General features: G+C 30.7%; 5 protein-coding genes across 5 annotated transcripts; 4 read left to right on the top strand and 1 right to left on the bottom strand.

The window, feature by feature from the left end:
* The first annotated feature begins 14,506 nt into the window (after positions 1-14,506).
* Positions 14,507-14,978, top strand: LOC132729982 (uncharacterized). The gene has a single exon (XM_060715818.1). The coding sequence runs from the start codon at positions 14,529-14,531 to the stop codon at positions 14,976-14,978; it is 450 nt and encodes a 149-aa protein (XP_060571801.1). The 5' UTR covers positions 14,507-14,528.
* Positions 14,979-15,030: 52 nt separating this feature from the next.
* Positions 15,031-16,088, top strand: LOC132729989 (uncharacterized). The gene is made up of 2 exons (XM_060715827.1): positions 15,031-15,360; positions 15,582-16,088. The coding sequence occupies exons 1-2, from the start codon at positions 15,270-15,272 to the stop codon at positions 15,848-15,850; spliced, it is 360 nt and encodes a 119-aa protein (XP_060571810.1). The 5' UTR covers positions 15,031-15,269; the 3' UTR covers positions 15,851-16,088.
* A 19,791-nt stretch (positions 16,089-35,879) lies between these two features.
* LOC132729987 (uncharacterized) lies at positions 35,880-37,314 on the top strand. Its single transcript, XM_060715825.1, has 3 exons — positions 35,880-36,007; positions 36,402-36,530; positions 37,145-37,314. The coding sequence occupies exons 1-3, from the start codon at positions 35,962-35,964 to the stop codon at positions 37,282-37,284; spliced, it is 315 nt and encodes a 104-aa protein (XP_060571808.1). The 5' UTR covers positions 35,880-35,961; the 3' UTR covers positions 37,285-37,314.
* Positions 37,315-45,764: 8,450 nt separating this feature from the next.
* LOC132729983 (uncharacterized) lies at positions 45,765-46,884 on the top strand. The gene is made up of 3 exons (XM_060715819.1): positions 45,765-45,815; positions 46,189-46,317; positions 46,737-46,884. The coding sequence occupies exons 1-3, from the start codon at positions 45,770-45,772 to the stop codon at positions 46,874-46,876; spliced, it is 315 nt and encodes a 104-aa protein (XP_060571802.1). The 5' UTR covers positions 45,765-45,769; the 3' UTR covers positions 46,877-46,884.
* Positions 46,885-50,444: 3,560 nt separating this feature from the next.
* On the bottom strand, positions 50,445-51,926 carry LOC132729988 (uncharacterized). Its single transcript, XM_060715826.1, has 3 exons — positions 51,850-51,926; positions 51,225-51,374; positions 50,445-50,799 (listed from the first exon to the last, which is right to left on the bottom strand). The coding sequence occupies exons 1-3, from the start codon at positions 51,890-51,892 to the stop codon at positions 50,624-50,626; spliced, it is 369 nt and encodes a 122-aa protein (XP_060571809.1). The 5' UTR covers positions 51,893-51,926; the 3' UTR covers positions 50,445-50,623.
* Positions 51,927-61,723: the final 9,797 nt, after the last annotated feature.

Below are 61,723 nucleotides of genomic sequence, written 5' to 3'. Positions count from 1 at the left end.
CCCAAAGAGGGGCGCCGCCTACTGGAACGGTTCAGTAGCATAATAATGACTACTGGGGAGTTTAAACCGGTTAATGGTGCACCAAACCTCGCTCTTAGCCCCACTATGTTCCTATAAACAAGACAGTGTAAAATAAAATGAATCCCCGCCAAGTGAAATTCTAACAGTTGTTATGGTTTACAAAAGGTTAAATAAGTAAAAAACACCAAAATGATCATGTAGAAACATATAAAAGTAAAAACCCAATGACCATAAAAAAACGTACTTCGATGTCTTAAAGGAAGACAGCGCAGCAACAAGAAAATCACCTTACAAGGGCCCGACGATTCTAACAGTTTTAGATAATTGAATCAGATATGATATGATTTGATTTTTTTTGTTGTTGTTTCTAATATTGAAAACCTATATCTTTTGTAAACTCTGTTCCACCAAAAATCAATGTTCAGTTTGAATCTAATTTAGTTAAATGAAAATTTTTTAGAAAAAAGTTTGATCCTTCGAGTTTTCAAAGCAAAATGTGACAACTTCTGCGATATTCTTGAAAAAATCTGGTATGAAAAATTTGCTCACTTAGAACCATTCTCTCGAAACGCAAGATGAAACGCCTCTAAACAGCATTATTTTCCCAGATTTGTCAGATAATATCGGTAAAGGCTTGACTTGGAAACAAACTTATTTCAGATGATAACTTTATTCCCAAACGAACTGACAAAATAACTCATAGAAGGTCATTCTTTAAAAACTCACTGAAACCAATAAAAAAAATCCATATAGAAGAATCCGTAAAACAAAACATACCTAAGACAAAAGTTCAAGTCATTTAAATTGGAATAATGCTTTTTTGAAAATTTTATATTGTTATTTTGTTGTGATTAATGTTCCGAGGGAATCACTTTGTTTCCAGGAATTTGTTGTGCCTTCCAACAGCAGGTGTCAAGTGCCGTTGTGGAGCCGTAAAAAGGGTTGCCCCGTACTTCACTTCAGTGTTGTTTATATTTTCTGGGTCCCCTTCGGGATCATTTTGTTGCCAACGCTATAAAGTGTTTGAGAATGGAATACCGTTAAAGCCGGTTTGCTAGGGGCGTGAGGGATGTTTCACTTAAATTCATTATCCTTCATGTACAGACTCAATAAACCGAGCCTTTGGCAATTCTTTTGTTATTTGTTGTGATTAATGCCTTCCGCAAGGGGGATCACTTTGTTTCCAGAATTTATTGAACCAAGTCAAAGCAATTACCCAGCTTCTCCAAATGTTATTCTGGTACCAGAAATCAAATTTGGAACATATAGAATGTGTACAGAATTATCGTAAAGTGAACTCTGTAACAAAAATCTGATTTCGATTTATCCTATACCAAGGGAATTGATTGACTTGATTGACAAAAATTTCAGAAAAGCAAAGGATATGTAAAAAAAGTCTTGATCTTTCTTTAAAAGGGATTTTCTGGCAAAGTACCACTTTTACTGATTAGAGCTAAAAGAAATATCAGCCTTTGTTAACACCAGACGGCTTATATTTCAATATAAAGTCATGCCCCTTTGGTATGAAAAAACTCACCAAAAAGCAACTTTTTCAAGAGACTTATAAACATGGTAATAATCTTTTAGGGCTACACGGATGTGACGCATACATTGATGACGCAATCATTCTACTCTGATGAATGGGAGGGTAACATCTCACAACTATAAGAGCATTCTTCGACCGACTTAGTGATGCTAAAATTAAAACAGTTAATCTTGCAAAAAGTGAAATTTTGTCATGCAATTTTAACATTTTTAGGACATGTAGTGGGACAGGTGTAAAGTTAAACCAATAGAAGCTAAGGTCAAAGCTATCTCTGAATTTCCTGTGCCTACTTGTAAAAGACAACTGATGCGATTTCTTGGTATATGGCAGGGTATTATCGTAAATTTTGTAAATAATTTTTCGGTTATTGCAAGAACCATTGAACAAATTTACTTGAAAGAAAAGAAACAAATTTATTTGGAATGACAAGTGTCAAATGGCATTTGACCAGCCTTAAAGCCATACTTGGGAGTGCAACCAGTTCCTCTTGGCACCAGATTTTAATTTAAAAACTTTAAGTTTAGCTGTAGATTGCTAGTGACATAGGTGCTGAAGTGTATTGATCCAAGAAGACAAACAATGGTGTTGACCATCCCGTTTGTTACTTTTCTAAAAAGTTTAATGAAAGCATCAGAAAAATTATTCTACTATAGAGAAAGAGTGCCTTGCTCTTATTCTTGCTATTTCGGCATTTTGAAGTTTAATCTTACTTCTTCAAAGTTTGCCTGTTGTTGTCTTTAGTGATCACAATCCCCTCACTTTTTGCATAAACTTTAAAAACAAAAATCAAAGGTTGTTTGAGTGGAAAGTTTGTTTTTTGCAAGAATATAGTCTTGACATTAGACACAGTAAAGGGAAATTATAATTTGATCCCTGAATGCACTTTCACGTGTCATAACCTGTTATTTGCAGTATTTTAAATTAAACATTTATATGATCTGATTTGATTTTTTTTTGTTGTTGTTTGCTTTTGTTTGTAATAGCATTTATATGATATGATTTTGGTTATTTTTTTTGTTGTTGTTTGCTATTGTTTGTAATACACATATATATGAATGTATAAAATTGTTTAACATTTTCTCCTATTTTATTTGTAAGTTACATTGTTTTGAATTTATGTAAAAGAAATATTCATTTCATTAATATTTCTTTTTTCTTGAAAGAGGGGAAGTGTTTATGTATGCAACCCTTAACATTACATGTATAATAATTTATATCTGACCAGTTGGTATTTCCAATATTATCATTGTTCTATTTTTTAGAACATTAAAACTACATGTATGTACTAGAACTTTCTTAACTGTTGTAGAAAAACTCATACATTATATTTAGATAGAAACTTCTGGAATGTTTTGTTCTTTATTGTTGAAGTTGCTAGATAATGATTACTTGAGAACATAATAAACCTTTCTGGAATTTTCTTAGTTAATATATATAAAGTGACATTTTTTCATTACTTTTACCTTTTGGAGTCATCAGTGACCTTTTAAGTCATCAGTGATCTTTTAAGTCATCAAATATTTGGCAGTATTATTCAATTGGAAAATTAAGTGATCTATTGGAGCTTGGATTATTTTAAAAATAGTTAAAATTATTTTTAGTTGGATTTTATTGTGGGAAATTTATTCTAAAGTGTTCTTGGATTTAACTTGGGGATTTACTGTGCAATTCAAAAAGGGAAATCATTCCAGGATCAGGACTAGACATTAGATTTTACATTTTTATTTGGACTTCAGGTATTTGTAAACGTAATTTGTTATTTTATTTTTCTTTAATAATTTTTCTGTAATAAATTTGTTATTGTTACAAGTTTGTTGCTGGCTTTTCTTTCTCGTTACGCCTGGCTCGTAACAGAATACTAACATAAAATACAATAGGAAAGTACAATACAGACACAATCAAAAAGTCTATACAAGTATTCCTTATAAAAATGCTTATATCAATAAAGTCTATAATTTATTTTGACCATACATATAAGCGTTGCATGTAAGCATGTACGCAGGTACGCTAAATACTTTCATCGCTGTAGCAGAGAATATTTCAAAAAAAGAAAAACACCACCAACAACAAAACAACAACAGTTTGCTGAGCTAACCATATGATCACAAAGATATACTTATACAAAAATATGAAGTTATTTTGTTAATGATTTGACACTGACAAATTTGTCTTTAATGTTGTAGATTGTGATAAAGTTCTAAAAAAAATCTGAAATTGTTGAGCACATGTCTGTTACAATAAATACCACTGCTTTTTAATATGCATGTTCATAATAATTTCTATAATCTTGGATTGACTATTGTACTTGTTATTTTGACAATTTTGTAAATTGCCTTATAAGTCTATTTTGAGAAGATGTAAACATTTGAATATTCAACTGGGGTTATGTCCTTTGGCACTTTGAAGTAAGCTGAGTTACCGTTTTATTATAAATTATGATTAAAAGAACTCCACTGAGTTGTACTGAACTTAAAAGTTTTTTTTTTCAAAATTAATGTTCTATTTCTATCAGTCAAGTAGACTATAGTAATAACTTGTTGTGTTGACAATTTCAAATCAATCTCTGGCGCCGTTTTCCTAAAATAATTTTCATTGTTTAATCATACCAAGAAAATTGCAATTCTTAAATACTCCCTTTAAATTATAACAAAAATTAAAGATAACACACACTATCACAAATACCGCGACTTTGGAAAATCCTGAGTTATTGTGAAACGCTCATATTTACCTAATTAATAGATACAATAACGTTAGATAAAATTATTGACAAAAGAAACTACGACCGGTTTACCCTAATATTAGATAAATATTGGATGTCTTTCAGTCAAGTTCTGTTTGTATAAATAGAAAAAATAAATTGCGTAAATTTAGCGATGAAACGGTCTTGATCGCGATTACTTATTCCACTTTTCAATAATATTCTTTGTCGTTTCTAAAACGAATATCTACCAGAACAAATATATATATCCCTTTAATCTTTTCTCACTGATTTACGCAACATTTTCTAAACTAGTTCTGTCTTATCGTGATTGTCATACTCGTAATTTTTTAATTACACAATTTAATTCACTATTATTATTGCATCATATAGTTTTGCGCATTATTGACAATTAATGCATCGTAGATGCAGATAACAACAGTTATCCAAAAAAATGCAGAATGACATTGTCCTGACGTCAATGCACTACGTGCATGTATAGGCGATTATTACAAAGAGGTTTCTAGTCATTATAACTAATATTTCTGTATAAATAGTGTTGATTAACAGCAGCTGATTGCTGGTGAAACTTAATGGACATAAATTATATTCAAACATAATAGTTTTGACTAATTATATTAAATACGTGTCTGTTTTCAGATTATTTCCAATAATAATCCATTCAAGTTAAAAAAAATATATTTATTGGCCAAGATATTAATGTAACTTAATCAGTAAGCAGATTCCATGTAATTCATGTACATAGTTCGACATCAAAATATATTCTGCTTTTTTGGCTGAATTCTAAAACGATCGTATAATGGCATAAATGATTAATGAAAAAGAAGCAAAAAGAAGCTCAAGTTTGATACTAGTATGCATGAATAGGCATGAAATTACTACATGTATTTTGAAAATAATGATTAAATTGGTTTAGTTTTAGATAAGTTATACGTATATGTTGGGTACTGAATGCAGCTTTTTAACTGGTACAAGAGATCGATTTTGCTTATTACGATATCTCTCTCACAAACAGTCACGACATCACTAGGTCACTCTGCGATGTTAAGTATTTGTTTTGATATGATTTCTCTTTCGAGACTTATTTTTCCCTTACAAAAGGACAATTGTCCCCTTTCCATCACTCTTCTCGTCATAAATATAATTATACTCATATCTAAGTATTGAATTTCTCATTAATTTTTAATATCATCTCAGTTTAAATTATATTAAGGCAAACTATAAATCAGGATAATGTCTTTTGATAAAGTATGGTAACGTTTTATCCATGATTGTATCCGACATTACCTTAAGCCCAAGTACAGAAGATAACAAGTTAACAACCCTGGCTCTGATGCAGACACATTAATAGTTTGTGAATAAATCACATACTTAGGTTAATTTTCTTTTTTAAACAAATATCGAATATCTGATTCTATACCGTTTTAGAGAAATATTTTGAAACTCTATTGATGTAGGAAATATAGAACAGTGGCCGTTACATGACACCTTTCCAATCATAAAATTTAACATAGCCTTAGTTTAGATCATTTTATTTATTACTAATGATTGGTGTCTTAATCTTTCTCATCTTCATTGGTCATTTACATTTATACAACTGGTACTATGTTAACGTAAACTAATTTTCATGCGAATAACATTATTTTGAACTAATGATGCTGAAAAAATGCATTCGTTCAATATTGCAGTAATACTATGTTACTTTGTTATATCACTTCCATGAGCAGATAACATATAATCACGCATACTGATTACCTTATTTTTTTCAAGTTACATGTATCTTTATGCCATTTCATTTTCAGTCATAATGCAACGTTTAGAATAATCATATCAAAATATGCAATTTTTGCTACACTTCAATTAGTAAACATTGTATTGACATTTCTTTAAAAAGGGGACATAACTTAAATTAAAATTAAAAAAAATACGAACACAAGTACATATTAAGCAACTACAAACAAATCTGTTTGGTTAGAATTTTGAGAAAATTTTTGACTCAGACTGGAAAGTAATAAAGTAAAATGACCTAAAAGATAAATAAAAAAAATAAATAAATAAAAAAAAAACGAACAGACACACCTGACTTTCTCACATTCGGGTCATAACATTCAAAAGTAGGAAAGTGAATCACCCCTACAAATAGTTTTCATAAATTTTTTTTAATCGCAAGCGGACAAACACAATCATAGACATTTATCAGCGCTGTATAATTATGGTTACTTTAGCTGAATTAACAATAAACGGGTTCAATCAAACCGAGTCTGCAACATTTTCAATTTCGCCGTTTTGTACTTTCTTAAGAGACTCTTTTTTACTCTATTTAATGTAATAATATAAACATTTTTAATCCAGGGGCTGATGCTTTCTGTTTATACCACTCTATGATGCATCATATAACTGTAACCCAATGTAATAGATTTGCTTGTTGGTGTAAATAATGTCCCTACTTACCCTGTTCTTCAATTGAAGTTGTCTGTTATTTTCAGTGGATAAACATTGTGTTTTCTTTTTACTTGAAAATGATTAAATGACCATTTTCAGTTATTTTAAGAATGTTTTTTTTCTTTTTAAAATGTATGAAACATTTTGAATCGATATTGATAATTCATTTGAAATCTCGAAAACAAAGCTACCATAATGTTTTAATTAGTCGTCTTTTCGTGCGTTTAACTTTGTTGTGACGGCTAAAATACGAAATGACGTTAATCTGTCACCATACCAACAATGTGTTTTCAGCCCTGTGTGACAAAATGCTCATTAAAAGTATAACAATGTTTCGCCAGACTACTTACATAAATTGTTCATTAGATTAAAAATTTATTTGCCTTTTGCGTTGCAATTAAGAGATATATAACACATATATAAAACTAGACAATTAGGAATTCTTCATGTCGCCAATTATTTAGCTGCACATCTTTTTGATAAAAGAGAAAATTCTGTCGGTGCTTGATTAATGAATCTCTATAAGACATGCAACCTGTGCACTAGCATAACCGACTTATTTTTAACAAATAAGTTTGATGCAACTGACCGACTTCGAATTCTAGATCATTTGGGAAATAAATGAGACTTTAGACTCAATATACAAATTCATTCAATCAACCTGCCATAGTGACATTTAATGAATAATTAAATAGATAAATAGATAATAAAATGATAAAAAATTAATGAATAATAATGAATGAATTAAACTCCGGTACCTGTTGTATAAAGTAAAATTTTGTACTGTGGAAGTATATATGGATTTTAGGGCATCTAACTAGAAAGAAATTGTTAAAAGTTATCCTGCCTTTAAATCATTTGGATGTCTTTCAGCAGAATTATGTTGGTTTTAAAGAAACAATAGCTTTATCGATGAAAAAGCCATGATATTTGCTCGTTCCACTATTCAATGATATTTAAAGTATTTTCTAAAACTAATAATTACTAAAAGGAACACCTTCCAAAGCGAATATTTTTCATCAAAAACATGCTTTCTCATGTTTTGCGTTTAACAACACCTCCCCGAAAAACAACAAAAACCAGTAAACGCGTTCCAGAACAAACAAAAATATTATCAGGCATTTATGTAATTAATTCAAATATTTATGTGTCAGTAGAAAGATATTTTATCATATCCGAGATTACTGAATATCAATATTGTACTAAACTAGGAGAAACGCAATCAATCAGCGTGGTAGACAGTTTGTCTCATACACATGTCATCTTGTTTTGACTTTTGACACATATGCAATTATTGTAGCTTGGAATGTTTGAAACTTACTAACGTAAATATGAAACATTCACTGCTATTTCAATGGTTATAAAAAAAACAATGCATACGAGTACAACACAAAACTTCAATTCAATCAAACTTCCGGAAAGAAGGTGTTATTAAACATTTTATTATAACCTCTGTCATATCTTTCTATTTCTTCGTACACAGAATATCGCTATATTTACTTTTCCTTTTCTCTTTTGTTTCTTATGTTAATAAATGCCTAAAATGCCAAAAATGGTTGTCAAATGAAATGATTGAAAACGGCATTACAAAAATAGATAATGTTATGACATTTTAATAACCTCATATTTTGGCTTATATTTTCTGTTTGCATATCAATACAATGTATAGCTTTGCGATCATACTAAAAATGCATATTTCATGAATACATATAAATCAATTTTAGTATTAGCGTATAACGTACTGTTTTTTACAGTGTGCTGGATTATCGGGCCAAATTGAATAGACATGCGAAGCCATATAAGTGGCTATCGATATAAAAGTAAACATCAACAATGTGAAGTGTAGTTAGACGTTGCCGGTGCTAGGGGGAGTGGACGGTAGTTTGCACTTAACAATACCGTCCATGAACAAGCTCAATCAAACCGAACCTGCAGCATTTTCAATTATGCCGTGTTGGACTTTCTTTAGGGATTCTTATTTTCTCTATTCTATTTGTTCATAAATGGGCTTTGCAGTGACTATTATAGATTTTCCGTAAACATAAATTGTCACATTAAGATACAATTGTAAAAATAAAAATAGCTGAAAAAAGAAGCTCAAGCTGGATAAGTACAAACTACTATGTATTATTGAAATAAATATGTTATTGTGTAAGTTTTAGATAACCTATATGTTGAGGATTGAATACAGCTTTTGCTGGTACAAGAGATCGTCTACGAGCGTAAAATATTGCATATTTTATTATCTCTTATAAACAGACACAATATCACCGACCGGACCAATCTGCGATTTATTAGCTATTTGTTTTTCTTATTATTGCTCTTTTCTATTTTCCTTGCAAAAGAGGGAGATCAAGATATCGTCTTTTCCTTTTCTATTTGAGATAATCAGGATACTTTTACTTTTTGTTTTTATTATCATTTCTCACTTGAGACTTCTATTTCCCTTACAAAAGAAGGAGATCAAGTTATCGTCTCTTCCTTTTCCAGCTCTCGACTTGTCATAAATCTGGATATACTCATATCAAAGTCTTGAATATCCATTTATTTCAATATCATCTCAGTTTATTATATCAGGCAACTATAAATCAGGATAAATGTCTTCAGATAAGTATAGGCACGTCTTATCCATGCTTATATCCGGCTTAACCTTAAGCTCAAGTACATAAGATAGCAGCCCTGGCTCTGATGCAGACACCCTAATGGTTTGTGAATATATCACATACTTAGGTCAAATTCCTTAAAAAGAAATATCGAATTTCTGATTGTTTTAGAGAACAGTTTGAACATGATGAACTGATATTAGAACAGTGCCCATTATAAATTTTATCATTAGCACTTTATTTAGTCCTTATTGTAGATTAATATAATAATGCCATGATATTTTTGTCTTCATTAATATATGTCATTTTTAATTTTATTATTGTCACTAGGTTAATGATAAATATGTTTCTTGTTATTAACATTATTTTGAATTATGAATGTTAAATAAGTTTTATTTCTTCTGAAAGATGGTAAATAATACTATCAAAGAGTAAAAACATGAATTATATCATAACTGTCATTGAACCTAATATATGCTTTTCTTAAAGAATATCTGAAATATTCACATGCATAATTATGCAACGTTTAGAACTGATGATTGGATACTTTTAAAACTTGTGTTAGGGGGCGTTAAAGTTTTTGAAATTATCATTGTCTTATCATGAACAAACTCAATTTTAGCAAATCTTTTATCTTTTCATCTTTTTGATGGGTCTCACCAGGTTTTCAGATAGTTCTGTATCCAACATATTACCTTATCGTGTCTAAAGCTCAATATTAGAAAATGATATAATTATGCCATATTTATTTTCAATATTTTTATGGCAACGTTCAAGTTGCTTTTAATTATAATGCAAAAGAAAAACAACTTAATGTCCTTTCTACAATATATATTGTCGTTTAAATATTGATTTGAAATCACTCCAGTTGGTTTACTTGATTATATGATTGTAAGTTTAATTTTGTACAATTTTTATGATGGAAATTTAAAAAATATTATTATTTTTAATTTTTGTAATATATACATTTTCAGTTGTTTTTGTTATAATACAGATTGCATATCTGTGAAGATTTCGTAAATTGAATAAACATATTACGCTTGTTGCAATTTCATTTTTGGTTAATAAAAAAAGCCATAGTAAATCACGATTAATGTCTGAAAGAAATGTAATAACTGATTATATGATCAGTATCCGAGTATTGAACAGTTATGAAATAGAAAAAAAGACACTTTTCATTTTAAAAAGACATTATGCACATTTCTTTGCTGTATAAAATTAAATATGTATATTATTAAATAGAAATATGGCAAAACGTAAGATGACTTTTTATGTTACCTTTACACCAACCATTTTTAACTGAATGGGCCTAATGTCACTTAAATTCTAAAGCCAAACTGACTGTGTATCAAACCGGGACGTCAATTACGATAGAATTCAAACACAAGTACAAGATTTTAATTACAAAAAATGCTATAAAGTTGAAACCTTTTTTCTATCTTTAATATGAGACATTGCAAAGGCACAATTTTCTTAACATATTTTTACACATTTCAAAACAATCACGTTTCACAATATGTTGAAGTTATCATTCATCTCTAATAGTTCATTAAAATATTCTATATTTTTTTTCGTAAAATGCAAGCATGTAATTGAAATATATAATTGAAATGTTTTAGAATTGCATTGTTATATCATATAATATTAATTTTATACATCATGATTTGATTCAGTGAACAGCAATAAACAAGTATTACAGCAAACGCAATAAATCAAATTGGTAGACTGCTTGTCGCTTACTCAGTCATTTCAACGTGACTTTTGACATCAATGTAATTTGTAACTTTCTACATCTTTACAATATGAAAGAGGGAGGAGGAAACACCGGCAGTTATGTCATATATTATTCCGCTAGAATATTATCATGGGGAAACTTCTAGAGAAAGGTCAGATGAAATGTTCAGTTGCAATCATTGTAAAACGAAATACTGATTGCGTTTCCATTCGTATGACACATTTTGAAAGTGATTTTTGTATCTGTCTAATATATATGGAACAATTTATCTTTATGAAACAAAACGAAAATGTCAAGATTTTATCTCTGCCGTTGTTGGTGATAATTCCATTATATAAATTGATATTCATTTCAGCTATCAAAGGGTTATTTTCAAAAGTCTCAACGACCCAACCATCTTTCTAGGCGTTAAAGTAGGCCGATATTTGTAAAGTGTGGTACATGTATATTTGCAAAAATCATAATGACATTTCCAGATAAGGTGTTCGTTATATGATATCTTGTCAAATAAAATTATATCAAGATATTAGTCGAAAAACAACAACGAACAAACTTCAAACAAATAAAATCTGAAGTCTCAACGACCCAACCATCTTTCTAGGCGTTGAAGTAGGCCGATATTTGTAAAGTGAAGTACTGGTATATTTGAAAAATCATAATGACATTTCCAGATAAGGTGTATGTAAAATGATATCTTGTCGAAAAAGAAATTTAGATACTACTCGAAAAACAACAACAAACAAACATCCAGCAAATAACATCTGAATTGTTTCAACGTCATCCCGCAAAGTTTAAGATAATGACATTTTTAGTACAATCTGACATATTATCTGGCTTTAAGTGGTTGTTTGTTTGGTGGTGTTTTTTACTCCGAGTTACAATGTATGCATTTTGATCATATCAAGGCAGTCGATCCAAATAACGTGCTTTCCTAGATAATTATCTTTTCTCCTAGCATTATTGTTATTAATGATAATACATTTTGAGCATTTTAAAACATGTTGAAATTGTTATTCATTCACACTCTTAAACAGATAGAAAGCAGTGTTCAAACGATTAGGTTAGCATCTTAAATTTTCTTATCGAATTCAAATTCTGTCGTTTTTATTTCGTATGAACATGGCTCAAAGTGATTTAACTTTCGGCTCATGTTGACGTAAAAGCGTCTGAGGTCATTAATCCATCAAACCATTCGTCAACAATAATATCAAACATGATTGGATCCTGTCATTAGATAAATACTATTATCTCAGTATAAATCAGAATTCACTCACAATAGTAAAGGGTTTCATGTGTGTCGACAAATTTTACAGAATCTGAAGTCATTTTAACATAAATAATATCCTATTGGGTTTATATATACAACGCTTTATATCTATTTGACATATAAAGAGGGATGATATTTTTAAACCTGGTACCTGTATAAAATTTAAAGATTTGTTTACAGGGAAGAAAATGAACGTCTGAAGTCAGTTGTAAAAAGTCCGGCGCTATCTACTCTGTCCTGCGAATTCTAATGAATAAAGATATGAAATGTTATAATTATTAGATTATCGAAATCAGCTTAATACAATAATAATTCATCAATGTACAATGTGTTTGGCATTTTAAATTCAAATAAAACCATACTTGCAAGCAAGAAAAAGTGACCCTATATCATTCTTCTCATCTTTAGTTTTGTAGATTTTTCATGCTATGAAAGCTATAATCAATTACGTCCCCTGATTTTCATTTTTTTATTTCTTAGTTTTAATTGCATAACTGTTAATTATCAACTATTTTATCTAGACGATAAATGCACAATTATATTGAAATTGATATGAAAGTTAATGGAAAAGCTCTATTATCATGACAAATATCAAATGACAGTATGATGTACGCCGTTTTTGTAACTGTGTAGACGTTTTGCCACATACATAACGTAATTATAACTGACTTTTGACATAGACCTAATAGTTATTTCCGAACACTATTAAATCCACAAATTGCAGTAGGATGAATGGCAGTTCTGTCAAATGTTATCTCAAGAGAAACGTTTTGTTTTTATACGTCATACTTTTTATATTCCATTAATCGAATTCATTATCGGTTTGCCGAGAAGACGAATATAATTTGTTTTATCCAAAATATGAAAATTAATTTGAATTTTTTCTTCACATTTACACTCGATATTTTATATAGCTCGAATCATTATGACAATCTTAGTTATATTATGTAAAACCAATGTTTGTTCATTCTTTTTGTATCGTTTAATATAAAACTGATTTTTAGTTGTTCACAATAGACTAGTAAAGAAATTAATCACATTACCTGATTTTTAGTACCAATTAACGTTTTCACGAGAATCGGTGAAGTTGTGTTTCTATAATGTTAAAGTTGATAACACCTGGAATTATGTCTGAAATCATTGCTTTTATTTTACTCATTTCCTAAACCATGCTACAGAGGTAGCCGTGGCATTATGGTTAAGGTCTTGAAACCACTTGCCCCTCACCGCTGTGGGTTCAAATTCCACAAGGGACTTTGGATTCTTTCATGTGAGGAAGCTATGGAGCTAGAATACGGAACGTTGGTAGTTCGTGCCGGAAATAACGTAAGGAAGGGGCAACTGAGGTCTTCTTCAAGCAGTAAAGCTGGAAAGTCGCCATATGACATATACTGTGTTGGTTCGACAAAAAGACCAACCAAATTATAAATAATAAATAAATAAATACAAAATAAAAAAACATGCTATTATAAAAAACAGTAACGTCTGTGATTCCATTCTAAGAGCTTATATGGATTTAAACGGGTAGTCAGACTATTCTCTCCCTTACCGTTTCCTTCCCTGACGTTTCCTCCCTGACGATTCTCTCCCTATTTTGGGGGAGAACCGTCTGCATAATTGCAAATATGCAGACAGTTCCCTCCCCCCATTTTTATTTGTATATTATATTTGAAGTATTTAGATGTTAAATAAAATGGTAAGTTTATCATTAATTGATACAAATTAAAGAAAAAATATTTTATTGAAGTATTTAGATGTTAAAAATGGGTATATTTCAATGTGTTTAGTCATTAAAAATAATTATTGAATAATTAATTTGATAGGGATAATAATTAGATATTAATTATTGTGTTTTATTTTTTCTTCTTCATTAATTTGATAGGGATAATAATTAGATATTAATTATTGTGTTTTATTTTTTCTTCTTCTTTCATCTTAAAGATTAAAAGTAAATATTCAAAAACATATTAATTGATTGATTGTTTTTCATACCTGAAAAATTGCTTTGATGTTAAATTTATTTGATCTGTCTAAATAATAAGTGAATGTGCCTTAAATTAACACTTAAAATGTTGCAACAAACAAAATTTGTTTATTGATGAAATTTTGCTTATTAAGAACAGAACAGAACAGAATATTTAATTGGCATTAAATACAAACAATATTTATTTTCCAATGATTCTACACTTGATAGGATGGAAGAGACACAAAATTCCAGAATGACTTTACCTTTCAATGTAAGCGACCAGCAGATTATTGATCAAGCTGACACAAGTGTAACAGCAATTGTTGAGGAACCTCTGTCACAAACATTGATTGAAGAGCCTCAGGTTGAATTTACAGTGTTTGAAGAAGGCAGCAAAAGAGGTAAGCCTTTACTAGTGGCATCTGATGGGTATAGGTACTATGCAAAGAAAAGAGGAAAGAACTCAGTTCTGTGGTTTTGTTCAAGCCGGAGTGTTACGTGCAAGTGCTATGCCAGTGTGGTGCAGAAGGGAAGTGATTTTGTAAGGGGTAATAACTCTCACCAGCATGGGCCTGAGCCTTCTCTTAAAGACAGGGTTAGCGTTTCTGTCAAAGTCCGTAAGGAAGCTAGAGAACAACCTTTCAAAAGTACCATTGAGATTGAAATTTCGCCCAGCTGAACCTAAAGACCTAGACTTTGTGGTTGATATGGACTTCCTTAAGTGTCCAGACTTTTTGGTGGTATTCCTGGTGCCACAGTGAAAGGTTGTGTCTTCCATTTTACACAGGCTGTGTGGCGCAAGGTCCAAGAAGTGGGACTGAAGCCAGCATACTCTCGCCGGGCTACCATCTACAACTACATTTGTCAGCTTCTGTGACTTCCATTTCTCCCATACACACATATTGAGCCAGCATTCCAAGTATTGTCATCAAGAGCAAACAGTTTACCTCTACATGACCTCATCTCCTATATGGAACATCAGTGGATGAACCACCCAATCTTCACCATTGAGTCATGGTCTGTGTATGGTCTTACCATCCGCACCAACAACGATTGTGAAGGTAATTCTTTTGTGAAAATATTTTTACAATGAACTTCTACATAAATAAATAAATGCACTTGACACACATGAGTTTAAAAATAACTAGCATTAATTTAAAAAACAAAATTTTCTGATAAGAATTATTTTTATGATCGAACATTGTCGACTTGCATATAAATAGTGTGGAATACTGTATAATGTAAACATTTACTTAATGTTTCCATGGTATAATATTTTCAGGGTGGCACAACAAATTGAACCGAAAGGCTGGGGGCTTGAGCTTGTCATTTTACAGACTGGTACCTGTCTTACAGTGTGAGGCTGAAGAAGTGTCATATGAGTTGCGTCACCTTAGAGATGGTATTTCTACGCGTCGTGTTCGTCCAGCAGCACGCAAGATTGAGGAAAAGATAAGGGAGCTTTGGAAGAACTATTCTGCAGGGAATATTCAGACCAGTGAATTTCTTGAAGGCTGTGCCTCGGCATATGGTCCTCAGTGTGAAGAATAAACATTTCAGGTTGAAATAATGTGAAGTGATGAGTAAAAACTATTAAGAGGAGTGACGTGAAGTTAATGTGGCTTTCTGTAAAAACTTTTAAGAGGAGTGCTTGAAGTTAATGTGGCTTTCTGTGACTGTTTAATATAACAGACATTGTTTTTTGTATTAGAATTAAATTATCTTTTTTAATAATTTTGATATAATTTACATTTTTTGTGATATGATCATCAATGAGCTTTAAAATGAAAAATTTTCAATTCATGAAATTAATAACACTAAGCATAAATTCGAGTTAGTTTTTGATTTCATATTTATTCTATTTCAATTATATTACCTTTTATTCATATAAATAAAAAAAGTCTAACTTAATTAACATATTTTAATTTCTTTGTAATTAATTTCAATATAATTTATTAAAACTTCATTAATTTTTTACTCCAAGTCATATTTTTGTGATTGAAAATATTTAAGATCTGAGAAGAAATATCCAACAGAGCTGATTTGAACTTGGTATTATATATTGTTTCATGTTAATGACTACATGTTCTTTCAGAAATTTTGTATAAAAGTAAATGTGATTGCATACCAGTTGTTGCTTATTTGTTTTCTAAAATTTGTTACCACCCTTTGGCTATTTAAGCAAATTAATGAATATCAATAGATTGTTTTTTACAAGGATAGAATGTAAATAAGGAAAGGAGCGAAGTGTTAGATTTGTATAAAAACTTTAAAATTGTTTTTGGATACGAAGCATATTTAGATATTTTACCTAGTTCATTAAGATGTTACATCACTAGATTAAGAATTTCAGCGCATGCTCTAAGAATTCAAACTGGAAGGTTTGCCAGAAATAGAATACCTAGAAACGAAAGATATTGCCAATGTTGCCATTCACTAGATTTAGAAGATGAATACCACTTTGTTATTATATGCCCTATCTATTCAGATTTACGTAAAAAATTTATAGCAAAATATTATTATATCAAACCAAGTGTATATAAGTTTTTAGAATTGTTACAAACAGAAAATAAGACTGATCTTTAAAAATTAGGGTTATACTGTAAAAACGCAATGTCTATAAGAAATTCGATTATTAATATTACGAATTAGTGAAAAATTGTCTTGAAATATTGAACGTGCTATTTATTATATGCCTGTTAGTGTTTATATGGTTGCTTTGGTCAACCAGTCTGTGTTAGTTTGTATATATCTATGTTTATAGTTTGATGTTATAAATAAGATGTTATTTATTATAAGCTTAATAGTGTTTATATGGATGTTTCAAGTCAACCGCACAGTTCTAATTTAATAGATGATGAGTTATACATGTATTTAGTTATGAAAATATATTATAAGTAAGCCAAACATTGTTGAAAAGATAGCAACCATTATATGGATGTTTCTGGTCAACCGTACAGTTCTAATTAAATAGATTATTAGTTATATGTCTCATGACTGTGCACAGTTAAGAAATGTATTAAGTAGATTATTTTGTCTTATGACCCAAGTTAGTCGTAAGGCTTTTTCTTAAATTACAACTTTGCAATCGAAATATTTTTTAGAATAGCTAATTGTTAACCTTCCCTTTCGTTTCGTTTAAGGTTAACTGTAGTTTTGGAGTACTATTCCCTTTCAATATAGTATATAGTGTGATACATTGAAATGTTTTGTTATTTTCCAGTTAAAAAAGTGAAGTAAGAGCTATGACAATTGTGTCATAGGTTATCACATGAGACATTGATATGTCTATAGGTTGCCTTATCAAATGATGTTCCGTGTAAAATAATTATAACACTTATTTTCTTGTTGGTTGTAGCATGTTTACTTAATGAATGTACACGTTTTTACTTTAAGCAATGTTGATGTTCAGCGGCATTTGATTGAAATTTCAACATTGTCTTCGGATTATTTTATTTAAAGCTATCCAGCTTGCTTACGGAACGTCGGTAGTTCTACTCAGGTACCCGTTTTTGAGGGGCAACATAGGTCTTCTTTCACCAGTAATTAAAGCTGGTAAGTTGCTGAAAGACTTCTACTGCGTTGTTGCGACGTAACGCACAGCAAAAAAGGTTTACGTTTCTTGAATTGTTATTTTTCACAGTCGCACTACTGAAATTTTCTTGATTTAAGTTGACATTTTTAAAATTGTAAGTACAAATATAATCATGGTAGAGAGATATCCACGAAACGGAGTTTTATAAATTTAATTATTATTACAAACATTTTATGTTTAGCCTAGTTAACAACAAATATGTTAAGTAAGCAATTAGTCTTATTGCCAAAATTAATATTATATCTTCGTATTATTTTAACAGGTTTGCATTTACAAGTTTCAAGGCAATGGACCCACAGCATGTGTAGCGGTAATGTAGCACTTAACTGGAGGTAGAAAGTGGTAAATTAGTGTTGCATTATGCAGCTACATTAGAAGCTTCTTAAAATGTGTGCTAACTAATTACAACTACACATCAAACTTGAAATAATAAAAAAAAACTTTACCTTTTTTTTGTGCACAATTTACGTAAGTCGCATGATTTTAATCGCGTTTAAAGAACTTATAAAGCATAAAGGTACACGTACCTATAATTGGCTAGGTTTATAAAATATGTGTCTGTTGTATGTATGACATAGTCTAGTAATGAGTTTTGACCTTTATCAAATCATATTATGTAATGGCATAAAGAATGAAACGACAGATCAACAAACAGAGAGCGCCTTTACTTGAACAGAGTCACGAAATGTACTTGACCACAAAGAAGCATCGGTAAAGCACCAAGTTAACTAGTTTATAATTCATTTGCTAAAGTGCTAAAGAAATAAATATTTAAATGTCATCTATTTTTATTTTTACTTTAGTAGTTCGATTTCGTAAATTGGATCCATGATTTATTATGTTATTCACGAATTATGCCCCGGAAATGCTTCCATGTTATTTGTCAACATCTTTTTTAATTTTGGTGTACTTTTAAAGTATCCAAAACGATTCTTATTGGCCAATTATCTTAACCAACTTTTTCATCTGTTTTTTTTTTTTTGCACATGAACATTTATAAAAAAAGATGATACATTTATACCATGTTGAAATTGATTTTCAATATAGTCATGTTTAAAAATTGATAAGTAGCTACCAATGGTCAAAAGACCGAGTGAGCAATTTAATGTGCTAACCGTATTACGCAGTATCTATATAACAGGTTCTTATGCATCTTACTTGCAGCGAGTATTGACGTCAAAGTCTATGAGGTCGACGCCAACAGTATTATCAAACATTGTTGGATGTAGTCGTTATGTAAATACTGTTCTCCGAGTATAAATTAGGATTTTCTTAAAACACAATATTAATTGGTATCTTGTGACGATAAATGATACAGGATGTATAGTAATTTTACAAAATTGTTTTGTCACTTGCAAATACATAATTAAACATTGAATTATTGCTTTATACATCTATATTATTTTCAAAGTCGATGATTCTTTTTTTTTTTTGTTTTAACAATATTCTTTTAAGTGTCTTCAGTTTGTTTTTATCTTTAAGAGTTCTTTGTGATGAAGTAGATTCAATTGATTAACATACCTATATCAAATATTAATACATGTATTTGTTTAAAGCGATAAAAATCCATAAGATTTAGCGTCTATGACTAAATAAAAGTCAATTGTGAACCTACTGATCTGCCATGCAATGTACATTAATTCATCATTTCTTGTTAATACATAACGAAATTAATCTTTAGGCAACTTTGCTTCAATATTAAAGTTATAACATATTGAAAGACATTTAGTGCAGTGTTTCTTTATTATAAAGTGTATCAAAAGCTATCAGCAAGCTGCTTATAGGCTTCCTAACCTTCCCGTGCCGTCTGATCATGGTCGGCACTATTGCAATTTAGTTAGTTCATATTTTGGTTATCTTTCCCTAACAGTTATAAGATTGATCCATCTATTAAAGTCATTTAGCATTGTAATCGCACATCGTAAGAGTATCTCAGAATAAGACGAAACGAATATCGTACGCACAAGCGAAACTCTTACTTTTGTAATTAAGACAAGAATGATTTTCATCGCAAAGAAATCCAGTTTGCATTTAATATTTTGATTAAAGTGAATGTTAAAGACCACTGATTAATAGTCACATTGTATTTATTGTTGTTAGTGCTGACAATAACCTTTGCAGAAATACATATTTCTGATAATAAACCTGTGCCGAAACTTCAATTTTTAAAAAGCGTTGTAAAAGAATCGGAATTTAAGGATCACTTTATTATTTTTAAAGAGTGAGACTAAAAAAAGGATTGGAGCACCACACTAAATACCGTATTCCGGTACATACCGGGCAAGGCGCTTGAATCATAAAATGCTAAAATATTGCCTTTTTACCCTACGGAATGAACTGAAATAGGTCTAATTCATCTTTTCACGCCGATTTATGTATGATAATGAATGAAAAATGTAAAAATCGGCGAAAAAAAAAACGATATTTGTCTGATTTGTGATCATGATTTCTGCAAGCGTCTAGAGGTACTGCTCCAATCCTGTATTGAGTTAAATCCATTTTTAAATATAACGAAGACCATAAAACTCAAGTCAAGATATATTACTTTTCTACAGTTTATTGCAGGTTGAAAACATATTCATAACCACTGATCCCCTTTACTTACTTTCGCCCATTACTGTAATGTCCAAGGCTTGCACAATGTTTTTAACTTAGGGACAATAAGGTCGCGTTTCATGGACTGCACTAAAATATCACAATGAAGGTTCCTTGATTACCGTTGTATATACATGTAATGTCTGTGAAAAAAATCTGAAAGGTGATATTTCACCTTTTCTGGTTTGAATGTTGAATTCTGCTTTAGACGATGCAAGAGGGTGTAAAACAGAAGCTTGCATTCAACACTTCCCTCGGTGAGCAGGTCCAATAAATTCGAGACTACACTATTTCGAGCAATTTTTAGGCATTCTAGTTTTCTCTAATTTTAGATAGGTAAATACGTGAACCGTAAAACTCTTGTCATAATATCACGGCACTCAATAACATTTCTTCAGCAGGTAATATTTTTAAAAATCTGGATCAGAGGAGATCCTTTGCGAGCAATGAAACAAAAGTAAAAGGTGAAAAAATTGTCGCTCTTAAGTGACAGTATGTCTATCTAAAGCTTTATAGTGAGTAAACAGGTAAAAGTTAAAAATTAAAAGGTTTACAATTTGCCATAATTCTTTTTAATTTTATAATTTACTTCACATAAACGTTAAATAACTCATCAAAATGTATCTGTCACAGTCAATTTATAAAACAATTGAGGCAGTCTTTTATATTTTAAGCTGAAAATTAAATGTTTCATCCTAACCATTTTCAATATCAACATTTGGCCAATCATCAGCATAACAATCTTTTGAAATATACAGTAAATTTAGCTCAACTGGACAATGAAAATTATGAGCATAATTTCACTTTTAATAATGAATGGAATCTGTTCATGAAAGACCACAACTGTTCTCATTAAATTTATCTGTTCAAGACGAAATATAATACTTGTATATATGAAAAATTATCAATATAAACTAGAAAGAAATGCACTAGTTTAGAACTAATAGGACACAATTTCTAAAATGCTATTTAGAGTGTTTATGATGATATAAAATCAGCGCTGTGGATTCGAATCTAAGCAGGGCCTTTGGATTCTTTCATGTGAGAATGCTATCCAGCTAGCTTACAAAACGTCTGTGGTTCTACTCATGATAGGTTTCTTTTTTGTGCATGAAATGATGCTCGGGAAAGGCATCTGAGATGTTCCTCCAACAGTAAAGCTGAAAAGTCGCCATATAACCTTAACAGTGCTGGTGCGACGTAAAACCAAACTAAAGAACAAAAAAGATAAATAAATTGATTATAATAATAGTTATGAAATAAAAGGACAAAGTCATTATAAAAAACTTACAAAACAACTTTGGATCCACGAAACATCAAGGAAATTTAAAACATATTTTTTTCATGAATTTCATCTGTAGATTTGTTGATTTCCTTATCTCAGTTCGCGACTGTTTATTTTCCTTGTTTATTTGTGTAACATTGTCTCATAAACTATTATATTCTTAATTTATACGACTCATGAAAGAAGTGTTCTGATATTGGTTATGAAAATATTACGAAAGAAACTCTTATATCATGACAAATATCAAATGCCAGCATGATGTACGCCGTTTTTGTATTTGTGAAGACCTTTTCGCAACATATATAATGTAATTATGACTGATTTTTGACATAGACGTAATTTTTATATCCAAACACTATTCATTCCACAAATTGCAGTAGGATTTATGATTAATGACAGTTTTGTCAAATGTTATCTCAAGAGAAACTAACAATTCTTCTGATTAGTCTTTCTAACATGCCATTAATCTAATTCATTTTCGGCTCTCAGAGTAAACTAATATATGTTTTGTCAAAATGCAGACAAGTTCCCAACGTTTCCCATCTTACTTAACAGCGCTATTATATTTAGATAATCACTACGATTAAATTGTGACCATTAATCTCTAAGTGTTACCTCGACCTTTGGAGCTAGGTATCTTGGTTTTGCAAATTACACAAAGTTTCACCGTGGTTCACATTTGTGCCAAGGTATATACAAATACCTTCATGCATAACAGAGTTTTAGGCCAGACAAAATACGCTTACAGCTGAAATTTGACCTATAAGTTAACCTAGATCTTAGAGCTAAGGGTCTATGTCTTTCGCAGGACACAAAATCTTATTATACTACTCATGTGGTAATTCAAAATCATTTGATGCATGGCAAAGGACCGGACACAGATACGCAAAGACACATATGAGTACACAGTATTATCATGGCGGGAACATAAAACATTTTTTTACCGAGGATTGAGGGTGTCTACTCAAGGGCATGGCATAATGTCTCATTATTGTGAATAGTTGTGCCCAATTATTTTCAAATCTCTTAATAAATGAGAGAATGCTATTTTGACCGGATAAGATTTTTTGTTAACAGTTGATATTTTAGGGTCAAGGTCTAGTGTATGACACATCATCTCATTATATTTAACATCTGAGACATTTTATAGAGGGTTTTTGACGGATGTTGAATTTTGATATTAAAATGTGATCTTGACCTTAAAGGTTCAGATCTTGTGCATGACACACCGTCTTATGATACACATCATGATTTTGCAACTGACTTCAAACTGCCATGATGTACGGCATATATCTCGGACAGTCAATATTTTCTACCTGTATCTTTAACTTAGTGTGACCTTGACCTTGGAGCTAGGAGTCTTGGTCTTGCGCATCATGCTTATAATTTGTGTCAAATTGTTTCAAGAACCTTCGATGCATGACAAGGTTATGTACTAGAGAAGTCAAAGTAAGCCTCAAATTGCAAAGGCAAATTGTTAAGTTATTTTGACTATCACATTACTTGGGGTAATTTTCGTAACATAGAGCAAAGTAACTGTCGTATCGGTGTTATGAGCAATATAGGCATGTTTTTATGTTCGAGTGTGTTTGTCAGTTGCTTAGACGCATTGACATCAAAACCACTTATTGACTCTTAAATTAGAAATATTTTGTGATTACCCAGTATTATTCAAATAACAAATTGAAGTAAAATCTATGACAGTTGTGTCAAAGTTATCATATGAGAAATTGATATGTCTGAAGATAATTTATTCATCAAATCATGCTATTCAACATCTCGTACAAATTTTCATTTTCAGAAATGTTTATGCATTGCAATATTTGTTTAAAAGGCAAGCAAAAAACTCGCGGAATTCAGGTTAATTGCGATAGCATTATTTTCAAACATACACTTAGTGTTCTTTGATTATAAATTAAATTATCAGCCTATTGAATGACCAACATTAGGAGAACGATGATAACTCACTTTAAACATACTAGTATATGATTGATTTTGCAAGGTTTTAGGTAATGAACAAAAAGAATGTGCGGCGATATTTTATCATTTATCTGTACGTAGACAGTGATGAATTAGTGCTGCATTTATGTGCAGCTACATAAGAAGCTACTTTATATCAGCTTGCTCACTAATTACAACTACACATAAACCTTGAAATAATAAAGACTGTTCTACATTTTTGTGCACAATTAACGCAAGTTGCATGTTTTCAATCACGTTTAAAGACCTAATAAAGCATTGCATTGCACGTACGTATAATTGCCTAGTTCCATAAAATATGTGTCTTTGGTATGTATAATGTAGTCTTGTCATGTTAATGTATGAACTATTCACCGAATAATCAAGATAGCAATATTAATTAAACGCTGCTCTGAAAGATACCAATCAACATTAGAACCATCGGAAAGTAAGTATCAAACTAAAAAGGAAAATGAACTAAAACGCAAAGACATAAGAGAAGGACAAATAGAGGGCTTGCAAATTACTCTTCGAAATAAACAATTCAAATTAACACAATTTTACTAGTTTGTCATCGGAATCATGTTGTACAAAAAATAAATAAGTGACGTCATTTGACTTTGCAAAGCGCTCCCATAGTCATCTAAATTATACATCTCTGTAATAACACAATACTGTGCACAAAATAACTAAAAATGTGAATAAAATTTTAAAAAGCCCCCCCCCCCTGCATGCACGTGCGTGATTATCACAAATAAAACGAGTTACACCCCAGTTCGGAAACTATATAAATTAGGGATGTCATTCGGAGTTCGGATATCCCAACGTTCGGATCACAATTCGGTGTTCGGAGCCATTTTTCCGATCCGGATGTTCGTAAAAAATATTTCAGAGTATTGAGAAAATGTGATAAAAACATGCGTTGAGATAATAGACGTAGACATGGTGTTGACATCATATTGTATATTGTACCTTAGTGTGACAATACACGTCATTATCTCTGCAGGCCACAAAATTAATAATTACTATAAAAATTACGAGTCAGATATGACACATGTTGTAAATCTATATTAAACACCAAACAAATTTAAGTTTTGTAGGATTCAAGATCAATATTCTAAGTCCCGTGCGATTGTTATCGGCAACTTTTTTATGTCCAAATTTAAATGATTAATTTGGCTATTATTTTTATATTTATTTTGGCTTACCGGCCCGTCGACTCCTTTTTTTTTGAGAAAATGAAAAATCGGCAGATACAAAATAATCAAATCAAATAATGCACTAACGAATAATTATATGTTCATTTTCAAGCTTTTATTGAAATTGATACGCTAATTATCCGACAAAATAATTCTCTCTTTTATTATTCATCAAACATGTGCATATTTTTATAAAACAAATATTTCACAGGCTCCAGATGACATCCCTTTTATAAATGACCCTCGTAAATGATTTATCTTTTTTAAATGACATAACGTTTAAAGATTTGTTTGACATTATCAATATTGATGAAATTTCCAAAGACTTTCGCAATTGCCTCGATAAATTACAACCTGCTTTAAAACCAAAACTTAAAGATATACTATGTTGAAATTTGATAAATACTACGCAGTGTGTTTGATATTATAAAGTAAATATGTTTTGATTTTACACAAGTATATATGTTATGTTTAAATTCTACAAACTATAGGTGGTCACAATATGAATATATAGTGTCAATTAAAAAATGGCAATTCCTTTACGAAAAGACCAACTTTACTTGACCTGTAATAGGGAACACAGCTTTCCATACATAGTTTATTTATTCCTTTATTCAAATATGACATATTGAGTAAGAATTTCATATATTTCAATAAATTTCTTTGATAAAAATATTTTAATCAAAGAAAAGCATAGTATATCCTTAATTATTCACTCTCCAATTAATTGCGGTATGGTTCAAGGCTCAAGTGAATATCATTCTCAAAGCAGCCATTTAAAATATTGCAAAGTTAGCTGAATCATCAGCACTTGACAAATAAACAAGGCCCAAATAAAAGCAGATTACATCAATAAATATTTTTTTTCTTAATTTAACAACATCTTACATTATGGTAAATCGTTGCAAATGGAAAAAACAAAAATAAGGAAATTGATATTCAGCAACCGACACCACCGCCACCCCCCCCCCCCGAAATAAAAAATAAAAAAAGAGTCAGCAAGAATAATATCAAAACACACGCGCACATGCACTATAAAGAAATAAAAATTATAATAAAAATAAAAAATAAACACGATAGTACATCATCATGTAAGTTATTTCCATTTCATCCCTCATTCTTCATTTCTTGTCATAGGCATTATTCCACAACTGTTCTGCTCTTATTTAGAAATAAATCACTGAATAAATAAATCAGCCGCTACTAAATCTGTCTGTGGGTTCGAATCCCGACAAGGACTTTGGATTCTTTCATGTGAGGAAGCTATCCAGCTGGCTTACGGAACGTCGGTGGTTCTACTCAGGTGCCAGTTCGTGCCTAAAAAATGCACAGAAGAGCAAGTGAGGTCTCCCTCCACCAGTGAAGCTTGAACGTCGCCATATGACCTTAACTGTGTCGGCGTGACGTAAAACCCAATCAAACACACAAACAAACAAACAAAACGAAATCTGTCATTGCTGTCTGATCATTGTCTGCACCATTCGTTGTTCAGTCAGTATGTATCCCAAAATGACGAAGAATGACAGCTCCGTGTGCATTATTTAGCATTGTAAACATCTTTAAATATCATGTATCAAATATCACTATGAAAATGAACTTGCTACGATGTAAGTGTACCTCAGCATAAATGTAGACAGATCAAATAAAGCTATAATAAGACCAGAATAGATCTTTTTGTGCATGTCTGTACAAATTGTTTACGTCTTGAAAGAATCCAATCGGCATTTACATTCAATGTTACTGCTCACAGATTATCAACCTCCCCTGTATTGTTATCAACTGCAACTTATCAATTCAAATCATCGAATTAATTCAAAATAGATTTTCGATAATAATCTAAAATAAAGTATTATCAGACTTTAGGGACATTGCATAAGCTTAAAAAAAATCCTGAAATCTCAAATATCGTTGTAAATGATTCGGAAAGATTGCTTAGTCTTTGATGTATTAGAATTGGACAAAGCAAAATATATAGCTCCATGTTTAGTTTAAAAGCTTGAAACAATTGACAGATATGAAATATTTTCCCTTTATGAAATATAATATGAAATTTTCCATGAGAAATTCAATAAAAAAACCAGTTACAAACATGTTCAATGAAAACTTATGAATATGCATTTTCAAATGATAATTAAAAATATGAAATCGAATTATAAATAATGTAAATATATATATTAAAACCAATCTTTCATTTAAATATAGGCAGACAATAGCATAAAACGAAATTGTTGTCATTACTACGATGGATATGTGAAGATTAGTAGGTTTTATTTCCTATGAAAAGTTTAACAACTTTCGCCTGTGTTAATGTGTATATCAAGTAAAATTTGTATGACATAAGCCTCAAAGACAACATGTAGATGATTAATGTAAAAATTAAATTTAATTGAATCAGATAACACACTCTTGTATCATTATAATTCATTCATAACCGTTATAATTCATGTATTTGTGAAAACATTTTTTCGACATACAGTGCAACATAACATAATTCTTACTGACTTTTGACATAGCCAATAATTGTAATTTCCAAACACTATTCAATCCAGAAATTGAGATAGAATAGGATGAAAGTTGCATGTCAAATGTTAATCTGCAAAGAGAAACTAATAATTTCTTCCTGTTAATTCTTCTCTTACATTTAATTAATTCAAATTCTTTCAGTTTTCAGTGTAAACCGATAATTTGCTTTTGTCAAATTGCGAAATCTATTGAAAATTTCCCCTCAGATTGACAAGTGATATTTTATGTACACGATCATTATGATTATCTTTTTATGTAAAACCAATGTTTGTCTACTCGTTTTGTATTGAATAATGTAAAAGCCGATTGAAGTTTTATAGAGGAATGATGTTTGACTCCTGCAACCGAATCTCACTGACTATCTAAGAATGTCTTCTGTCATGGCTTTTTCGTTCTACATAGACTAGTAAGGAAGCTTACCACACAAACATCAGTTCCTTATTACTTAACCTTTTCTTCAAACAAGGAAAAAATTAAATAATCTATTTGTTACCATTAATAGTTAACTGATGTAACCATTACTATTGGAAAGCATGATTGTATGAAATCATTGTATTGTAAAAAATCAGTTTTGCCTTATTCAAACCCTAATATGTTTATCTCGACATTTCGTTATCTCGATATTTTTTGGACGGTCCCGATGACTTCAAGATAACGAGAGTCGACTGTACATAACATAATTCTTACTGACTTTTGACATAGCAATAATTGTAATTTCCAAACACTATTCAATCCAGAAATTGAGATAGAATAGATGAAAGTTGTGTCAAATGTTATCTCAAGAGAAACTAATAATTCTTCCTGTTATTCTTCTCTTACATTTAATTAATCAAATTCTTTCAGTTTTCAGTGTAAACCGATAATTTGCTTTTGTCAAATTGCGAATACTATTGAAAATTTCCCCTCAGATTGACAAGTGATATTTTATGTACACGATCATTATGATTATCTTTTTATGTAAAACCAATGTTTGTCTACTCGTTTTGTATTGAATAATGTAAAAGCCGATTGAAGTTTTATAGAGGGAATGATGTTTGACTCCTGCAACCGAATCTCACTGACTATCTAAGAATGTCTTCTGTCATGGCTTTTTCGTTCTACATAGACTAGTAAGGAAGCTTACCACACAAACATCAGTTCCTTATTACTTAACCTTTTCTTCAACAAGGAAAAAATTAAATAATCTATTTGTTACCATTAATAGTTAACTGATGTAACCATACTATTGGAAAGCATGATTGTATGAAATCATTGTATTGATATTGTTTAACTTAGTTTTCATTTTAAGCCATGTTTGTGTTTTGCGATTATGGATTAAAAAGAAAGCAATACACATGGAATTCAAATAGGACTGATAACTGCAACAGCATTATAGAATTTCTCAAACAAAACAGTTATTTCGTTTCTTTGATAATATCTTGAACGGTAATTCAGAGTCATGAGCAACAGTACCGGAACGAGAACGATGATAACCCACTTTGAAAATGCATGATTGATTTATTATCTTCCCATCTGTATAATAAGCAGGAAGTATGTTTATTGTAATACATGTTGGTGTTTCTTGAAGCATGTTTTATACGGTCCATTTCTCTTTCAATTGATATTTTCTTGATATAAGTGGACCTTGATAAATCGTGTGTACCATGAACCACAGGATATAGAGACATCCATGGAATGGGCTAGTGATGTCTTTCATAGCATTTGTATTCATTTAATTTGATTTAGTATGTTAAGAAGATATGTGTATTAGTAAAGGATCAGTCCTAATCAGAATGGATATACCTGTGTGTTATTTGGTGGTTCGCAACAGACACATTAAGGCATTAATGTATGCAGAATTTGTGTAGGCAATTTATCAACTGGATATAGCCAGTGCCAAATAAGTGTTGACTACATAAGATACTACTTAAAACAACCTCACCTCAACTTTGAAATAATGAAGATAAGAATTTCTTTCTTTTCCGTAAATCGCGTGATTTCAATCGCGTTCAAAGAACTATAAAGCATGATGTCAGAAATGCATAGAACTAGTTTTAATAGATATTATTCTGTGGTTTGTACAACAAATTTAAGTTATAAGATTTGATCTCATATCTAACATTTTGTTTAGGTTTTAATTATAAAATAAAAGACCATTAAGAGAGGACGAGGTTAGCTACCCCGAAAAAACACAGTTAAACAGAACCACATGTAAAGCATCAAGTTAACAACTAGGTTGTTGTTCATACCAAGTTGCACCAAAATAAACATATTGTTTTAATTAAATGTTAGGATAAAGGCATCTCACTTCTACAAACTTGATTTAGCTCTCATAAATAATAATATAATTATAGTATAAAACTAGGAAGTGACTAAACATTGTATTAGAATAGTATCATTTAAGGTTATGTATTCATAATTATTATATTTATGTTACATGTACAAGTAATATGGTAACAAAATTATTAACTAAGGCATCAAATGCGTAGAAAGAATAATATACCTTAATTAAAATGTATAAATTATTTACTATGTGTAATGTTTGGTGTTGTGCACAAAAATGGCGGTGAGCTTTTATATTATCAATATTGATCTAAATTGACAAATGGCATTTACTCTGCTGTCGGCTACAAAAAATGAGAACAAATACCAACGTTCACAGAACACAGTCCCCGACACACTCCAGCCACATCAGCAGGCCTCCTAAAAGGCACCGAACTGAAACAGGAGAGGCCACAATGACGGCGAAAGAAGGGGGCATGTAATAAGTAAAACCCTTCCGTGCCGTCTGATCATGGTCAGCATCCTTCATTCAGTCAGGTGTCCCGAAAAAGACGAAAGATGAACATGTTTATTTACGAAATTTAGAATAGTAATGGGGCAAAACAGAGCTCTTCTTAAATGATCATATTCATATAAAAATACATTCTCCAATTGTACCTCAGATCAAGAAAACGAATTCAAGCAAGCTCTAGCGGAAAAATATGATGAACAAGATCAACAAGGAAGGGCGGCGTCATTGAACACAACCCCCACACGATACAGCAACACAGGACCACCGGCAAGGAACCCAACAGGATAATTGTTACATTTGAAATGAAATATGCAAAATCTCTCGCGGAATCGGTGATAATAAAGTATGACTTTTTTAAAACTAATTATGATATTAAAATATTATATGAAATACGAATAAAATAATAAGATTTGAACATGTGTAAAAGTAATTCATTTCAATGCATTTACGAATGTTTATAAAAATATATAATTGAATGATAATTAAATCGAAATATATTGAAATTAGGAAAATCTTATTGCAAAACCAACATTGCATCAAATTATTTTTTTTAAATTACGTAATTTCGTCTGACTTTCGACATGGAAAGAATTGTTATTTCCAAACACTATTGAATCCATACATTGCAGTAGGATATATGACATTGTATCAATTGTTGTCTCAAAGGGAATTAATTATTCTTCTAATTCATTCCATTAATCATTTTGTTTTTCTGGTTTTAAAATACACCAATAACTTGTGTTTATCGGCTATTTAGCTATTTAACACCGGTTTTGTCGTTTTGATGCGACAAAAATAGCCTAAGGCTTTCATAGTCAATTTATACGCATCAAAACTACAAACCGGTGTTAAATAGCCGATAAACACCGCTAAGACCGACATTATTTCTTAAATCATTATGTTAATCTCCTTTAATAAAGCCGAAGTTTGTTCATTCAATGTCGTTTTTATGCGACAAAAATAGCCTAAGGCCTTCGTGGTCAATTTATACGCATCAAAACTCCAAACAGGTGTTAAATAGCCGATAAACACCGCTAAGACCGATATTATTTCTTAAATCATACTATGTAAATCTTCCTTTATAAAGCCGAAGTTTGTTCATTCAATTTGCATTGCAAAAAAACATTTTAAAGTTGTTATAGTGAGAATTGCGTTTGTCTTTTTTAACTGAACGTCACAGACTGTCGAACAAGTCTTCTGTCATGTTAGACTCGTAAAGAGGTTAACCATATCAACAGTAGTTCCTTACCCCTAATGCTTTAGGTAGCAAATGTAAAGAATGTCTATAATCATTGCATTGATATTGCCTTACACGCTAACTCAACAATGTGCTAGGTGTTACTCTCAGCGTTTTAGTACGTTGTCTTACACGACTTGCTGTATACAGCAGACAATTCTTATTGACTCTTGACATAGAAATACATATTATATATCCCTATACTGTCAGTTAAGAAATAAAACTAAGATCTATGAAAGTTGTGACAACGGTTATTACAGAAGAGACTGAAATATCTATAGATGTGACCTAGAAATAGTTAATTTATCTAGTCATGCTGTGCGTAACATAACTCGCATTTCTTGCTTTATGTAGCACGTTAATTTGATGTATGTACTCATAAACATTTTAAACATTAAATTCTATGTTTCTGTTTTGCGATATTTGTTTAAACGCAAGCTATACATATCAATTTAAGGTAGACAGCCTTGTGCCCTGTCCTGTTTTTGTTTGGGGTTATCCTGGGCTCCTTGCCGCTGGCGCTTGTTGCTGGATCGTGTGTGGGTTGCGTTCATTAAACGCCTCCTTTCCTTTTGATCTTGTTTATCATATTTTTAGGTTGCCCTGATAACTTCGACATGAATTATTAAATTACTCAATAAAAACATTTACTTATTTTTTTGTTATTTATTATATCTTGTATGGTATACTAAATGAATTTGTAGCTATGAGTTACATCAGCGGCACAGAACGATTCATGTATGATATATTGTGATATGATATGAGGCATCTAGTCATCTGTATAATTATTAGGAAGCTAGTTATTGTAATACATGTTAACGTTTCTTGAAGCGTGTCATTTTACGGATCATTTCACTTTCAATTTATATTTTCTTGATATAAAATAGATAAATACAGAATCCCTAAAGAAAGCCCAACACGACAAAATTGAAAATGTTGCAGGCTCGGTTTGATTGAGCCTGTTCATGGACGGTACTGGAAAGTGCAAGTTACCGTCCACGCCAAAGTTGACATTTAAATTTTTGTAAAATGAGAGTACAATGACAGAAATACACGGAACTGGCTACGGATGTGTTTAAAAGTATATGTAATGATCGTTTATGATTGATTTTGTTCAGAATTAATGTGTTTCAGTAACTCATAATTCATAATCCGATTATATACATACTTGTATTGTTTAAGAGTTTCTCGTCACTTACATTAAGGCAATGAACTATATATATTGGCATGTTTGGTGGTAATTTATTATTTAACTGGAGGGAGACAGTGGTAAATTAGTATTGCATTTATCTGCAGATACATTAAAATCTACTCAAACTTTATTACTTATTTACCTACACCTCGTCATCTTGAAATAATAAATACAAGTACACCTGTTTTGTGCACAATTTACGTAAGGCGCGTGATTCAATTGCGTTATGAGAGGTAATAAAGCATAAACATGATAAAGTTGCACGTACCTTTCATTTACTAGTTTTACTTGTTCCATAAAATATGTTTCTGTGATAAGTATTGTCATCTAGTTTAATCTAATGAGTTTAAATCTTTTATCATAAATGTTTGTATAAGTTTCAAATATTAAACGAAATATCAATAGAGCGATGTTTACTGAACGCAGAACCTAGGTATACCCAGCAACACAGAACAATCGATAAGCTAAAAGTATCAATCAGGGAAATCAGAGAAAAATAGCAGGACAAATAGAGGGCATTTCAATAATTGCTGATAATAGATAATTCATTTGTCATAGGGAGAAAATTTTGCGCAGTCTGACCAAACTTTAACCTGGGACCCTCAAAACACCATTGCGCGGCTCTACTGACTGTGCTATACGGTCGCTTACATATTTTTTCCCGAACCAGTGAACAACTCTAAACTGTGACATATATGTATATGACCTAGTTAGACAGTCAATGGCTCTTGGTATATCAATATCTTGTTTTTTCTAGTTCTTTTCAGTTAAGAAATTGAAGTAAGATTTATGACAGTCGTGTCAAAGGTTATCATATGAGAAATTGATATGACTACAGCTAGACGAGATATAGAAATTTTGTATTCATCAATGAAGTTGTTTGTCGGAAATGTTAATTACTCAATTTAAGTAACAAGTTACGTTAAAGTTGATATTTTCAAATTGAATGCACATTCGTTTTAATCGATTTTTTAAAAACCGAAATGTTATAAACAATACAATGATGCTCAGGTCACTTTTGCCCCAGACAGGCTTTTACGTTTATTGTTCAAGCTTTTTATTTACCTTTGGTTAACCCATAGTTTCCAAAAAATACTCATTGGTCGATTACTTGAACCACTTGTTTCCTCTGCTGCTTTTTTGGCACAGTTATAGGGATGTAGTAATAAATTATATATACTATTTTATTTACAATTTTCGACTTTTATGAAACACAATTCGAATTTTATCAGTACCTTCCTCTGGTTGCAAGCATCTAATATACACATATATCGTTATGTAACTGTTATAAAATTCATGTTTGCACTTCCTAAACCAATAAAAAATTGTTGGTTTATAATGTGCTTTGAAAAAGAGAAAATAAACTATTGCTGAGATAAAAGTATGAATGTTAGAAAAAATGTTTCAATGTATTACTTGTATAATATAGGTTGCCGCTAGAATATTTAATGTTCAGGGTTTATTTCATCAAGTAAGAACCATCGTGCCCTATGTTAAGTATATTGTTTTCAACTTTCATTCAGTATTATAGCAAAGAAGTGTTTATCAGAAAATCTCCAAAAGCATTGATTAAAATTAACCTGGATTAAGTTAATTAAGAGAGCCGAAAATTAATTTCAACAGAGTTATTTTATAAGTGTGTTTTACAAACTTTTATATTAAAAGTTAATGTTAAGTAAATGAAGCAGAACATTTGCAGTGTTTAATTTTTGCTTAATGACCATTGTTTTAATTTTTAGCACATCCATAATCCATTTAACACATGTATGATTGATGCGATACTGATGTGCTATTCATAAATCTGCATACCAGGAAGGAAGTCGTCAAAAACACGTTTCTTTTTATTCAAGCGTAACGACTTCTTATTTGTCATTTGGAATTATTTTCTTTATAAATAATGTTATTTATCGAAAAGAGTGCAATATTGAGAGCCTTTTAAGGAACGGTTTCTTTACTTTTTACTGATTACAAGAAATATGTTTTGAATATCTCATAAGTCTAACCTGCTCCTTCCTGCATCACTCATTTTAAGGGGGTAAAGTTAAAGCATGTTTGGTTGTAATTTATCATTATGTACACTGAAACCGATGATCTTACTGAATACGATAACTCCTTGCATCCTATTTTACATTCTTTTGTGCACAATGTATCATTGTTGCATGATTACACTTTGCCATTTCAATATATTTTAAAAATTGCTCATAACCTATTTATTAAACTTATACAACGCAATATAGAATTTTGATCTCACATAATTAAATGTAGATATAAACAAATGTCACCTGATAAGAACTATATTTCGCAATAACTTGTTCAAATGATACTTACCTAGAAATATGGGAAAATATATATAACAATAATATGGACTTGCTTATTTTAACTTTGCTTTAATTTAAAATAATTTTGTCAATTTTTTTAAACTATATCTGTTTTGATCGCTTATTCCAAGCTACATTTGTCAGGAAACATTCTACGTAATTCCTCTGAAGCGACATATATTTTATATATTAGCATATTTGTAAATTTTATCGCTGCATCAAGAAATACATGAAAGCACATAAGCCTTCGAACTTTAGAAACAAATGTCACTAATGCGTTATAAATAGCTCACGGGACGCTGATTTGAAAAAGGCTTAACAGTGATATGATGCACTTTTCCAAAATGAAATTACTAAAATACTAAGTTTGAAACAATACGTAATTGTTTTTTTCAACAGAAAATAAAAGCAGAAGGCCAATTTAAATACGTTGTGAATAATATTAATTTCTGGCAATTCAAATTCACTTTATTGTTACTTTTTTATTGCATCATGACTGGCATAAAAACCCCAGAGAAAATCATTGTAATTGCTGGATTCACAAGAAGTATGTTAGCGGGAAATTGAAATTCATAAAAGGGCAACAAAGAAAATATTTTTTCCTGACACTGTTTCCAACCTTTTATAAAACATACATTACTGACTTACATACAGTTATAGACTTAACTAACTTGTACCTCGGGGATATTTTTGAGCTATTTTCATTTCATTGTCAACTATTTAGATAAAATAATTATAAATCATTTCCAAATGTGACACAGGTGAAACAGCTGGAAGAAAACATCTATAATGCCTTTCAGCCTAAAATCAGATAAACATATAAATCGTTTAGCTTGTAGCATATAATTACGTTTTTGCCATACCTTTGATTACGTACATACATTTGTAATTGACTGCAGGCGACGTGACTGGTATCACTTCATTTTATGGCTAAACAGTATATATATAGACATAATTTCTATTGAACAAGGAATCCGAAAACAAGAATGATGATAACAACCGTTTGTTTTCTATTATTTTCGATGTGCATTGGTGAGTTTTAAAATTACAAAATGGACTTGTTTTTAGAAAGTGTTGCTTTATCTTAAAATTCGCTATTATATGCATTTTTTGTTTGATGTATTTAATTGCTAAGTTGAAAAGTTGTTCTAAAACAAAATAAAAAAAAGAAAATAAGTATTTGATACATTTTATTTGAGCTATGTAGTTAAAAAAGGTTAATTTCTTAATTTTCATACACATTATCGCGTATTATTAAATTAAATGACATTTTATATGATATAATTAAACAGGATAAATACGTAATTGTTCAATTCTATTGTAAATTTCAAATGAAAGTTTCAAAGTTTTATTCAACATTCCATTTGGCTGAAAAGCCCATGAGAATAAACATAGCATGTATCACTTTATTTATCTTAATTTAAAGCACTTGGTGCCGGGGAATGTCCTCTCGAAGCATGTACACTCGACTTAAAACCACCCGGTTGTCGTGCCGTTTCTTTCTTCGTGCACAATGGTGAAGTTTGTCAGAGCTGTGACATGTGTGTTAGAAAAAGTAAGTTGAATTTTCTGTAAACGGCATTTATTCCTACATAAAGAGATATTTATAAGTATTTTGAATGAATTGCATGATTTAAATTATACATTCTTTTCGTGTATCCATTATCACAGGATCTTCCTATTTGAAAGACCCTGGCTAATTTAAAAAATAATTGAACAAAATAAACAGTTTCAATCTTTGAAATAAACACACATGTATATTTATAACGTAAAACGGTATTGATATACTAAACCCTGATATAGAGCCAAATCACAATGACTTATTTCGTTATTTCACTTATAATAACAATTAAATTTATTTTACATTATATATCAAAAGTTAAATATTAATAATAAATGTTGCTTACGCGATACATGAGATAAAACAGATATGACCTATATAGGAGCAAGCCGAATGATGCACAGATCTGTAAAGATTACATTTTTCCATATGTTAGATATTATTAGCAACTTTTAGAGTTTTATATTTTATTATAATTCAATATCTATTCATTTTGGTTTCTACAACCGAACAAATAGGAACACAAAAATATTAATATTGAAATAATCATGTTTAAGTAAATGTGTTGTAAATTATATTATGTTTTCATTTTATAATGTTATTTGTAGCAAACAACCTTATCGACGGATGTCCACTACGGCCCTGCAATCGGATGTACATACCCAAACGATGCAGAAGGGAAATGTATTTTGTGTACCAGGGTGGAAAGATCTGCCAGGATTGTCCAAGAAACATATGCAAATATTAAGAAAGAAAATAATAAAATGGTACCAGAAATTGTGTTTGTTAGTGTTCCTTTTTATCTGTCATATCATGGTGTTTGAAAATGTGATTTTCAAGTTTACTGTTATTCCTTTTCTGAAACGTTTACGAGGCGTATCGAACGTGGCTTCTAGTTAATCTTTTTAATTCCGTTTTAATTTTTAGAGTAGCAAAAATGTGTCTCGATTGCAACACCGGCTGGTTGAAGAAAGAAAATAAACGTAATGTTTGGAAAAAAAAACACAACAAAAACAAACAAATAATTCACATTATGTGAATGAACTTTAAGGGTATAGAACTATATTGTCAATGCACCATTGGCTTTAAAGTCAATTTACTTCCATATCGATTTCATCAACTCATTGCATTTTGAACTCTTCTCTTAATAACTTTCAAACAATATTTATTTAAACAAACATATAGTTTTATATACTTTAAAGCATGCTTGAAGGCATATTCGCCTTGGCAAAGTTTCTATTGCACAGCTGCCACCCTATCATTGGTGAATTTGTTAATTACTCATTTTAAATATTTCAATTTACAAAAAAAGATAATTAAAAAAATAATAAAAATAATTAACAGATGCTTACAAGGAGAAGCGTAATAATGTCAAATGATGGTCAACTCACTTGCTGATCCCGAAAAAAATAATAGGGTTATCAGAAATGCTTTATTTTATATAATTGGATAAATCCTGTGTCAAAGGTAAGACACATGTGCGATCTAACCGAGACTCAAATCCGGAACACGTGAGCTATCCGGTCGCTTACAAATATTCTCCCCTAAATAATGAGAACAGTTCTGAACCGTGACATAATCTCCCGTTATATTGAAATTCGTCCCCGAATTTTCCAGGGTTACAGAGCAATGTTTATTAAACTCCGAGTTATATCCAGTCATGGCCCCGCGTATGGCGCCAAATGCAAAAAAGTGCAGCCATATATGGACTCGAACCCTGGACACTCGGACACACCGTTAAGCGGATCTATCGACTTCTCCCCTATTAAGTGAACAGTTCTGAACCGTGAAACCTAACATCTCCTACCTGATATACATTGCTAAAAATGTCAAATTATAATATTTCAATGTCAGTCATGAGGTTACATTATATTTTTATTACCCAGGCTGCATAACTTTTTAAGAATTTGATGATGTCTCCGACGAAATGCTTTGTTACAAATATCGAAGCTCTTTTACTGTAATGTCACACAAAAATACTGAACTAAATGAGGTACTTTGTTGTTCTCAAATAGTGAGCCCAGTAGCAGATGATCGAATGATTGACCGAAGATGAATGGTTAATATAGATGTTGTCAGAGGACGATAAAGCTACTTGCAAAACAAATCGAAATCGACATTTAACTGTCAGAGAAAAATATATTAAAGACATTTTTTATCGGAATATATAAAGGTCTTTGTACACTGAGAGACCCATGGGTTAGCAGCAACTTAATGCATTTTCTGGTACATGTTTATATAAACTTGACTCCAACATGACCGGTTCTGGCCCATTTGGGCATCATTTACACTTTAGAGATTGTAATGCTCCATGCAAGTTATCTAAGCACTTAGCATCACACTATCATGAAAGATGATTTTAAGTCATTGTCACTATAACAGGTCTATATTAAAATAAATGACTACAAGTATAGGGAGTCATTTCTTGACCCCAGACGCATGACATATAAAACTTTTTGTAGATGTCAACTTGGCAATGTTACATGCAAAAAAGCAAAGCTCTAGGCATTGCAGTTTCATAAAAAGGCTAATTAATGAACATCCTCATACACACAAGTCTGTTTAAACTTACAGACTCTAAGGCGGGACAATTTCGACCTGAGGGGCATTATGTTTTTCAATTGCAAACGACCACGAGGTAAATGCTTCATGCAATAGATCTGCACTGTCAGTGAAGACGATGTTTAAAACGTCTTTCCGTACACGTTTATCTGTAAACTAAACGAATAAAATTTAAGAATGGGCCATATTTGACCCAAGGTGTTTGACCTAAATGGCGTCTGTTGAGGTACAAGATGCAATGCTACTACATGCCAGACATTAAAGTTGTTATCATTTTACTTTCACACAAAAGACGACTCAAATATATTGTCCCAAACAAGATTATATTAACTATGTGACACCAGGGGCGGTGCCAATTATGAGCAAAGTGGTATGAAATATGTAAAGTTTGTTGATGACCATAGATTGACGGTTACAACCAATTATGTAAACTCTAGGCATTGTAGATTGTGAGGAGAGGTTTAAGTTATTTTTTCTTAAAAAGTCTAAATAAATTTAAGTCAACCCGATGCGCGACTAATTTGTGCCCTAAATGCATGTACTAGCAATGGTACATGCCCAATATGTTAATTTGTGCATTGCAATTTTATCAAAGAAAACTTATTACATGTTGTTACATATATAACCCTAAGTAAATTCAGTAAAAACAAGATTAAGATCAACAAGGTAAAGGCAACGTTCTCAGGATGCGGCCCCTTAGGTGGGGCTAATTTATGTTACATTTGAAGAGAACAAAAATGTAATGGAAAATGCCAAATATGTAAGCTTTGGGCTTCGTAATTGCTGAGGAGAGATTTTTTTTTAAATATTTCATTTCTAAAGTCAACTTGAGCTCATATGACCTTCTTATGTGTCAGCGTGGAACCATCTATTATATAACTTATGTAGAGGACCACCTAAATTTTACCACATTATGGGTAGCTGAGAAAGTATTTATAGCCAGAAGTACATAAGTACTACAAGATTAATCAGAATAAACCTATTCTGAATACATGATATAGGGGTGCACTAATTAGATATTGGCCTTTCCTAAATATTTTAAATTAATCATGTAGTTATAAGTATAGTAAAAACTCTGAAAACCGGACCCTCTAAAAACCTGAATCCTCTGAAAACCGGACCATTTCACTGAAAACCGGACAGTAATTTTAAGTGTCAACTTTCTGTGTATTTTAATGTATACTGAAACATAATCTCAACAGGTGACATGTTCAATGACCAGTTAATGATCACCTTTTTTATCTATGCAGGTGTGAAAGCACTTGTTAGTGTATGCTGATTTCTTATTGGCAATTAAATTATTGCTTTTCCATTATAACTGTGCCTTTTCCTGTTTCTAAATGTTTTTAATTTGTCGTGTTTTTTTTAGATATAAAATGTCTAAAAGACTTGGGAAACTTTTGTAAAATGATTCCTGCAAAAAATTGTGATATTTGTTTGAATATTTATTATATGCAAAAATAATAGTACTAAATTCCATTAATTTAATTACATATTTCAAAAGCCAATTAAAAATTTTAATTTCTGAATTATATTCATGGATTTGCATAATAAAATTACTTAAGACATTAATTGCAAAAATAAATTAAATTTGAATTAGACAAAAGTGTTAAAAAGTAAATACAAAATGTTTAAACAAAGTCATAGTTCAAACCCATCATAATTATCAATAAAAGTATAAAACCTCTGAAAACCGGAATCCTCTGAAAACCGGACTTTTGGTCAAGTCCAGAAAGGGTCCGGTTTTCAGAGTTTCACGATTCTTTTAAGAATAAAATGGTTGGTCAACACAGACATTGGATAGCAACGAAAACCTGCGAAGTTTCCATCCGTTTCGTGCGACAAACTTGTAGACAAAGGTCACTCCCCCCCCCCCCCCCCTGAAAAGCATTTTCAATCATTTATACGATTACAAACGTGTAATAATTAATATGCACTCCAATGTATGTGTGAATCACTTTAATATAGATCTATTATAAACCCAAATTTAAAATCGGAAAGACGTTCATTTTTAAGGTGATTCCGCTTTGTCAGCCATGTTTGTTTTTACCAAGTCTGTCTAATCATAAGTCGGCCAAAATTCACATAACAACAAAGCTGACGATGTAAAATGATGAACCATTTGAAAGTCAACTTCCAAGTTTATATTCTAAGGAAAATTATCAACCATCATAAAAATGATAACAATAAGTATATTTATCTTGAAAGTGCTACAATTCTGAAGACCAAAATAATTATGTTGCAAAGTTTTATACACATTTCATGAATGGCAAAATAATCCATTTTAAAGTCTGTTTTAGTGCCAACAAATGCTATTTTTTGCAGCAAATACAAATTTCGTTCAAAACTTAACTCCAAATAAATCAGTATCTCATGTCCTTCTAAGCACATGGCCTCCATTATTTTTTGTAAAAAAAATAGTGCAAGAAGACAATAACCATTTATAGCTTTATGAACTACAATTAAAATGAAAACACAACCAGACTTTAAAATATAACCTTTGCATTGTGTAACAGTGAAGTGTGTCTGTTTGTCATGTAATAAAAAATAGGTAAATGATGTTTATTTTCTTGGTACTACTTTTTTTACATGGCATGGGGGCCATGTTTTTACAAGGTCAGATAAACTACTTTCCTAAGATTTAAGTTTTTACAAGTTTGTTTTTGTGTTTTCTGCAAAAAAAGCATTTGTCTGCACTGAAACTGACTTTAAACTGGATTTTGCCATTCATGAAATGTGCATTAAATATGATAAACAAGATCAAAAGGAAAGGCGGCGTTCAATGATCGCAACCCTCATATGGCCCAGCAACAAGAACCAGTGGCAAGGAGTCCAGGTGGAACTTTACAACACACTGTAATTGGTCTTCAGAAATTGAGCACATTCAAGGTAAATTTTATTATTGTTATCAATTTTATTTTTGTTTAAAATAGACCTTAAATAATAGAACTGGAAGTGTACATGCAAATTGCTCATCATTTTACATTGTGTGCTTTGTTATTATATGAATTTTGGCCTACTTCCACTTTTGACCGACTTTGTGAAAACAAACATGGCTGACAAAGCGGAATCACCTTAACAACACTTTTTAAAATGAGTTTTAAAAGTAACTTAGAACTTATATGTCATAAACGTCTTGAACAATCTTAGTCAGCATACAAACTTAATTTAAGTCTTCTAATCTTAGGGTGGGAGTAAACTAGTCTTGCTCACATACATCTGTATGTACATCTGTACGTACACAGAGACGTATAAGGCATACGGTATGCAAATAAACTCCGATGCTGATATAACTTTTCAGTATATAACTTCAACATCCTGAATTGTAGTACATGTAGTTACATATGATTTATTTCATGCTTTTGGGTGGATTACTAATTAATCCGTGAATATTATATGTGATAATTTCACAGTGAAAATTATCAAATTTAAATATAATTTCAAACTTTTGAATGATGAAACTAGTTTTAAGACTTTCAACATGTGGTATGTTTGCTTACAAATTCTGATATAGTGAGAGCTGTTTAGAGACAAGCAAGTCTGGACGTGATAAATAAAAAGTGACAAATCAAAAGTGATAAAATAACTGATTCAATTCATTCAAAATACCTTTCACCATTTTCATATCGTCTGACTATCCTTATTTTTTTGTTTAATACGGTGACTCCCTTCTGTGACGATTGTTCTGTTGCCATTTTTTTATATTTAGTGGTTCTGGCAAATATGCACTATTTTGATAAATTAAGTAGTTTAATCTTTTGTTAATAAGGAAACAATACGCAAATAAGAATTGATTTATTCAACAATTTATTCAAAACAATAATTTGATATTGTAGACAATTTTTGCTATTTTTGAAAATATCAGAACAGTCCGTCCTCAAAATCATCCGAACATTATGCGATTTGAACCAAAATTTCGACCCAATATTTATATCGTTAGGACGCTTGATTTTATCACCTTCAATAAACAATCATTAAATATAATAATTATTACTTTTTCGGGACAAATATAGCTCAAACCACCAGACAGTTTTGCTCTGATACAGAAGTGCGAACATTTCATAATATTTATTATAATAAAAATAATAATAATAATAATAATAATAATAATAATAATAATAATAATAATAATAATAATAATAATAAAAATTATTATTATTATTATTTAATAGTTCAGGTAATTTACTTGGAATCTTGGACTTTTTACGAAGTCTATCAAATGCATCATTTTAGCATTGAGTAAGGTGAAATTGTAAGTACTAAATTATCGAAAAATTGATATCCATGTGTTTTTCTGTAAATTTAAAAACCTGATAATAAACACCTCTAATTTATAAATAAAACATATAAAATATTAGGAACGTTCTTGGTTTCAAAATTATTTAATTAAACCTTATTCAAAATTTTGAACAATTCATTCTCAAATCATATGTGACCAATAAAATGGCAAAAATTCAATATGAAAAATATACTAAATTATACAAATTAAAACAGTATATCAACATAAAAGTTTGTTGTACATTCAGTGTTTTAATGTTTTGCCTACAAAATTTGGAATCTCAGTGCAATGAAGATAATTTTGAATAAAGAACTCAATAACTGTTTATAAATTACAATTATCAAAGTAAAATTTATTCCATACATTGAATATAATATCATTATTGACTCATGTTTTTAAATTCCAAAAGAACATTTTATTTGATGTTTTAAAGGGTAATATATGCCGGCAAAAGGGACTAATTGTAGGCGCAACGGAGATATTTTTCTTTACCCCTGTCTGTCTTGAATTTGTTTTACAAAATATATTTACAAGCATTTCAGTGTTTTCAGACATGGAATAATTTTGTGAATTTATGCATAAGGATCTACTTTTTAAAAAAAATATACAACTTAATTATTATACAACGAGCAAATCCAAGATAATAAGAACATTGATTAGTGCTTCGGATATTCAATTGTAATAGAGAACAATTGTCAATGCTTATTATGTGACTGTTTACATCATTTGGTGGCGTCTTTGACGTGCAGCATCAACATTTAACTTGTTCATAATGCTTTGTGAATTGTAAATAGCCAAAATGCCGCTTTACACACGCCCCAATTTTTAAAAAAGGAATATTCTTTGATTTTTTAATTATATCTGTTTCCTTCAGTTTCTATACGCCTGTGGATCTTCGGATAAAATACGATTATGATTTTGAAATTGAATTCATCGCGTAGAAAACGTGTTCATTTAAACAGCTGCAAAACTTGTCCGGTAAAAGGGACACTCAGAAATATATAGCTAGTTATCCCTGCCTTTAAATTATTTAAAACATTTGTCAAATAATCAAATAAAAGTTGCTTCCGGATATACTTGTTTTATTTCTATTTATGTTTTTGTCTACCAATTAGGCACAATGCAATAATAACCAAAAGAAACAGCTGTTGTAACAAACCTCTGTTTGATATTGCTACACGATTAAATTGTAACTATTTAACCCGAGGTACATGAATGCGAGTTTGCAATGATTTATGTGTTAACCCCGAGCTAACCTTTCTAAAGCGGGGTGCCTCCATATTAACGCTAATTTGCATGAACAGTTTGAAAATGTATTTAAAAGTAGAATATTGTGAAGTTAAAAATGAATACAAACGACACTTTCAAAAACACGCACCCCTTACTGATGCTGTAGATATGTGGTGATTTTTACTGCAGATCCACCATCAATCGCACATTTATTATATATAAAATATATTTTATAACTTGAATCTTGAATCTTTTTCTTTTTAAGAACAATTATGAACAACACATTTTTCTTTCGTTGGATTGTCTTGTAACACGTTGTGGGCATATAGTTTTATGCCTACTACATTTTGCAACTGATATTTGATACTCTAGTTTCGCACTTGTGAGAAAATAAACGTATTTTGTCCTTTTGATTTGGAAAAATAGATAAATGAATAAATATTTTACACTGATACACACAAATCTAAAATGAAAGCATAAACTACTTAACCACTTATAATGGTAATGCATACATTGATATTAAAGGGAGACACAGGCAAAACTTTCATATTTTAGATTTTAATTTTTTAAGCAATATTCTATAAATGTCATCGAAATTAATAGACTACACAGTCTAGCGAATTAAATTTTTCTCCATTTAAAGAAAAAAATGTTGGTTTCCTAACCTGACCAACGCGGGTCAGGTTAGAGCATTTAGATTTCACGATAGTTATCACAGTGAACTATAAAAACGTAAAATAACCTGTCAAATGGGCGACTTAGGTTTGTTTTAATCTGACAATATCCACAATATTTGTTTTTTTAAAACTTCTATGAATTGCTTATTGTCAAAATACTTGTTTTAAAACTACTCGTTAGTTTTGTTTGCGTCGTCATTTCGTTCAATATATGTAGACTTATTTACTTTTTAAACTCACTGGAACTTTTAATAACTTTTATAAACTTCATTTTAGCGTAAGTAAATATGGTAAATTTAATATTCTGTCATATATTTGCCTGAATATCCCTTTAAGTAACTAAAAAACAAACAAACAAAAAAAAAAACAAAAAAAAAAAAAACAACTAAAATCCATGTGCTTGGCCCTACCATATGTTCAGTCAGTTTGCATATAAATTTGTTAAGTTGTTTCCGTACAACTAGACACAGCTCTAAACATTTACAATGATGAGAGCGTACGTTTTTTTTCTTGTCTTTTCGGTCTGCGTTGGTAAGTACTTGACTAAAAAAATACTGATTTACTAAGTGTTCAAATTTAATTTAATTCATAATATTTATTTTTTTACACAGTTATTTACTTAAACTTGGAATTTAATTTACATTGCATTTTATTCTTTCGTTTACTTGAAATTACATTTGTTTATACTAAAAAGTGTTCAAAGTAGCCGCTATCAAAGTTTACTTACAACCATCACGTCCCGTGAAAACGTTGAAATAAAACGATTAATTCTATGAAATAGAATAGATAAGATACATAATTTAATTAATACAATTTTGTTAGAAACGATCACCCCTTTACTGGCACACAATCATTGTTGTATTTTTCATTACACTATAGCTGATGATTTGTCTTTATTTTTAAGCACTGAGTGGCGGAGCATGTCCTGTTGAAATGTGTACAGCGGATTTGAAACCTGCCAGATGTCGTTCAGTTTCGTTTTTCGTGCATGATGGTGAAGTTTGCCAAAGCTGTGACCTATGCGTAGAAAAATGTAAGTTGAATTTAAGAACTTATAATTTAGAATTTTTGTAGTCTCGGATACTCTTATTAATTTTTTCGTGATTTCAAATTAAACTGATTCAACATTGGTTATTAATATTTAAATACAAATCGTGTTAGTTGAAGAGTTCAAAGTAATGATTAAGTTCAAGGGGTTTGAATCTTATTTTAAGTTTCGTAAAGGTCACCACATTACAAAAGTGTTAATATTGTTTACAACAAGTGTTTGTATGAGTTGTAACTGTGTTTGAAAGTGTTTAACGTGTAGTATAATAGGTTAGATCTCGGTTAAATTATCACTTTGTCCGCAAGGTTAATTACTTGTACCACCTTTCTCTCTATACCCGAATTTAAATTTAGCTAAAGCTTGTTTTTACACAATGTTGTTTGATTTTTTACAATTATATCTAGCGAAGAACCTTGTAGACGGTTGTCCACTTAGACCATGCAATAGAATGGCCATACCTGACCGATGCAGACGAGATGTGTATTATGTATACCAGGGAAGAAATATCTGCCAGGATTGTCCACGAAATGCTTGCCAATTTTAAGACAATAATAAAACATAGAGGTTGAATTTTTGTTGATTTATTTTTCAACTTCAATGCACGACAGTTTATATAAATTCATTTCCTTTTAAATAATCTTTGTTTGTTAAACATGACATCCACTAACGTAAAATAACATCATCGTGTCTCGTAGTATAATTTGTCAGTTAGATATTATTTTTTGGAAATATATCTCGTACTAAGTAATTCATTAAATGTCCAGCCGTTTAAGAGGCGGCAGAGCTTAGTGGCTAACGGCTTGGACTTGCTTTCAGAGAAGACCGGCTTTTCCGTGCGTTTACCCATGCCGGAAATTTCATCTGGTATGGGGGTGCCAGATGATTCGCGTGCCAAACGACAACGTCATTTAAGCGCATTTTATGAATGAACCACGTAAAAATGACGTTGTTTTAGATGGAACATATGTGCTAAGGATGAAGTCATTTTGCCTTTGATTTTTAAGTTGTAAGTTCACACGCTATTGTAAGAAAATAGTTATGCATGAAATAACTTTAATTTCAATGAACATATATCATATTGAGGTAAACCATTTTAAATATAAAATAATATGGCAGAATATGCAAGAAAAAATATTTGACATATGTTTGCGGTTCGGTTAGGAATATATAATGCTCGCTAGCGGCATTGGTTCGAACACATCAGTGTAACTAAAATAAATTCAGTATAAACCAAATGTCGTCTAGACCAAAGGCTTATGTGCAAAATTTCATACTATTGCTCATTCCACTTTTCCAGAAAAAAATCCTTATTGAGAAAAGTGATCCAAATATTGAAAAGCGTTGGAACTTATGTTCTGTTATAGGTGTCGCAGCTGAACTATTATAAGAACTTCAAAGTTTATGATATTAGGCTTTCAAACCGCAATGGAGTTCCTTAAAACATAAGCTTAAATGATACACATTTTTGTTAATCAAAGCAAACAAAAAATAAATAAATAAATAAAAGAAAAATAAAAACAATAAACATGTTACACACAAAAAACAAGAAACAAACAAATCTAGGAAAACCTAGGAAATATAAGAGCCTAGATTGTTTTTTCGATTTGGTTATGAACACAAACTAAGTCTAGTAAATATAGATATTGAGTGAAAGAAAATATTGAGTAAAATATTTGTTTTGTTCATAAATGAATGAAAATGATGACAATCTATATCGAAAGTGGATGCTTAGTTGAAGGAAATAGATATTAACTTGTAACATGGCTTAAAACTAAGTCTGTGCTGAGCAACTTGGCTTAAAATTTTGATTTGCAAAAGGACGATAAATCATATTTTTTTAAAAATCTCAAGAATGAAACACTCGAGAATAAATTTTAGACATTGAAATATACATTTTTAACAACTCAATTTCAATCCCTTTGATTATAAAGCTGTATATAACCTTCTTAGAACATGCATATAAATGCTGTGGAAAAGCATGATTGTTTTACAAAAGACAGCAAGAGACTTCATTCTAAGGTATCATTCTTTTTCACATTAACAGATTAAAAGTACCTTATTTAGCATAAGGTAATTGTTTGTTATTCGCAGTAATACGGAATGTATTTTAGTAAAAAGAAAATCTGGTATTTATATTGTGTTTTTGAAGATATAATGATCACTAAGAACTTTCAACACATTGAATGGTCTTTATCAATGGATATACAAAGCATACAATGTATTTTTCAGGTTTTATTGCAAAGCACTGTCTTTTAACATTGGCCAACTAATTTCCATTACGAGTACTGATTGACCTTAAAGTAATAATACGTGTTTTTTTCTCATGGTCAAACTCGTTAATTTTGATAAAGTAAAGATTGATTGAAAAATATTTCACCAATTATTTTTACAACAACTTAAAACATTGGTTTCAAGTTAAGCTTAACAACTAACAATACACTATGATGTCACCCGTATGTCATACAAACTGCAAGCCAGTATTTGTAGGCGCAAGTGTAAGTTTATGAGATGGTGATGTTAAGATGCATTACTGTAATCAGGCAAAAATAGTAATAGCTGAACTACATTGACGAAACACACAAAGGATCACATCTGAACACGTTACACCTACGTGACCAGATAACTGTGTAATTCATTTATACTTTAATTTGATTATAGTTCCTAAAGTTCGTACAAACGAGTCTATGTTGGCAATCTGATCATCATTTCATCACATATGTTTCATCGCCTAAATGACGGCTCTGGGCAATAATTCTAAATTAATTCAACCCCACAATTGGCTTTGAAACACAAAAAATATATTCGAAAGCTATTACATGAAAGCGTGAGCTTGAGGCGTTGTTTAGCAGATGGCGAGGACGTGTCATTAGTTTAAGTTAACAAAAAGTCAATGCAAAATTAAGAAAGCATTAAAAGCACACAAAACGATACAGTGGTTGAACAAGAATCATTTTATTATTAAATGGGCATTTAATTTATGTATCTGTGTTTATGTTTGATTTGCATATGCAGTACTTTATATCAAAAGTGGTAACTGACGGACTTATGTTGAAATTGCTGCATGTCTATCCAATATATTTGTTTTAAAAAAAAAGTTTTGAAATAGGCATTCAAAGTAAGGACAAGTGAGGACAGTATATATAAAATGTATATTTCATTTATTATCGACTTTCGAAAAAAAAGCGAAATGACAGATACACAAAATTGAATTGCGTCACACTGTATGAGTTTATGTATGCTCTTGCAACAAATATATACATTATGACATGGACGAATGTATATTTAAGCTATGATTTGATTGAACACTGCATGATATTGAGGACAAAAATATTTATGGATATAATAAGCTCTTTACGATGGCTGACTTACCATGTCGTATTTTCGCCCCGCGGGGCGCCGGGTAAACCATGAAAGGAAAATATGGCAAAGTAACAACGACTGTTTTTACGACTGGCGCTTTACAGAGCAAGTACGACAAAGTAGTCTTTTTGTCGAATTTTCATGTTGCTTACTGGCGTGTTGTAGAGCGAAAGTACGTCAAAATGGTGTATTGTCGTCTGGCGTCCCAAGGAACAAAATACGAAAGCACACAATTACGACTAAGTGATCACTTTGGCGTATTTTCGAGGTTTCACTTGCACCCCGCGAGCGAGAGTTCTTGTTTTCGTCTGCAAAAATACAGCATGGCAAAAATTAGCATCCATATGTTATTTTTTAACAGATTTTTTGCAACCTGTCAACCTGAATAGAGCCGTACACATTGTTATTTGAGTCCATCTTATATATTGCATATTCTGTTATATCAATACAACCGGTCAATTGATATGATTTACTTTCCTTCTTTACGTACATATAACATAATTAATCATTTTAATTGGTGTCCTTTTGTTTACGGGAATTCATTAAATGTCAATAATAAAAATAAATTATGGCTTTTAAAACGTCTGTAAAATGAAATTTGCAATACTCCTCACACTTGACCATATGAAACACACGACCAGAAAGCCTATTGCAAATTAAAGGGTGATAATGAATTTAAAATAAAATTTTGATTTGTTTCAATATCATTTATAAAATTAATGATTCAAAAAAAATAAAAATGACAAAATGTGTTAAAATTGCATTAAATTTATTCATTCCATCATATGGATAAACAAGTTATATTAAAAGTTTCATTTTTACGAGTATAATGGTTACATGCAAAACCTGTACTGTTTAGATCGTTTGATCATTCATCAATTAAATCATGCAAGCTGGCCGTTTACTGACTTTAACACACCATAAATATGTATTAGTTAGAGCCAACGAATTGGTCGTTTGAAAAATTGACGCACAAATCTTCGTCACAATAGTTGCAAGTATTGTCGTTATAAGTGTAGAAAAGCTGTGCTTTACAACTGTCGGGAGGGGTGATAGTCCCTTGACACATTTCCTCTCTGTCTGGACATCCGCTACTGTCTAATGTTGCTGAAGAATGTCATTTAAGCAATGTTTATATTTAGCAAACACATATCGACTTTAGCATCACATGCCTCATATGCGTAATATTATCGGAATAGAATGCGGACAAGAGACCTTATTTCAATACCTTTTGACAATTGCCACTTAAAATGTAAATTTTCAAATGTACAACAATTTTGTCGAGCATTTGTGTCAGAATTATTAAAATAAGATAAATATCTATATGTAAAACATTTAGCTTTTCATTATATGCCTTTTTCAAAGATAAATAACACAGAAGACACAGCCAAAAACATCTACAAAAAAGCTAAGTTATTGTAAAATGTAATTACCTACCAATATCGGTAAAAAATGTTTAAAAAAACGTGATATATTACTTCGAAATCGCATAATTGTCATTATAACAAATGATAAAATGATAGGTTACTAACTTGTGTCTATACACACTGGACACCAAAGGCAAACCAAACCCTCGAATTCCAACTGGGTCTCGTACACGTTAGCCTCCTCACACCCGTCTATAGGTTCACATGTTATTTCAGTTGGACACTCACGTCCTAGAACTGAACATGTTGCTGGCCCTGAAGATAATATAAAATATAAAATAGGTATACATAAACAACTACCTGGCATGACATTTTAAGAACCATTTGAACCATTTGTTTTAAAAAAATAATTCAGTTCAAAAGTTTTTATACACCATGCAAAAGTCAAAGATGTTTCTATCTAAGCGGCAGCTGAAACACATTAATTATTATACATAAAGTAAGACATGTATCTTTTTATTTCTATTATAATGATATATAAAAGGTGTTTTATTACACCAACGTGCACTTTTGTTGTTGTTTGCATGCATGAAACAAATATTTTGCTAAAATAAAAATGTCATGCAACACAAATTTAAAAATAACAATAATAATTGAACACAAACACATTTTATTTTAATAAACGATATACATTGTTCAAAACACGAACATTATTCCTAATATGATGTTTAGTTTAATATATAATAATGTTTAAGTCCCTAGCAAGGGAAACAAATAATCAAACTCTTACCTGCAATTAACGACAGCAAGAAAACTGGCAATAAACAGCTCATAGTTTCCTATCGACGCGATCTCAAAAATGACTGTGTCTTGAAATTTCATCATGACTTTATGTACTAATCCAGGTGATTATAAAAACTATTAAAATACAATTTAATAACGATACCAAACAATATTTTATCATAATTAACAAATATTGATCACATAATTGTGTGTCGTTCATTATGAAAAAAGTCTCTTTGTTAATATAACAATATGTTACCCTCTCCAAAGCACCTCAAGCCCTAAACCTCCATATCATGATGCAAAAATGAACTTTGATGTATTCCACGATAACATGAAATGCCTATGTCGAAAAAAAAGGTTGTTGTCTGAAAAATAACAAATACTATATAATTGACAATTACATAATAAATTACCAGATTAGTTAACCAATTCAGCGCTTTGAAACAAAATAGTTATGATATTATATAAAATCCTATTAACGTGACAGTATGCAAATCGAAAGATATTGACTGAGTGAATATCTTGAACGCACTCAAAATAAGTGTTCAGATTGCAATGAATCATTTTAATATATGATTTACTTCTCATAAACGATAAATATACTCACGTGGGAATCTCAGTAAATGAATATCGGAATTCTACTGTTTTGTTTACCTTATTTAAAGTGTGGGGGCAGTCTTTTTTATATTTAAGTCTGATTTATATTTTATCATAAAAAAATCAATATCAACTGTTAATCGATGTCATTTTACCAGTCAATCTTTTCAAATTTATTGTCAAGTCAGCCAAATATGAAAATAAAAAAATGAAGAAAAATGCCACTTTTAAACACACATTAATTGTAATAGAGTTTATACAGAATTGACATATTATGTTTTGTTGTGTAGGAGAGTGTATCTATAAGCTTACAGCTGCCAGTTAGTTCATGTAATAAACCATTACTAAACTATGATTGTAAGATTGTTTGCTTATGGCCTGTCATTTACAATGACCTGCATCTATGTTGTGTACTGGAATATTAATGAAAAAATAAAACTTGGGCACAGCAAACAATATCCATTTTATTTCTCGTTTGATAACCTTTGGTAGAACTGTCAAATATCTTACTTTCATTTGTAAAATGGACAAAACTAGGAGGAAACAAATTATTCTGATGTCATAAGTCAATCATATACACGACGCGGTGTCTATTCAATTGAAAACAAACGCGTACTATACTGACATGTGCCTTTTCACTTAGTACAGGAATTTGTTTTGATATTCATTTCCCATACCCATTCTGGTGCTAGTTACTCCATTTTACTTGAGATGATTTGATGTCAGCACCTCAAGATCGTTATCAAGATTACTGGACATAAATGAACTTTAACGGAGTTTGTAGACATTACAGTAAAATAACAAGAGCCACCGCCGGGCGGGGGCAACGCTCGACTTTTTACTTTTTCTAAACGCAAACATAGAAAGGTTTGAACATATATTAACGTTTCCTTTTTATAAATTTAGTTGGTCTGTCTTGTCACATTTGTTTTCTTTATATATTTTGTATATATATGAATAGAAACATTAAGCATATTTCTAAAAATAGCAACAGTACGCAATTTCTTAAAATAGCAACATAACGCAATTTCTAAAAATAGAAAAAATTACGCAATTTCTAAAAATACAAAAAATGACATCATTCCTAAAAATAAAAAAGTGACGCAATTTATAAAAATAGCAACAATGATGCAATTTCTAAAAAACGAAAAATTGACGCAATTTCTAAAAATAGCAACAATGACGCAATTTCTAAAAATAGAAAAAAATGACGCAATTTCTATAAATAGAAAAAAATGACCCAATTTCTAAAAATTGAATATAAAAATAAAAAAAAAAATGACGCAATTTCTAAGAAAAGAAAAAATGACTCAATTTCTAAAAATAGAAAAAACTGACCCAATTTCTAAAAATAGCAACAATGACGCAATTTCTAAAAATAGAAAAAAAATGACGCAATTTCTAAAAAATATCAACAATGACGCAATTTCTAAAAATAACAACAATGACGCAATTTCTAAAAATAGAAAAAAATGACGCAATTTCTAAAAATAGAAAAAAATGACGGAATTTCTAAAAAAAGAATTTCTAAAAATAGAAAAAAATGACGCATTTTCTAAAAGTAGAAAAAATGACGCAATTTCTAAAAATAGAAAAAGTGACACAATTTATATATATATATTTTATATATATATATTATAATATATATATATATATATATATATATTTTATATACACACACACACGCATTTATATATATATACACACACACACCAATAAATGCACAATCTGAGAAAGTTCAGTAATATAACCTTCAAGGTCAAGGTCATTGAAGAGCCCAAGCAAATTTGGGTTTGATAAACAACAAGGTCTGGTCCTTAAGAATGTTCTGTTATAATATGAAGTTTATCCCTTCAAAAATAGCAAAGTTACAGCCAATAACAGCATGAACAAGCAAAAATTGAACTTTTAACCTTGAAGGTCAAGGTCATTTATGGATGAAGGTCAAGGTTAGTGTTGTCTACTGAAAGGTCTTGTCCCAAGGGTTGTTGTGGCCAAGTATGAAGACAATACACCAAGAAATAAAAAAGTTATGATCCAGGTACATGTTTTCGGACGGCAAGGGCAACGGCAACGGCAACGCCGACCTGACTATAACAATACCTCTACTTTTTTTTTCAAAAAAAAAGTCGTGCTAAAAATAATCATCAATTGGTATAAGCAAAAATTCAAGTGTGATTTTAGTCTAATATAATGCAACTACGATAAGTCCCTTCATACAATAATGAGCAAATTTGCAAATGGAAAAACATGATGGCTACATGCTAAATATTGTATTTTGATCATATATAATAATGTTATGTGCTGCTATATTTCGATCATATATAATAATGCTATGTGCTGCTATATTTCGATCATATATAATAATGTTATGTGTGAGTCTATTGTATTGATCTTCTTTTAATCTTAGCTTTTTTCTGAATCTAAAAAAAGTAAATATAGGCACATACATACATAAAAGTGACACCAAGTTCACAAAAAGGAATTGCACTACTACAACAAGAGAGTAAAAAAAAATCTGAAAAAAGTGTAATTTTTCGGAAACGCTAGTCACAACAAAATTACATGAAAATTGCAGACTCGGTTTGATTGAGTCTTTACATTTGGGGTAATTTCCCCAAGCCCTTTACCCACTGGCTTAACGATTTCTTTTAAATCAACACTCAAAAGTGTTTGGAATCAATGACTTAGAAGGACCAAAAAAATATAACAACAATGAAGTGAAGTACTGGCCAACATTTTACAGCTGCCACCACAGCTCTTGACAACTGCTTTTATGAAGTATAAAAAATCTGGAAGGAGTGTTAGCTTGTCGGCGCGGAGCTATTTGTGTTTACTATTTGTTTTATCCATGGGCCCAGATTGGAGCAATAAATCCTTTCGATTAACAGCTAAAAGTAAATCCGCATTCAAGAACTCCTTTCGATTTCTATATTGGTATCCCCGTCGATGATTCGCAATTATGTCATATTAATGAATGAGAACCGGAAAGCAGTTTCTGCTGTTACATAAATTCAAAAAAGCTATAAATAGCTATAAATGTTATACATTTGTTATTTCCCTTTTAGTAGTACATGCAATTATAATTTGTTACATTTTTGACACAGCATATCAAGTATACTATTAGTGATTGAATTTGTCAATATAAAGAAGATTTCAGGCGAAAGATTTTAACAGTTTTGCTTTTGATAATTATTTTTAATTTATATTTATGAAATTAAATGTTTAATAATAACATGTTGATATATTGGTTGTTTTGAAATAATTAAACTTTAGTATATTAGGTTACATTTCATTGGCGTCACTGATACAGCTTACCACCTTGTAAAAATGGTATGAATGCTGACATGTTCGGAGGGTCCGTACTCGACAGCGAAAGCTGCATTACGAGCCTTGCGAGCGGATGGACCCTCATTACGATTTTCGCTCAGTCAGCCAAGTGTGTTGAGCAAAGTGAGAATAGGCCAAAATTCATATATCAAACAAAGCTTCACGTTGTTATATGATGAGCTATTTGCAAGTACATTTTAACGTCTATAATTAAAAGACTATTTTAAACAAAAAAATGATAACAATAAGAATTTTACCTTGAATGGGCTACATTTCTGAAGACAAAAAACATTCTGTTGCAAATATTTATGCACATTTCCATGAATGGCAAAATCCAGTTTAAAGTCTTTTTAGTGCAAACAAATGGTACTTTTTGCAGAAAATACAAACAAAAATTTTAAAAACATAAAATCTTAGGAAAGTAGTTTTATCTGACCTTGAAGAAACATGGCCTCCATGGCATGTGTAAAAAAGTAGTACCATAAAAATAAACATCATTTACCTATTTCTTGTGTACATGACAAACAGACACACTTCACTGTTACACATAAAAAGGTTAGATTTTAAAGTTTGATTGTGTGTTTTCATTTTAATTGTAGTTCATAAGGCTATAAATGATGATTGTTTCCTTGCACTATTTTTTTACAAAAATTAATGGAGGCCATGTGCTTAGAAGGACGTGAGATACTGATTTATTTGGAGGTTAAGTTTTGAAAGATTTTTTCTGTATTTGCTGTAAAAAAAATAGCTTTTGTTGGCACTAAAAACAGACTTTTAAAAAGGATTTTGCAATACATGAAATGTGCATAAAACTTTGCAACAGAATGTTTTTGGTCTTCAGAAATGTAGCACATTAAAGGTAAATGTTCTTATTGTTATCATTTTTATTTTTGTTTATAATTGTCCTTAAAATATAAACCTGGAAGTGTATTTTCAAATGGTTCATCATTTTACAATAAGAGCTTTGTTGTTATATGAATTTTGGCCTACTTTCACTTTGGACAGACTTTAGTTAAAACAAACATTACTGACAAAGCGGAATCACCTTAAGCAAAGGCTATAGATAGATATCATGACAACAACAGAAACATTGATCTGCAGTTTGAACATGAAGTGTAGTCTAATGTTATTTTATGAATGGTTTTAAAGCAATTCAACATAAAATATATATTATTCTCCCTAAAAATTAATTAACAATAGTTTGTTTTATATATATTACAAATGTCAAATAGCTTTCATATCTTTGTCTTGCACGAATATGATATAAGTGAATTTCCTCATACCTACCTTAAATTCAGGTTACAGTCTTCTATTATATTGATAAATACTGTATCACCATGTAACGCGTGTATAACAAACAAAAAAATCTTGAATTTGGTCTTTTGGAAATTCATCCCATTTTTTTTCATCCAGAGTGTGTTCTACTTTCAGTATTTGAAAGAAACCATTTTTTTTAATTTCACATGAAAAATATATATGTAATATTACTATATTATAATATTAATCCCTTTTTACTATTTGTATTTTTGTTACAATTATAACAGACTTTGATATTTCTATCATCTATCTTCTGTTACTGAAACAGAACACAGTACAGTCATGTCACATAACATTTACAAGTCTTGTAAGTCTTGTTTGTATTCAATGGAATTACTTTCCTTACCAGGTAGGCATCAGTGAAAGCATTTTTTATATTAAATATTTTTCCCCTCTTTTTAACGATGGACAGTTATGGACAGTGCATAAGATAAGTATAATTATGCAAAAAATGGTTTACAAAACATTCGGAAAAAATCTACAATAGTACTTAATCTGAATATAACATGACCTGTGCGTAGGAATAATTTGGTAAGGTATCTGTAATGAGCGCATTTTTTGCGCGGAGCTTCTCAATTGCTGCATTGCAGCAACATTTGTACTTGTTAAAGACAGATTCCGCCTGTATTTTTCTTTTCAATCTGCAAAATGGAATCGCCTAGTATTAATTTGTTTTCTAGTACATAACTTTAGAAAAAGGATATTTATTAACAACATCAAAAACTAAAATAAAAGAAAAATAGTTTGGGTTAATATCTAAGTTGCACGTAATCAATTTTAATGATATGTCACATTGAACCGCCAAAACATAACTAGGAAGGAAAAAATTCAGTTCATAAATATAGCTTTTTGTATTCATGTTTGAGTTCCTTCTTGGAATTGGCGTCATTTAAGGTTGCAATTTTCCCATTTAGTTAGGTAGACGAAAAAAAATACAACTTTATGTTTTCAAGAATTTATTTCAGGGCCAGTCAAGAATATTTATTATAATAACAATAATTTTGTTTCTCAATTGAAAACATTTGACAAGGTTGACTTATATTTACTAATTTGTAGACTGAATAAAAGTAGGAGAAACAAATTGTTAATATGTCAAAAGTCAGCTAAATTTCTTGACGTATACGACTTGGCGTCTATGCAATTGAATAAAAGCATTTATCAGACTGACACAGGCAATTTAACTTGTTATATAAATTTATAGTTGATTCCATGTAGAAAATAACAGGATACATACTGCGATGTGCCATTATCCCTTTTATTTGCCTCCGATACGATCGTTATTGAAAATATTATACGTAAATGATATAAAGATTTAGGAGATTTTAATGTAAAAACAACAATATTTTACTTATTGCCAAAATGCAGTTTTAATCAACCGTTTTGATGAATGTTAATATGACCATAGCCCTGTTACAACAATGGTCAGTCTGCAACGACATATGCACTACTCTTTTGTTATTAAGCAATGGTTAAAACTAATATTAAGTTATGCACATAAACATAAATATCTCGAAATAGGATCAAAATTATCGAAACAGACTACAAATAATTGTGTCCGCCCGCCTCAATTTTATTACCCTTTTAACTATCATATAGACGTTTATGTAAAATCGTACAAGCAAGTTGAGTTATAAAAATCATTACAAACCTCTGCTATAATTTGTTGTATCAAAACAAAAACTATATTCAAAATCCTTGTTTTTCAGATATACGTAATTATGTGCGATAATATAAGGCGAAATTGCAATGGGCAACCCCTTCTTGATTCTTATTATTTTTGGAACAAGTTTATTGATACATGCAAAGGTCAAATTGTAATATCATGTCACTGTAAACTATCGTTTAAATCACAAACAATTGCTGATATTGATTTTACAATATTTCTTTCTTCATGTATAACATCAAGTTTTTTCACAAATCGTTCTGAAAATGGTGTTTTTTAAACGATTTCAACGTTTTTACTTCTTTCAAATTTTACTCTAATGTCATTCCCACTCGTAACGTATTTTGAAGATAAAACATTAAAAGTCAAAACGATTAATACTTGAACATCTATTGTAATGAACAGTATTTTTCAATCTTTATTTCAATGACTTAGATTTTTCTGACATTTAAAGGTTTCTTTTCAGAAATTACTTTCAATTTTGATGAAAAGAATGCGTATTTTACTACCTTTCTATAGAATACCTACACAGAAGTCAACAGACATGGTTTAGTTTTTTCTTTCAAACACCATAAAAATGGCATTATTCCCACACTGAAAATCTTTTGTGCAATATAAATAACAATATGTTTATATATAATGAGCCATCAAAATCTACAAAGCTTCCCTTTCGACTTAATATTGACAATTTGTAATCACTTTTCTGTTTGAACAAAGATAAAATACCGTATTTGTTTAAAGGACAAGTTTCCATTTATTCACATTTGAATAGATAAAGAGATGGAATATCGCTGATAGCATGCTACTTTGTTAACACAGCAATGATTGCCCTTCAGCTTGACATGACATTAAATTATTCTTGGGATATCTGATATTTACTTAATGATAGGATTTTCAGTTTGTTGACAGAGGGATTCATTAATAATCGCTGAGACTTAGGCTTTCAATTTAGATGCATATCGAATCTCCTAGAAACGTAATTAATCTTAGAATAGACGGATATTACTTTCCTATCTTTAAAGACACTGATCTTGAAATTTTAAATTTGTTTTCCCAATTAATAAATTTTTTTTTAGATTAAAGCAAGACTTTAAATGGGGCTTTTTTTTTGGTTCAATTTCAAACTTAATTTTTGGGAAAAAGTCAAAACAAAAAAAGAGGAAAAAGTTAATTTTTCGTTTTATATTTTTTTTAAATTTTTGTCTGGAAAGAAAACGTTTACTCAAAAAACCTGAAACAAAAAACCCTGAAAATCCAAAAATATCCCAAAAAACAATAAAATTTTGGCTATTCAAATTTGACAATTGACGGATATACTTTGTTTATCAAGTAACTTTGTGAGACAAGGGAATAATTTAAAAAAATACAATTTTTAATTTTAGTCGGTGACACAAAAATTCCTTTTAAATTTAACTTTTCTCCAAAAAAACACGAATCTCCATGTTTCTGATAAAAGTTTTGGCCAAAAAAATTTCCATTTTAAAATTCGGGAAATTTAAGATCTCGAACAAAGCAAAACCCTGGCCGCTTTCCTTATTAGCTTGTCGGACAGTACGCATCACGCTTCAATTGGCATATAAGGAAATAAAAAACGTAACAAGAGATCTAATGTTGTTGTAAATATCAACAGATTTTATTCCAATTTAATCCAGTATAAAGATTAAGTAGCAATTAAGCTTGAGAGGAAATAATACATATATGATACATGTTTTTATTATGCACTGATTTACTTACATTATATTAAAGGATGTACCACATACTTGATCTTAATATACGCTTCTCTTCAAGCACAAGACAATGATAAAAAAGAAACATGTTTATTCATTTTGTTACAAATATGTTTATCAAGTCTTACATCTCCCGTTGAAGTCCCGGAATCAATCACAGAAAAAGTAATTCAGGAGAAAGCACAGATAAGAATTATTGTTATTTTTCCTTGCGTGCTGATCCTCTCTTAACTGACTAATAAATCTTTCCTCAGCGACTAAATTATTCAAAATCACTTGAAGGTATTGCAAGCTACGGAATAAAGTTGCATTATTTTGCATATTTGATCTGCTCTATATTCGTACATATCAATGTTTGAAAACAGAGAAATATGTCATAGAATACGTGCCGGCATGCATTACATTGTCGTCGTCAAAACAAGAAGCATTACTAAACACTCCTTTAATGTTTGAAGAATTTGAAATCTACTTAGCTTAAAATTTATATCCAATACTTTAATATCTGCATAAGTACGAGTGAATTTTACTCCTTTGACCTATATAATATTATGATATACATGCATTCGTAAACTACGCAAAACATCTCAGAAGGCATATAAAACTAATTAATATGTCTTAGAAATAACCATCGAACAAAAATGTAAGAGAAAACGTCATAACGGTTTATGAGGGATGTTGCACGTATTCATTATCCCTCATGTACAGACTCAATCAAACCGAGTTTACAATTCTCTTGTAATTTTGTTGTGATTGCTTCCAAACGGATCACTTTGTTTCCAGATTTTTATAGTTCACAACAGCAGGTGTCAAGTGCTGTCTGGCAGCTGTAAAAAGTTGCCCCGAACTTCACTTCAGTGTTATATTTTCCTGGTCCTTCGGGATCATTGATGCCAGCACTATCGAGTGTTATGAACTGAGTATCGCTCAAGCCGATGCTAGATGGCGTGAGGGATGTTGCACATATTCATTATCCATCATGTACAGACTCAATCAAACCGAGTTGGCAATTTTCTTGTAATTTTGTTGTGAGGGATCACTTTGTCACTTCACAATATGATATTTTACTGATGTCGTTAATATGGATACTTTACCTGCAGGTACTTCATAAATACAGCCAAACATGCCATAACTCCAGTGCCTTAAAAGGGAACCTAGTGTAATATGGATGTCTCTGTTATTTAACACACATAAATATTGTAAGAAAACAGAATAAAATGTTATGGAACAAAGTATTGTGTTGCTAT

Source organism: Ruditapes philippinarum, unplaced genomic scaffold (assembly GCF_026571515.1).
Source record: "Ruditapes philippinarum isolate M1 unplaced genomic scaffold, ASM2657151v2 ctg2110_1_1_1_1, whole genome shotgun sequence".
Classification (NCBI taxonomy): Eukaryota; Metazoa; Mollusca; class Bivalvia; order Venerida; family Veneridae; genus Ruditapes; species Ruditapes philippinarum.
Note: the sequence above shows the minus strand (reverse complement) of the source record. Positions and strands in the feature narration are given on the sequence as shown.

Bases quoted from the DNA above. Each gene is read 5' to 3' on its own strand.
- LOC132729987 (XM_060715825.1), top strand. From the start codon at position 35,962: ATGATGATAACAACCGTTTGTTTTCTATTATTTTCGATGTGCATTG. The intron at 36,008-36,401 runs GTGAGTTTTAAA...CTTAATTTAAAG, and splicing joins ATTATTTTCGATGTGCATTG to CACTTGGTGCCGGGGAATGT. The intron at 36,531-37,144 runs GTAAGTTGAATT...TGTTATTTGTAG, and splicing joins TGACATGTGTGTTAGAAAAA to CAAACAACCTTATCGACGGA.
- LOC132729983 (XM_060715819.1), top strand. From the start codon at position 45,770: ATGATGAGAGCGTACGTTTTTTTTCTTGTCTTTTCGGTCTGCGTTG. The intron at 45,816-46,188 runs GTAAGTACTTGA...TTTATTTTTAAG, and splicing joins TGTCTTTTCGGTCTGCGTTG to CACTGAGTGGCGGAGCATGT. The intron at 46,318-46,736 runs GTAAGTTGAATT...AATTATATCTAG, and splicing joins TGACCTATGCGTAGAAAAAT to CGAAGAACCTTGTAGACGGT.
- LOC132729988 (XM_060715826.1), bottom strand. From the start codon at position 51,892: ATGAGCTGTTTATTGCCAGTTTTCTTGCTGTCGTTAATTGCAG. The intron at 51,375-51,849 runs GTAAGAGTTTGA...TATTATCTTCAG, and splicing joins CTTGCTGTCGTTAATTGCAG to GGCCAGCAACATGTTCAGTT. The intron at 50,800-51,224 runs GTTAGTAACCTA...GACATTCTTCAG, and splicing joins TCCAGTGTGTATAGACACAA to CAACATTAGACAGTAGCGGA.
- LOC132729989 (XM_060715827.1), top strand. From the start codon at position 15,270: ATGGAACATCAGTGGATGAACCACCCAATCTTCACCATTGAGTCATGG. The intron at 15,361-15,581 runs GTAATTCTTTTG...TAATATTTTCAG, and splicing joins CACCAACAACGATTGTGAAG to GGTGGCACAACAAATTGAAC.
- LOC132729982 (XM_060715818.1), top strand. From the start codon at position 14,529: ATGGAAGAGACACAAAATTCCAGAATGACTTTACCTTTCAATGTAAGC.